At 41.6% G+C, this 72089-nt stretch overlaps 2 protein-coding genes across 3 annotated transcripts; both read right to left on the reverse strand.

Annotated features, from left to right (window-relative positions):
* Window positions 1-12525: 12525 nt before the first annotated feature.
* HTATSF1 (HIV-1 Tat specific factor 1) lies at window positions 12526-28510 on the reverse strand. Of its 2 annotated transcripts, XM_019919044.3 has the most exons (10): window positions 28105-28509; window positions 27700-27937; window positions 25837-26017; window positions 25123-25170; window positions 24498-24652; window positions 22325-22488; window positions 20882-20981; window positions 15548-15637; window positions 14481-14618; window positions 12526-13944 (listed from the first exon to the last, which is right to left on the reverse strand). In XM_019919044.3, exons 2-10 carry the CDS (start codon window positions 27880-27882, stop codon window positions 12703-12705), a joined length of 2301 nt encoding a protein of 766 aa, XP_019774603.1. In that variant the 5' UTR covers window positions 27883-27937; window positions 28105-28509; the 3' UTR covers window positions 12526-12702. The 2 variants fall into 2 exon arrangements, with proteins under 2 accessions (XP_019774603.1, XP_019774604.1); XM_019919045.3 differs by lacking the exon at window positions 25123-25170 and having other exon boundaries at window positions 28105-28510.
* A 4837-nt stretch (window positions 28511-33347) lies between these two features.
* BRS3 (bombesin receptor subtype 3) lies at window positions 33348-37583 on the reverse strand. The gene is made up of 3 exons (XM_004330474.3): window positions 37150-37583; window positions 35220-35571; window positions 33348-33761 (listed from the first exon to the last, which is right to left on the reverse strand). Exons 1-3 carry the CDS (start codon window positions 37581-37583, stop codon window positions 33348-33350), a joined length of 1200 nt encoding a protein of 399 aa, XP_004330522.1.
* Window positions 37584-72089: the final 34506 nt, after the last annotated feature.

Genomic DNA, 72089 nt, shown 5'->3' on the forward strand with positions numbered 1-72089 from the left:
TGAGTGAAGTGGTGCTGGGGCAGGAAAACCTGAACTGTAATCGACAAATTGCTGGAGGCTCAGTATAGACAAGTCTGAGAGATAAAATACTCCAGGGGGACCTAGTCATCAATGAGTGTCCACATTTTATGAGCTTTACCTCCAGGAGCTCGACCAGGTTCTCACAATAAATATCCGAGAAAAATCCCCTCGTGCTTCCAACAGGCGGAGGGGAAAAGGAACCATTTTGAAATACACCGGAGCACCCTGTTTTTCTTAAGGTCTACCCTCAAGAGAGACTAGTTAACCAGAGCCTAACCTACTGGGGTTTTTAGCGGAGCCTAACTGACCTGAGGGAAGGGAAATACTCAACTCCAGCCCCCTCTAGCCATCCTGTCCCACCTAAGGGGGAAGAAAGAGCTGAGAAACACTTGTGAGGTTCACAGTCCAGAGGCATAGGCTCACTAAAAGACTGAGACCTAATCATAGGACTGTAGAATGCCTCCCCTCCCCCAACACCTTACCAGCATGCCACTAAAGTCCTATTTATCAGAGTTCCTTTCACCTCATACATCATGTCCAGATTTCAAGAAAAAATTTCAGGGCATACTAAAAGACAAAACACACAATTTCTGGGTTTTTTTTTTAATGATCTCTCAATAGAGAAAAAAAATTTAATAAATTTCAACACACATTCATAATAAAAACTTCAGGAAACTCAGAATGGAAAAGAACTACCTTAATTTGATAAAGGGCATCTGTAAAACACTGACATAATAATTAATAATACATCAAAACTCACAATTTGAAGAAACAGAGCAACGATTGGAACCAGATACAGCAGGGATGTTGGAATTATCAGACCAGGAATTTAAAACCGCTATGACTAAGTTGCTAAGGGCTCTAAATGGATAAAGTAGACAGTGTGCAGATAGATGGAAATTCTAAGAAAGAACCACAAAGAAATGCTAGAAAAAAAAAAAAAGAAATGCTAGAGATCGAAAGCACTGTAACAGAAATGAAGAATGCCTTTAGTGGGCTTATTAATAGACTGAACACAGCTGAGGAAAGAACCTCTGAGCTTGAGGACATCTCAGTAGAAACCTCTAAAGCTGAAAAGCAAACAGAAGAAAAAGACAGGGGAAAAACCCAACTATATCCAAGGACTGTGGGACAACTACAAAAGGTGTAATACACACGTAATGGGAATATCAGAAGAAGAAAGGAATTATTTGAAGCAATGATGACTGAGAATGTCCCCAAATTAATGTCAGACACCAACCCACAGATCCAGAAAGCTCAGACAACACCAAGCAGAAAAAATGCTAACAAAACTACACCTAGGTATATCAGTTGCACACGACAAAAAATCTAAGATAAAGAAAAAATTCTGAGAGAAGCCGGAGGGAAAAAACACCTTACCTACGAGTAGGAGCAAAGATAAGAATGATATCTGATTTCTCAGAAACCATGCAAACAAGAAGAGAGTGGAGTGAAATATTTCGTGCTGAGAATAAAAGTCTACCAATCTACAATTCTGTAGCCTGTGAAATTATCCTTCAAAAGTGAAAGACAAATAAAGACCTTCTTAGACAAACAAAAATATGAAGGAATTGCTGCCAGTAGACCTGCCTTATAAGAAATGTTAAAAGAAGTTTTTATTTTATTTTTTGTAAACTATTTAAATTTATTTATTTATTTTTGGCTGCATTGGGTCTTCGTTACTGTGTGCAGGCTTTCTCTACTTGTGGCGAGCAGGGGCTACTCTTCCTTGCAGTGCAAGGGCTTCTCATTGCAGTGGCTTCTCTTGTTGTGGAGCACGGGATCTAGGCATGCAGGCTTCAGTAGTTGTGGCTCATGGGCTCTAGAGCGCAGGCTCAGTAGTTGTGGCACATGGGCTTATTTGCTCCGCGGCATGTGGGATCTTCCCAGACCAGGGCTTGAACCTGTGTCCCCTGCATTGACAGGCAGATTCCTAACCACTGTGCCACCAGGGAAGCCCTTTCTCTTTAGAGAAAAGGAAGATGGTATAGGTCAGAAACTCAGATGTTGGGACTTCCCTGGTGGTCCAGTGGTTAAGAATCCCTGCTTCCACTGCAGGAGGCACAGGTTCGATCCCTGGTCGGGGAACTAAGATTCCCACGTGCCGCGTGATGAAGCTAAAAAAGAAAAATAAAAAAGGAAACTCGGATGTACATAAAGAAAAGAAGAGAGGGAATAAGTGAAGGTTAAAACACAATGAAACAAAACAGAAAACCCTTCCTTTAACCTCACATTCTCCTCCAGAATCTGCCCCATTCTCTGCTCTCCTTCACAGCAAAAGTCTTCAAAATAGTTGCCTATGGTTGCTGTCTCCACATTCTCACTTCCCATTCTCTTCTTAAGCCCCTCCACTGGAATTTACTCTCCAACACTCTGCTGAAATGGCTCTACACAAAGATCACCGGCCACCTCCAACTTGCCAAATGCAATGATCAATTCTCTGCCCTCCTTTTCACCTCATCACAGCTGATCACTCATTCCTTCCTGAAATACCTTCTTCTCCTGGCATCCAGAAACCCACACCCTCCCCCCTTTTCCTCCTGTATCACTGAGCACTCATTCTCAGTCTCTTTTTCTGATCCCTCCTCCCCTGTCTCAGCTGCAAATGCTCATGTGTCTCAGGGCTGGGTCTGGTCCTCTCCTTTCACCTCTTCACTGTCTCTCCTGAAGGCTCCTCATCCAGTCCCCTAGCTTGAAATATTATCCCTATGCTGATGTCACTAAGTTGAAATCTCCAGCTCCTGTGTCATCCCTCAGGTTTAGAATCATACATCAAGTGGCCTATTTGCCCTCTCTCCACGGATGTCATACGAACATCTCCAACTTAACATGGCCTCCTCCCCTCCTCAAACCTGTTCCTTCTCCCATCTTTCTTTCTACAGTTAATAGCACTACCAATCACTCAGTTGCTCGGGACAAAATTCTAGAAAGTCATTCTTTTTTTTTTTTTTTTAACAGTCATAATCATTTATTTACAAAGACATGAAGTCGTTTCTATTTGGAAAAATAGACTAAGTGACACAACTGGAGAAAAAATAGACTAAGTGACACAACTGGAGAATACACTTATTAATAACAAAGCAGATTAAGAAGGAATAGGCACATAGTAAAATAACTTCAATATAGTTAATGTGAACTAGAGAAATTTCCCATTGTAAGTAGCATTGAATCTACCAGCCTCACCACCACTATCATTACTGCTAAAAAACAAAAACGCATTTCACTAGAAGGAGAATTGGTTTTTAAATAAGCTTACAGAAAAAAGAAATACGCTTACAGAATAAATTTTGTCAGTATTCTGCCGGGTATTCAGAATCTAAATCATTCGCCAAAGAAGCTATTCTAAAATCTTGAACTTTCTAGTCAAATGAGAAAAGAAAAGTAAAAACAGGAGCAAACCTCACTTTTTTGTTGTTCATCCCTTGAACTATTAATAATTGCATGAAAAGTTATTGCAAATTATTAGGCATATAAGTCCATAATATTTCCCACTCTGTTAGTTTATTTGAAGCCCGTTACAAGACATGTAGATTCTCAGAGGAAACTTTGTTTACTTACCATGATTATCAGTCTTCAGGTGAATCACCTAAAATCAGAATGTTTTGCCGTGCCCCTTCCGAATCACTTAATCCCTACCAAATTCCAATTAAAGAAAATGATGGCTCTTGGAGACCATTAGGAATAATTATCCCTTCTACAATCTATAATTTGATCATGGATAATTACGTGATGTAACAATAGAATAATTAGACTTCTTTCTCTCTCTGCATTTGTGTGTGGCATAGTCATGCCACATTTGCTAAATATATTTTTAAATGACCTATTAAAATTAGCTCTATAAATGTCATGGCTAGGAAAGATTTAGATAATTGCGATGCTTGTGGTGCTGAAGGTTGTATTTTAGTTTCCTTCCTTAATACTGGAAAAAATTAATTCAATAAAAACTTTCATACCAAATTAGTTCAATGGGCTAGACACTGCTGGGAGATAAGTTAGCAAACCTGACATGGAAATCATTATGGATCACACAGTCCTGGAGAAGAGAAAGACATTCCTCAAAAACCACACAAATAAATACATATTTACAAACTAGGATAAAAGTGATGAAAGAAAAAGCATAGTCTTCTGTGAGTGAGTATAATCGGATTTCAGAAGTTTTCCCTGAAACAGCCATCTGTGAGCTGAGATTCTTTTATTGTTATAAAATATATGTAACTTCACATTTATCATTTTAACCACAATTCAGTGGCATTAAATACATTCATCATGCTGTGTAACCATGGGCACTATCTATATCCAAAAGTTTTCATCTTCCGCAACAAAACTCTGTACCTATTAAGCAATCATTCTTCCTCCCTCCCTCCCAGCCCCTGGCAGCCTCTATTGTATTTTCTGTCTCTATGGATTTGCCCCCTCCAGATACTGCATAAAACTGGAATTGTACAATATTTGTCCTTCTGTATCTGGCTTATTTCACTAGAAAGTCATTCTTGATTCTTCTCTTGCCCTCAATCCCCACATCCACTCAGTCAGCAAATGCTATCACCTCTCCCAGCAAATTATATCCAGAATGAATGCAGACGTTTCTCACCATCTCTACTGCTATTCGCCTAATCGGAACCACCATTACCTCTCACCTGGCCCAGTGCAACAGTCTCTCAGGGCTGCCCTTTTCCTCCATTGTTTGTCCTCCTGTCAGCAGTCAGTGTGATCTTTCTGAAGCAGAAATCACATCACATCACTCCTTTGCTTAACAGCTCCAAAGGCTTTCTTTTGTATAGCCTGTTTCCGACAGTGTGTTTTTCTGTGTTGGAAATTACTTAATAAGTAATAGGGGACTGATGTTGGGATAACACAGAAGTTGTGCCGGTTAACATGCCATTTTTCTAGCATGCTAACATTTTGAAGCGACCTGTGGCCAACTTCCTCACCATTAAAAAGGCCTGGGGCTTCTCTGGTGGCGCAGTGGTTGAGAGTCCGCCTGCCGATGCAGGGGACACGGGTTCGTGCCCCGGTCTGGGAAGATCCCACATCCCGCGGAGCGGCTGGGCCCGTGAGCCATGGCCGCTGAGCCTGCGCGTCTGGAGCCTGTGCTCCGCAACGGGAGAGGCCGCAACAGTGAGAGACCCGCGTACCGCACACACACACAAAAAGGCCTGAGCAATATACGAAGACCCTAAGCAAAAAGCAGGAAATCTGCAGAGACTTTCCTTTAGTACTAGTGTGCTTTCAGTGCTTTCAATAGTGGCTGTGGTCTTTTCTGTGGTAAGCTATCTGTCCAAGCTGTGAGTACAGATGAAGAGGAAGATACTGCAGAGGCATTTCTCCCATGGTAAAATGATGAAAAATAAAAAGGCTTATGTCCTGAACCATTTATTTAATTTCACTGAGGATGGTCTTTATTAGAAGTGAATGCCCTCAAGGACTCACATCTTGGAGGAGGAAGCTGACCCAGGGTTTAATACTGTGAAGGATTAACTGGTGGGGATACAGGACACAAATGCCATAGAGACATAGCTCCACTATTACTACCATTGGAATTGCTGTTGCTTTCTTAATGCTCCGGTTACCATGTTCCTTGGGTTTTGAGTGGTTTTCCCTAACCCTACATTTTCCCATAAGCCCTATTACTTTTAGCACACATTTTTGCAGAATGTGAAGTTTTTCAGAGGCATCGTTATAATAGAAACATCTGTACTTATAAAATCCAAACTTCTTACCACCCTCAGTCTCCATGTTATATCTACCTGCAAAATGTCCTGAATCCAATCACTTCTCACCTCTTCCACAGCTACCACCCTAGTCCAAACCACCATCTTTTCTTGCCCAGACTACTGAAATAGGCTCCTTTCTTCTCTCTTCCTTCTAGTTCGTTCTCTACACAGCAGTAGAGATCTCTAAAAAGATCCCTTTAAAATATAAATCAGATTGCACCAACACTCTGTTTAAAAATCAACTCTCTTGGGGGGGGGAGGGATAAATTGGGAGTATGGGATAAACAGATTCACACCACCGTATAGAAAAATAGATAAACAACAAGGACCTACTGTATAGCACAGGGAACTATATTCAATATCTTGTAATAAACTATAATGGAAAAGAACCAAAAAATGAATATATATATATATACATACATATGTATAACAGAATCACTTTGTTCTATACCTGAAACTAATACAATATTGTAAATCAACTATACCTCAATTAAAACCAAGTCCAAAAACAGTTTAAAAAAAAATCAACTCTCTAACTGCTTCCTATTATATTCCAAATAAAACCCATTCCCTTTCCATGGCTCTCAAACCATGCCCCAGAGTCTTTTTGTTTGCTGCTCCCTCTTTCTGGAGCTATCTTTCCCCAGTTCTTCACTTGGCAGGTTCTTTCTCATCATTCAGGTACTGGCTTCAATGTTATCTCCTCAGTGATCTTCCCTCCTTACCACCCTAAAGAATTTTCTCCCCCAACTAAATCGGCTCTAGCACATCATCTTGATTTGATATGTTCCCAGCATCTACCATCTGAATTTATCTTTCAAAAATATATGCATTGTCGGGGCTTCCCTGGTGGCGCAGTAGTTGAGAGTCCGCCTGCCGATGCAGGGGACACGGGTTCGTGGCCCGGTCCGGGAAGATCCCACGTGCCGCGGAGCGGCTAGGCCCGTGCGCCATGGCCGCTGAGCCTGCGCGTCCAGAGCCTGTGCTCCGCAACGGGAGAGGCCACGACAGTGAGAGGCCCACGTACAGCAAAAAAAAAAAAAAAAATGCATTGTCTATCTCCCCTCCAATTTCCCCATGTTCATTCCTGTATTCCCAGAGCTAAAACAATGTTTGGGTCATAGTTTGTATTCACTGAATGAACAGATTAACTAGTACTTCTGAAAGTTTTATAAGCGAATTCCCGATTGCGTGGGACTCGGACATAAAAAGTTCTAAGATTTGCAGGCCTGTTCTTGTATTCCATGGATATTCTTGAACTCTCCCATTCATTCATTTGAAGAGGTTCATTTACTTCACCATTGTCCCTGTCATCATTCTGGGAGATTTCAATATCTAAGTGGAACTGGAAATGAAGCTCAGTATCTTGGTATTAATAGACAGTGAGTTTGTAACAGAGATATTGGTATATATTGATATGAAATAGAGAGTCTTCTCACCAACTGGCCCAAATCCCTACTCTCTTGCAGTGATACTGGCCTTTGCATTTGAATCTGGCTCTTGTTTTTTCATTTTCATCAAAGATGGAGCTACTTCTACTGGTTAGTGATGATGTGTGTAGTCAAATTGGAAGAGACCTAAACTAGTTTGTAAAGACACAACATTTTGGTAACATTTCCGGTTGTCTGCAGAGCAGGTAGAGAGAATAAAATGACAGGAAAGAAGAGATCAGGAGGTCAGAGAATGAAATCGTTGTAGGAATCAAATAAATGGATTTTCCAACGCAAATGTTCCACTATTCATTCAGGAAAGTCATTTTCTATCCAGGAAGATTTCCAGAGATGAGGATTCCATAAGCTTCCCACTGAGAGGTCCTGTCAGAAAGCTTAACCTATCTTTTGCCTGTTGCTATGGCCTTTTGCTATGGCCTTTTGCTTTTGCCTTTGGCCTTTTGCTATGATTCAAATCCAGTTCTGCATGAAGATGAAGAAAAAGAATGTAATAAACTGTAAAATGAAATTTTTTATGTTCCCCAATAGAGATTAACTCTATCTGTGAGCCTTGTGTTTTCAAACTCTTATCTCATTGGTTTTATATTACAGATAAGTGTTGCTACTCCCCTTCTCTTGCCCTACTTGTTCTTCACATTTTTCTAAAAATGTGGAGATTCTCACAGAATACAACATTCATGATGATGATTCCCACCCACCCCTGAAAAAATATCTGATTGTCTACTTTGTGCCAGTCATTGTTCTAGGCACTGGAGAGACAGCAGAGCCCAGGAGAAAGCCACGGCTATTACAGAGCTCGCAAGGCAGCTGTGGGGAGAAGGGAAGGTGGGGAAGGCAAGTAAATAAATAAGATAATCTGTTGCTGAGAAAAGGATTCAACAGTAATAGCATCAAGGGGGAGAAGAGGGTGGTTTACTGACGGTCAGGATTTCTAAGCAGGTGATACTTAAGCAGTCTAAAGGATGAGAGAGATCCAGATTGGCCGGGGAGAGAGCATCCCAGGCTGAGGCATGTGCAAAGGTCCTGGGATAGGAATGAGAACCCAAGGCGATGGTAGTGTGATTGTGATGAGTCTGGAGAGGCAGCAGGGCAAGATCACTCAGAGCTTTGTGCTCAGGCCGCAGTAAGGAGTCTGAACTTTATTCTAAGTGTGACTGGAGCATTTAAATAGAGAGCCATCAGGGCACTGTGGGCAGTAAATGTGGTAGAAGTGGACATGGGGAGAAGCGTTCAAATGCTGGGTGTATTTGGAGTTAGAGCCAACATGGCTTGGATGTGGGAGGTGGAGAGAGAAACCAAAGACGATTCCTAGATGTGGGGTTTGGACAGTTGGGTTGCTGAGGTGGGAGGACTGGGGGAAGAACAGGGTCTTTCATTCCAATATTGAAATCAACAAGAATGATGACAAGGTGGTGGTAAAGCCCATGAACCTCTTCAAATGAATGAATGGGAGTGTGCAAGTGTATCCATAGACTACATTCATTCATCCAACAAATATTTATTTGAGCCCCTATTAAGTGCCAGGCACGGTGCTAGGCTCTAGACACGGTATTGCCGGATCACTGCCACATTTGTTTTCTTTTGGCTGTCTTATCTCAACATAGATGACAGCTGCCATTTGAGGAGGGTTCATGCCTAATGCTGTCTTTATTCTCACTGCCCCTTCTGCCCCACTTCATCTAGTATATTAATAGATACACACTGGCCGAATCTATACTTGCTAATGGACTGAATCAAATTAAATAAATGCTATAGTGAATGTAAATACACCAAACCAATAGTCTAACACTACTTGTATCTTAATATGGTAAGCAATATATTCGTAGTAAAAAGCATTGAAATGATACACAAAATTTTATTACCCTAATCTATAATTTCCTAAGAATTGCCTGAAAACCAAAGCTTATCTTGTTCATTTAAAAGATAGTTTCAGGAATTCCCTGGTGGTCCAGAGGCTCCATGCTCCCTGGTGGTCCAGAAGCTCCATGCTTTCACTGCCAAGGGCCTGGGTTCAATCCCTGGTCGGGGAGCTAAGATCCCACATGCCGTGGGGCGCGCCACGGCCAAAAAAAAAAAAAAAAATTTTTTTAAAGTAAAAGATAGTTTTAAAATAAAGAAAAACAAGAGCACAAGATATCACATTTTCAAACTTTAGACATAGTTGAGTCTAGACATTTTTACATTAAGATGTTGCAGGTTTATCATTATTATTATCAAAGTCCCAGTTTCTATGAAAAAGCTGGAAATGGCAAATCAAAAAACGCTTTATTCTTAAGAGCTTTGCTCTTCTAACATTATCATTGCTATTTCAGCAGAAACATTACAAAGGGGTGCAAAAAGTAGAATGCTGGCAGCAGAAAAGCCACCTTTGTGCTGCTGCTGTCTGAGCTTTTAAATTTTTAAAAATTTTATTATTTATTTTTCATTTTTTAAATTTTTAAAAAAAATTTATAAAAGATTTTATTGTCTGAGCTTTCTTTATCTAGCCTGGGACCACTGGTGCATCTTCACCACACAGCCCAGAAAGGCTAGATAACTAAACTATAAACACAAGCCAATCTAAAGATGCTATTTGAGCGTACTGTACCTAACAACAGTATCCTCTTGGTTCCAAATGAAAATTGAAACAAGTCTGTAGGATAGATCTGAACACCTAAAAATGAACTTTAAACTGTTAAGTATTTTTCTCAAGCAATCGATCTCTGCAATAATGGGTGTCCAAGAATTTAGGCTATTTGCAATAGCAATTAGTGATTTTAGAAAGGGATAATTTTAACATTTTTTCTCACATCAGGTTGTATTTCACTTAGAGAGATATGAACAAAGCCAGTCAGGTAAATGGAGTGTGGTAAGAAGCAAAAATAATTTGAGCAAACAGATTTTTTTACACTAATTTTATTTATTAGGATATATCACAAGATTATTTATGGTGCTTCATAACTTGTGCTTTTAAAAAACAGAGGGATTTGAAATTAATCTCTGGATTACTGCGTAAGTGGTTTTAAGAAAGAACAACTTGAAGAGCAGCTTCTTGTTTTTGTAAGTTGCTCATTTTTCTGAAGCATTTATGAATAGACTTTAAATGAATAGAAGTGACTGTCTAAAAAAAAGGCATGCAGTTTGTAAATCTGAGACTCAATAAGGAAAAAATAATGCGTAAGAATATTGACAAATATTCACAAAGGGCACATTTATAAGCCTTCCGCTGTTGCCCAAGCCATGGCATTGTTCAAACTAATTAAGAGCACTTTTTTTTTTTGGGCCTCACCTTTCAGCTTGCAGGATCTCAATTCCTGGACCAGGGATTGAACCTGGGCCTCAGCAGTGAAAGCACCAAATACTAACCACTAGACCACCAGGGAACTCCCAAGAGCACTTCTTGGCATTATTTGAGAAAAGTATATTCAGAAAACTAGCTAACTCCCACCTTTTCTCCAAGCCTCAGAATCACCAAATAATTTACATCAGAAGATTCCACTCTAAAAAGGAAGAGGTAGTGGCTTCCAGATTGGCCAGATTTGACAACGCAGGGCTCGAGAAAGAGCCCAGAGTTACTTGAGAAGGAAGAGATCCTTGGAACAAATTACTCCAATTTTGCTGTCGGGTTTCTTTTGTAGAAACTAGTAATGATTTCAAAGATTTCATTAATATTGTCTAGACCAGTAATATTCTTACCTGCTAACATGAAGTTTCAGGTATGTTCCTATACAAGGTACTTGTAGACACAGAGGGCAGAGCGTTCAAGCCTTTGAAAGGCATCTCTGAAGCAACTTCTGGTTCATACACTCAGGGTTGAATACATTATTTGAAATTTATATATATAGTCTTAAGGAGCATTACTCCTTAGAAACTGTCGGGTAATTGCTGAGCATTGCTGTGCTTACAATCCACCCGTACATTTCAATTTTCTTTTGATAACAAGATGTATTGTTGCTCCACCATAAATTCCATTTTCAGGACCGATAAAACCTGATTGCTTAGAAAACAGGTGTTTCATGACTCTTAACGTCTGCTCATCAATATCACCTTGTAAATTATTTACCATTTTACAGCTGTTTGTGACTTTTGCTCCAGGGTGTTTATATGAAAAGAGCATGAGTACTTGATATCAACCAAACTAATGAGCAGGGGAAAAGAAGTTAGACTGAAAACGGCCTCCTTCTGACAGGCTTGGAGCTAATTTATGTTGTAGTTATGTGTTCCAACCACTGTGTATGGAAGATAAAGCATTCTTACCCTTTCGTTTAGAAAACCAATTTGCCAACAAATTACAATAAATTGTAGTAAAACACAATAAATACAGTGTTTAAATGCTTCTGGCTTATCTTCAAAGGGAACACTATTTTGGTTTGCAGTTTTTCTATGTTTAACTTTCTTCACCTCTTTTACTGATTTATCCCTGGTGAAAAGCCTAAAGATTTCTAATAGATCCCAGACATCAACTAAAACATTCTCAGAAAGCTGTCCTGAAGTATAAGAACTCTTTTCTGTCTATAGAGGGTAATGATTACACTGACAGACGGTATAATGAGAAAGCACCAATGCAGTTTATTTTAATTCTTCTAATTTATGAGAATAACTTCTTAATGCTACATCAGAAGTCAATTCACCAATACTGAATTTGGAAAGCACAGTCAAGAAAGACCCAAATTTTTATTGGGACTACACAACTTAGCATATACTAGATACCATGATTCTAGAACAAAATCAAAAGCAAACATCTGAAATATGCATGACAAAAGTTCTTAAACTCCAGGGGATCCATGAACCACCCCAAACTGTATACAAAAGATTGTGTAGTGCATGCATAGATTTTTCTGGGTAAAGGTCCTGTAACTTTAATCAGCTTCTAGAGGGGCCCAAACAGTACACGGGAGAATTCTGATTTCCTCTGTATTTTCAATAATGGAAGCTGTGGACCTTGGGAAGTTTACTTTTGCACGTTTAAGACTCAATTTTCATGGCAAGAGGGTAGAAAAGAAAAATAAAAGTAACTTGCGAGGACCGGGCAGGGAAAAACTCCGAAGTGTTCTTTACTTCATAAGTTTTAGTAACATGTTTTGGTTTAGAGAGGGGAAATGGGGACATCAGTGGTAACATCATAAGCTGAAGCAAGGAGACTCCTACAGGGATTTTTCAGGTCCTTAGAAAAACCAAACCTTAGTATGAATAAAGCAATAGCAAGAATGAAAAATGCAATTTAACTCAGGTCTAATTTTCTGTTTCTGCATATTAACAACTTATTTTTAATTTCTGAATATCACAAACTTCAATCAGAATATTTTAAAAAATATTATTCTGCATGCACTTAACCAATATGACAAAAGACAAGAATCCAGTTGACTTGTTCACATATATTTAAAATCGGCCAGTACAGATAATCACGAACACTTCACTGCATTGATCTGAGGGCATCCTACCTCTATGCACACGTTCATGTAACACTACTGGTAATTACCCTGGAGCAGAGGCAAAACGGAGATGGAGGAATCACCCTACAAAGCAAGTTTAAGGGATTAAACGTCATCATCGTCTTCGTCGTCGTCATCACTACTGAGGACAAAGCTGCTGCCTGTGGACAGGGGCCCTTCCTCCTTAACATTCCCTGAATCACCCACAGTCCCTCTCTCATCGGAATCTTCAAACAAATTGTCACTGGCATCGTCATCAAACAACTTCTCGTTGGAATCATCATCTTCGAACATCTTTTCATCTGTGTCTTCATCTTCCTTTACATCTGCATCTTCCTCATCTTCTTTTCCATCTGAATCTTCAAACACCTTTTCATCTGCATCGTCTTCTTTGTCCTTTTCAACCACATCTTCCAGTCCCTTTTCTTCTGCAACTTCTTTGTCCTCTTTTTCATCCGACTCGTCGTCAAATACTTTTTCATACACATCTTCCTCTTCTTCCTTCTCATCTGACTCTTCGTCAAACTCCTTCTCAGAGCCTTCTTCATCAAACATTTTCCCAGAGCTGTCATCTTCGAATTCTGATTTTTCAGAGTTATTTTCTTCTACCTCTTTCTCAAGAATGTTTTCATTAAGTTCCTTCTCCGAGCCCTCTTCCTCAAAACCTTTCTCAAGGCCGTTTTCTTCTAACTCTTTTTCGGAGTCGTCTTCAAACTGCTTTTCCGAGCACTCTTCAGACCCTTGTTCTGAGCTGCCATCTTCAGCCGCCTTCTGGGGGCTGGCCTCCTCCTCAGGCTCCTGCTCAAGGCTGTTCTCATCAGGATCTGTTTTGAGTCTCTTCTTTTTGGGCTCTCTTTCTGCACCATTCTCTTTCGACTCTTTTTTAGGACTACCCTCTTCATGCTCTTTCTCGGGGCTGCGTTCTCCGGACTCTCTGTCAGGGAAGTCTTCTTCACGCGCTCTTTTGGGACAGCCTTCCTCAAACTCTCTTTTGAGGCAGCTCTCTTCAGATTCTTTTTGGGGACAGCCTTTTTCAGCCTCTTTTTCAGGGCCACTTTCTTTAGCATCTTTTTCAGAAGCAGCTTCTTCAACTTCTCCCCCATCTTCTGTTTTTTCAAACTTCTTTTCATCTATAGGTTCTTCAAATGCCATTTCAGTTGCGGCTTCTTGAACATTCGTTTGAGATGTGCAAGGGTGCTCTGAAAAATGCCTCATTCTAGAAGGCCCCACCCTTTCTGGAGCCCAGACGGAATCTGAACGCTGAAGGCCTCTGTTGGCTTCGGGAGTGTTGAGGAAAACCTCCCATCCTCTCAGCCTTTCCTCCCTTTCTCTCGTGGTCTCCTCCACCTGTGTACACATGGAAAGTGCCGTTAAAATATGTTTTAGGCCAAAAGGAGTAACAGCGTCTCTGAACATTTCTAATATCGCCGGAAGTACTCTGATTTTATAAGGTAGCACTTTTAGGAAATTAAAGCAATTCCCTATCTTCAGTTTCCAACACTTTACATCTTGATTTACTAGAGTTGACCTTAAGATCATTTACATGAACGCCTAATACCACAGCACTGCAGAAATGTCTCATCAGTTAAAAAGTTAATAATTGAACTGTCTGTACTTTACAAGACAGAAAGGAAGAGAAGCGCTTTAATTTGTTCTTCTCTTATTGCTATCCTGAGCAAGCCTCAAGACTTATAAACTGATTTCAGACTTATAAACTGAAAGACTGAAACATTTTTCTTTCCGTACTCTGAATATAAAGGATTATTTAAAAGAAGTACTGTTAAACAGATTAAACAGAACTTAAAACTTATGTGAAAAACTGCTAGATCAGTATTTGTTGGTAATGAAACAACTCATGTGCCCTTGACAGTTGCAGAACTCACCTGATAATCTGTAGTCCCATCCCACACTTGGGCAGTGATTTGACGGCCACCAAACCACCTTCCATTGAGGGTCTGAATACAATAATCAGCTTCCTCCGGATCCCTAAAGGACACAGAGGCCACACCATCAGGGTGTCTCTAGAAAGACAAGGAAGAAAAAGAAGGAATGAATGAGAACATTTAAAGTAAAACATATACATTTGACAAAGTAAGGAAGTAGTGTTCCTTCTGGTCATTTGAGCTAAAGATTTTACGTATGAAGTCTTTCTTCCTTTTTACTGCAGCCAGTAACACGCAGCTAGCTGCTTCTTCAGCTTAACATTGTCTAGCAAAAACCAAGCATGATATCCTTGGAAATGTTCCTGCTGATAACACTGTAACGAGATGCAGAACAGTACGGCTGTCAAGAATGTGGACTCTGAAGTTGAATAGCCCTGGGATTAAATCCTGGCTCTGCTGCTTACCAGCTGAATGGCCTTGGGCAAGGTGCTCAATCTCGAAACTTGCTCATCTGTAAAATGGCTAACTAAATAAAGTGGGTAAAATAGCGCCTACCTACCTCAGAGGATTTGGAGGACTTCATGAGATAACATGTAAAGCAGCTGTAGTATGCAATCGATAAATGGGGACTCTTTTAATTATTATGTGTTGATTCTGGATGTAAAAAAAAGGTGAAAAGGAGAACATACAGGAGAGTATTTTTCTTGATTGTTCTTCTCCAAATATGGAAGAAGAAATAATTCAGAAAGAGGGGGAGATGTGGCCAAATAGGGAACCATAAGGTCTCATACATGTCTCTCATACTTTTTTTTCACCTGATCATAAACTCTAGAGTGATGATAAAGGAAAATAACCAAGGGATATCACGTCTATCAAAGCCTTCGCTTGTAATCCATGTTCATCTAATTATGCTATCTAATACTGCTTACAGATGACTACCACTAGACAGCAGACCTACTACACAAAAACATTTATGTAAAATTTGGAGGCATACTGATATTTGGTAATAACTTATTAAAATGGAAGAAAATTGCTTTAGAAATCATTTGTCTAAGCCATGAACTTACATCAAAGAGGAGGAGCCTCCTAACTTGTCCAAACTTCGAACATTCCACCCGAAGGTCTTCTCTGATCTCGTTCAGCACCAGTGGATCATCCTGCAAAAACACAGTTGATTAAAATGGGCTTGCCCCCTTCTTTAAGTATAAACCCTGAGAATCAAATTTCTTACTTTGACGAACCAACAAATAAAAAAAGGTTTTGCTTAAGGTTAGTTGTTTGTCTGCAGTCTACAAAATTAAAAAAAATCAAAGTTAAAAATGAAGTTAGACTACCACAGCTGCTGCTACTACTATAGGTCTGCCCTGCTTTAAGATGGGGAATGGGCAAGTATGGTACGCAGCACTAGGGGTGTGCAGTGGCAAAGGAGAGGGAAGGGAAGTGTCACTGGAAATCACAAATAACAGCAGCTGAAGCAGGTGAAGTCCTGTGGCACATATTAAGTCAGAGACTGCTAATTCCTATGTTCTGCACCGGCATCACGATGACTGTACCGATGAGGAAACTTTATTTTGTGTTTTGCATAGATTCCTATTTACAGAAATGTTGTAACGGGAAGACATATATCCCTTTCATTGACTAAGTGTTTTAAGATTATTCTTTGTGCTTCCACGATTCTATTTTAACTCACAATGTAAACCTCCCCCATAAGGGTTCCTGTTCATCTTGCCTCCAAGTCCCAATGCATGAAAAAGGCTCATAAAATGTTACGTCATCAACTTGAATTTCAACTACATACAAATATAAACGAGGATATCCTACCTACAAATTTCTAATGAAGCAGACTTACACTTTTTAGGAAACATATGAATTTGTCTATCTCACAGGTTTGTATGTTCCTCACCAACTAAAGAGAACAGCAAAACATGAGAAGTGGCTTCTCCTTCCTAAAGTTTTGTCAAAAGGCAAAAATAAACAACTGGTAGGCAGTTACTGAAATCAAATTTAAAATAAAAGCTATCAAATCCTATAAATCTGAAGCTTCTAAGAGCACAGCTGGCAGGACCCTGGATTTCTCCCACTTCTAAGATCTAACTGTGGAGAATGTGCCAATTTGCTTTATAGAAAATTCTCAGGCCTGAGAGAAATGGGGATGGAGCGTAAACTCCATGTGCTCCGGTGGTAAAGTCATATGGCGGCTTTTACGGGGGTATATGTGTGGGGGTAGCTCCTATCAGACTGTGAGCTTTCCGCAGGCAGGAATCTCCTTTGACTGAATTTTGAATACCTTACAGAACACAGTGCAGTCTTTCACGCAATGAATAATCAATAAAAGCTTTTTCGGAGTTTGATAAACTGTTCCTAATAACTCCATTTTATCTACCAAGGGAAATCAGGGTTATATTAAAAACAAACAATAACTGTTTCAAAATATTTAACAAATTTAAGCATGATTCCACTGTAGGGGGAGGGGTGAATTACCATTTTTATTTCTTTATCAAAGTCTCAGTGCCTTTCCTACAAGAATATCAAATTTCAGCCAAGGACTTCCCAGACCTCTGTTTTCATGTTTACCAGCTTGAAAAACAAATATATCTTCACTGTTATATAGTATCATGAGGCTTAAAGATAATAACCCTCTCCCCTGGGAAAAATATCTTTAACCTAGCTAAGCATGAAAATTTTCTAAAGACAACACTTTGCAAGCAACAGACCTGAGACTAAACTCAGACTGAAACGCTGAAACTTTCCGCAGTCAACACTTATAATGTTTTTCCAGGGTGGTGTTTTGTTTTCCCAGAAATAAACCGTATTTCTCATTCTTTTCCAAGCTAAACCTACACTGTCCAAGATAGTAGCCACTAACCACACATGGCTACCGAGCACTTGAAATGTGGCTAGTCCAAATTGAGGTGTGCTGCAGGTGTGAAATAAACACCAGATTTTGAAAATTTAGTACCAAAGGAGGAAAAAACTTCAATGTAACATAGCTTATTAACATTTTTATGTTACATGTTGAAATTATAATACTGTGGATATATTGGGTTAGATAAAATTCACCATTAAAATTAATTTACCCCGTTTCATGTTGTTTTTGTATTGTGGCTGCTAGAAAAATTAAATTACACATGTGGCTCACATTATACCTCTATTGGACAGCGCTAGTATACACAATGAGAAACCTACCTTTGCATCTGAGTTTTGGTTCTTCACCTCTTGGTATTAAAATTTGCCAGGCATGAATTTTTTAAACAAGGCTTTGAATTAAATACTGAAAACCCCTTAAAGTTACATTTAAAATATTAGCCTTCACTGTTCACCCTGATACCAAAGGGTATTTCTAGGTATTTTGGTTCTAACACTAGTCAATTGTCTGGAATAAACATATACAGGTATACCTCAGAGATATTGCATGTTCGGTTCCAGACCAGCGCAATAAAGCAAATATTACAATAAAGCAAGTCACACGAAATTTTTTGGTTTTCCTGCTATGTTTACACTATACTGTAGTCTCTTAAGTGTGTGATAGCATTGTATTTAAAAAAGACATGCCTTAATTAAAAAATACTTTGCTAAAAAATGCTAACCATCATCTGAGCCTTCAGCGAGTTGTCACAGTAATAAAGATCACTGATCACAAATCACCATAACAAATATAATAATAATGAAAATGTTTAAACTACTGGGACAATTACCAAAAAAGTGACACAGAGAAATGAAGTGAGCAAATGCTATTGGAAAAATGGCACTGACAGACTTGCTCCATGCAGGGTTGCTACAAAAACTTCAATTTGTAAAAATAAAAAAAAAGCAGTATCTGCAAAGCGCAATTAAGCGAAGCACAGTGAAACAAGGTGTGCCTGTATTCCACCCCACAAAATCTGATTTCTTTCTGACACCCCGGTTACCTGACAATTCAGTTTTTGTCTTCTACTACAAACCTCAATGCTGATCTGTTCTTTAGATTCATATGGAATCTCTGGACAAATCAAACACTCCCCAAAAATGTCCAGTGAAAGCAGTTTTCCAGTTGAACACCTCTATCCAGAGTTATATAATGTCTACACCAGCGTTGCCCAACAGAACTTTCTGTGTTCACAGAAGTGAATACTCCATTATCCAATATGGTAGCTACTAGCCACACGTGGCTAATACACCTGAGGAATTAAATTTTCATTTTATTTCACTTCAGTTAATTTAAATTTAACCACATGTGGCTAGAGTCTAGCATACTGGACAGTCTGCTACAGTGATGCACTTTTACATTCAGGCCCATGAGACACTGAGCAAAAAATCAAGACTTCTGACAGGCTCTCATCAAACTCGTCAGACCACACAAGACCAGTCAGATTGGCAAACAAGGACAGCATCAAGGGTTTCTCTGCCCGTGAACTCTGAAGCCCATCTCTGTGCTCCCAGCCCCTGTGGTGCAGCCGTCTGAAAACTTTCCTTCATTTGCAAAGATGCTAAAGAGAAAATGTTTTCTTCCTTGAGTGGATGAAAACACTCTGCCTTGTGAGTAAAAACGGTTTCATTCAATCATTCTCTCACTTTTTCTTCCTATAAATACTGAGGGCCTACTATGTGCCAATCATGATTCTAAGCACCGGGCATATAATAGCAAACCAGGTAGACAAGAGCCCCAGCTTTCATGGAGCTCACATTCTAACGGAGAAGATCCAGTTATTTCAGATAATAATAAATGCTATGAATAAAATAAAACAGGGTTAATATAAAGGTTCTATAACTCCAAAGTTTATATTAAACCAATAAAGGTTTTTTTTCTTTAAGCTATCAAGAATTTACAAGCATGAAACTTTTATCTTTAAAAATATCCACTGGAGGAAATTCGTGGGAAGTCAAGGAAGAATAAATGCGGCTTTTTGGAGGAAAGAATATTTGTTAAGCTAGGAAAAATTAAGTGTGCCCAGGGTGATAGCTAGACTTAAATTAGGGTCTCAACGAGCAAAGGCAGGAGGCGGAAACACGTAAAGGCAATTGCACAATACACTTCAACTTGCACAGGGCCCAGATACTTAATGAATTAAGTTTGCATTTATATTCATGTCCAAGTGTTAGGAGTATGGAATGTTGTGAATCAAGGATCTCAAGTCACAGAAAGTAATAGGTCACCTAATTAAAAAACCAATTATCTACCAGGGAAATAAAATGTAGGTGAATCACAGGAAATTCTGGAGTTGTACCCAGTAGACTAGACACCATGATCCATCTATGCATGCCTTTCAAAGTCCCACCTGGCAGGGACAGCATTTCAAAAAGCATCTAGTGTGCATGTATATATGTGTATTTTTTAAACATGTTTCATTATCACTGCAACTCTAAAGCAGCTCTGCCGTATTTCAAGATGCTTCAGGATTCTAGTCAGAAGAGACACCAAACAGTATAAATAGTCCACAGGTATCTTCCCTATGACCTCAAAAGACACAGACTCTACAGGTGCATGGTAAACCCTATCACATCACTATCTGCAGAGATGGAGTTCAACAGACAATTCTGGTGTCCTCTCTAAGGGGGGTAAAATGACACTGTCATTCTAAATCTGCTTAACTGCACAAAAGGAACAAGAGTGGGCCTTGGGCGCAACTAGATCATTTGTAAACCATCTGAAATTTTACATTATGAACATTTTTTTCTTATGTGTAATTTGTTATCATTAATTTCAGAAGTCAGGCAGAGAATAAAGAATTCTTCTTCCATGAACGATCCCATCGGTCTAGGCCAAAACACAGAGATAAGGACAAGAGGCAGAACGTAACACAAGGTACCCTGATGGTAATTAATATTCCTTAAACCTCTCTAGTAGCTCTTCCTCCTTTATTCACTTTTATTTGCTGTTCCTAGAATCTTACATGGACACCAATTATTACAAAGTCCTCTTAATAGCCACTAAAGAGTTTTGTAAAGATTAGGTCCTAAAAAAACAACCTTCGCTACTCAAATGTCAGGGGCTGTTATTTCATTAACCTAAGGTTTTTTAAGGATCAAACTTTTAGCACTAAAGTGAAGTTTTCAATTCCAAGTGTGAAACTGGTCCTCCCCACCAAAATCAGCCTGCAATGTTGAACTGCACTCAAAATCCACAAGCGACTCCCATAAACCTTTTAAAGTTTATATTTTTAATCATTTCCCATACCAAGTAGCTGCTGTTTGGGGCCACGGTACAGGTATTAGACAGGTTTACCTGCGATACGATTAAAAGAACGCTGGGTTAAACCTGGGAAAATCTGAAACCTTCAGTTGATTCTTGGTATCATCTTCCGATCCTGAAGACTAGATGAACGTGCAGGATGTGACATGAGAAAGATGGGGTGAGGCAAACTTTGGGCTCCCTTGAAAGAAAGCACATCTATGTTTCTATCAGTAAGAACACTGCTTCCTACCTCAAAATCTATAGGATGAAACATATTTCTGATGATGACAACTCGCTCGTGGCGCAGTCGGGACGGGCCAGCTCTTTTCTCAGGTCTCCAATCCAACTGCCTAATGCGACAAAGCGGGAACAAGAAGCTGTGAATTTTGTTTCAGACTTGTCAGAGCGAAAAAAAAAAAAAGAGCAGTTAAATAACCCTTTATTGAGCACTTAAATAGTGATAATTATCTGATTCCAAAACAACAATGTGTATTTTAGTCACAGCTCCGTTACAACTTTCTGAATCAAAATAATGGGCAGGTGAAAGATGGACCCAGTATCTGAAATCCCCAGAATATATATATATTTTTCAGAACTGCTGGCTGGTTACAAACATTCCAATGAGACTTCTGAAAAATTGCTAATTATTTAGTATCTATGACTGTCTAGGAAGAGACACTGAGGCCAAGAAAATGTTCAAATTGTATTGGTTTTTAGGTATTTTACGATTATAAAGAACAAACTGCATTAAAATATGTAAAACTACTCACTCTTTGTTACTATCTTAAAATCTTACTGATTTGTTTATAAAAATTTTAGGTATCTATTTTAACGATTCCTGTAAAAACTATAGACATCAGAACTAAATGCTTCTTTGATCATTTTATCATTAGTTTAAGCATAGTGTTAGAAGTGTTATTAGAATTCACTCTGATAAAAGTACTTATCATTTTGACTCATTTCTTAATACCAGCATATTTCAAAAGACATTAAATAAAGGGAATAATAGAAACTTGATGACTTGTATATACTACACACAACCACACAGTACATGATAAATTCTAATTTCTAATTTCTAACTCCTACTAACAAACCTGTATGTAAAAATTTAGCTCCTGGTGTAGCTGATTCTAGCCACATGAAAAATGAACTAATGGCTCCAGTATATAAACCTAAACCATCTTACTTAATCTGATGTTCAACATTTTCTGTAGAGATGGCTTTCTTATTTCATTTAAGCCCATGTTATATTAAAAATGAATACCCCAGAAAACAAAACACCACCACTGCCAAATCATCCTATTACGCAGATTACTGAGGGTTTCCGATGATCTAATGAAATTTTTTTTTAATTTTTATTTTATATTGGAGGATAGTTGATTTACAGTGTTGTGTTAGTTTCAGGTGTATAGCAAATAAAATTCTTTAAAAATAATCTGTAGGCATACTTGATGGAACAAAACTAGGTGGTTATCGGGAGGGTGGGAGAGAGACGCAAGAGGGAGGGGATATGGGGATATATGTATACGTATAGCTGATTCACTTTGTTATACTGCAGAAACTAACACACCATTGTAAAGAAATTATACTCCAATAAAGACGTTAAGAAAAAAAACTAGGTGGTTATTACCAAAAGTATACTCTAGGATATTTATACAAAATCTTTCAAAATGGAAAAAAAAACAACACAAACTTTTGTTGCATAGACAGCTTTTTCTTGTAGTCTTTGCACTTCTTTTTCTTCTTTGAGGCGTCATATTCCCCTTTCAGTTGAAACTTTGCCACCTCCACATGTAATTTGTAGCCTCTAATTTCATCGTCATCCAAAAGTTTTAATGCAAGATCCACAGATTCTCTCTTTGTGAAGGGAAAGCAAGTTACAGTCAGTCACACACTGAAATGAAACTTCAGCAGGAGTGTTTTAGATGAATGATGACTATACATAAAATAAAGATTTAAATGTAACTACCTACATGGGAAAAAAGCACTACAGAACACGTATCGGAAAATGTGTACTTAAGACATAGCTGTCCCCAGCCAGTTATGTGAACCTAGGCAAGTTACTCAAGCTCCCTGAGCCCCAATTTCTTCATCTGGAAAATGGGAATGGAAATGCCTTCTTTGCAGGGTTCTTGACAAATTTAAATGAAACAAGGCACATAAAGGATAGTGACTGGCATACAGTAGGTACTCAATAAGTTCTACCATTACTGGAATAGTATTTTTGCCTCCTGGAATCTCAATTTCTCCTCTATACAATGAGGTAAATAGACCTGTGTGATTTCCAAGGTGCATTCCAGTTTTAAAATTCTAAAAGTTTCCTACTTAAAAGACTAGATGACTCAAGAAACTGGGAATAGCATAGTCAGCCTTTAATCTTTTGTGTTCACCAATTAAAATGTAGGTCTGTGATATACTGGGAACAAGATGCTTATCTGATAGCTTGAACATTACACACACTTGTGGATTCTGGGTCCTATACAAAGGGGGCAATTGTCAGCTCTACACAGATTCAAAGATCTGAGGACCTGAGGAGAACTCAAAAGGACAACTGAACTCAGCCACGCAATCAAATATGGATCCCGGAACAATTAACTATATTCTTCTGGAACTCAATTTACTGGTTTGGCAATCTTGCATTTTTATGGGTCATAAATTTGACATATCAAGTTTGTCAAAACCCCATTTTTCTCTTCAAAATTTTACAACCCAATCAACCCCCCTAAGAATCTGTTCACAGATTTTTAGTAATCCTTGAAGAACTTATAAAGCATTCAATCTCCTTACATTTGAAAATTACATAAATATCTTCCTATAATGGTCGTACTCATGTGTGATCTCATCATGTTCAAGAACCAGGTCAAAAACCTATCTCCCCCAAAGCTTGTCAACTTAATCTTACCCGCCCTCTGATTACACTGAAATGTTGTACAATTGCAACACACTTGTGATGTTGGTACTGTTGTTTCATCACTTTGATTTTGCTTTGTAATTATTTTCAGGTTCCATGACACATGTACACACCATCATTGTGCCCATTTCTTTTGTACCGTGCAGCAATGCATAACACATGCTCCTAAGGGGACAGGTGTTCCAAAAATGATGGCTGCCTTTGGCACTGAGCTTCCCCCCATGCCATTTATGGTATCATGAATAAATAAAGTTCTGCAAATGTCTGTTAATACCACTCTCTCTTCTCTCTCATTCAAAATGTATTTTGAAGCAGTAAGCATAAGTTATCACCTTTATGGTCTAATTCGGGGTCAGAAAACTTTTGTAAAGGGGCTAGTGAGTAAATATTTTAGGCTGTGTGGGCCCTGTGGTCTGTGTTGCAACCACTCAACTCTGCTGCTAAAATGTGAAAGGAGGTACAGACAAATGTGTAAATGAATCAATGTGGCCCGGTTACAATAAAACTTCATTTACAAAGACAGGCAGTAGGCTGAAGTTTGCCAAACCCTGGTCTAATTCATTCCAATGGGCAAATAAAATGTTACTGGCTCTCTTTTCTCTGTGGATTTTTAGAATGTGTTCTGCATTGATTATATGCATACACTCCTAAAGAGATCTTTGCAGCAAGAATTTTTTTAAGACAAGAGAAGTACCTCGGTCATATGACTTACATAATACCTTGACCTGATAACATATTTTCTTACAAGAGCAAGTGAATAACCTTACCAATGTGATACACACAAGCACAACATGAAACAAGTTTTCTTCACATCCTGTTTTGAATAGCTCTCACTCTTGGTTATCATCTATACAAAATTATAGCCCTGGTTCCCGAGTTAAAAATGGAGATAGGAAAATGAAAAAAAAAAAAAAGAAACGGAGAGAGGAGAAACTTACTTGACCACATAACTAACCTTCAAATAACAGCAAAGTCCATCTCCTTTAAGATTTCCTTGATTATCTTTGTAAAGCTTGACCTTAAATTCTTCTGTTTGAGGATCTCTCATAATAATGCCAAACTTGGACATGAGCTGTATAAATTCATCCACTGTAATATCTGGAGGCAAACCTGTGACGTTAGGGGGAAAAAAATTATAAAGGCATCTAAAACAAAAGTGAGCATTACTTAGGGATTCTACCAATTCGAAATCCATAACTTGGATGAGTGCAATTTTGATTTTCTAAAAGTATGTAAAAATCTCACATCTATAGACGTTGAGGAAATGTCATGTTTTAATGTATTCAAATATACATTAAAATCATGCTTTGCTTAGGCCTTGTATCAATGAATCTGAAGGGGCAAACAGCTGTGAGTTACCTAAAGCAGACAGAAAGGATGGCACACAAAGTTACATACACTTAATTTTTCTCAGTTTCATAAAAAAACAACATATTCCTCACTCACGTAAATGGCTGAACAAATAATGACACAACGATACAAAATAGAATTTAGAGAAACTGAAAACTAAAAATCACTACGTGAAAAATCTCAAAATCAAATATTTTCTACTCTAAATGTGGTTAAAAAGGTATACATACCAGAAACATACACATTTGTGTTTCTGCCTTCTTCAACATGAAACCATCCTAAAAATCAAAATCGAATAAATAAATAAAACACATGCCAGAAAAGGTAAGAGTCCCATTATGAAATCCTGACAGTGTGGCAGTTTCTCAAAACTTCTAGAAACTTTTTCTTACCCTTAGAACAAGACAGATTAAATCAAATCACTGTCCAGCTTTCAAAGTATTTGGATCTTTGGACAAGTAATTTGTTTCAGAGCCCAGTCTGAAAAAAGATGGCTAGTTTATCTTGGTTCTTTATGAATCTGATACTACCTTTAAAAAACCTCACCCTTGCACTGACTTTAGGCCTTGGCGTAAGTTGCTTCTGACTCCAATCTACTGTGTTAGACCTGGCCAAGCTGAAGCAAAATTGACTTCTTGAGTTTAATTAAACTCAAAAAGTACAAAAAAAAAATCACCTTACAAACAGAACTTTAGATAATCTCCTAATGACAGCTCTATTTTGCAAAGGAAGAAACTGAGAACTGAACTGAATTGAAAGAGCCCACTGGATGCCCACAGGTTAGTGAGAGAGCCAACATATGAACCCAAATAATAATATTTAAAAAACCCATCTTATGATTCTGTCAAAGCTATTTTATAATTCTCCAAAAAGTAACTATATATACACACACACACTCATATTTTTAATTTTTACACTCATGTTTGAAAACTAAATCCACTTGCCTGATTCACTCTTTCTCTTTTCTCCCCTCTTTTTGGTATCACTGGGTTCGGGGGATTTTCTTTGCGGAGGTTCCTCTGCAGTCCTAGCACTGACATCTTGGACATTCGCAGTAGAACTAGACGCACCATCGTTAGAAAAGCCATAATTGGCCTGATATGTAGCAATAAAATCTTCAGTGATCTAAACAAGAAATTCAGCACACATACATAAATTCAAAAATGATTTCCTCATGCAAAAAGTTTACAGTGTTAAATAACAGCATATTCAGTTATACAACTTAACATACAAGTGTTTCTGTGTAAATGCAAGAGCAGTCACCTTATCTAGAAAACTGCACACAAAATAATAAAAAATTAAGACATGGGTACTTGGATTATCAGCACAAAAGTCTGAGATACTATTAAAGGCATTTTAAGTTGGCACCTTTTCTAGTTGTTTCATTTGTAAATTACTATCTCTGCAGTCTACTTGACTAAGGCTACAAATAAATATAACAAAGGAAGTATCAGATAACAATAAACAGAATAAAACCAACAGTCAACTAACAATCTAACAACAGGATCAAATTTTCTTTTACTATATGGATGAGCAAAAGTATATGTACTCTAAATATTTAAATACCTGTAGGCAGAGAACACAAAAAGGAGAACTCTGATTTGGTGTGTAAAGAATGGGGCTAACAATTATAAAATTAAACGCTATTTTAACACCGTCACTAATTAAATCACATTATCATTTAATGTCAGAACAAATCAAGAACAAATCCCAACTCACATCTATCCTCCTGGCTCTTAGGGAAAAAACACAATTGCACAACAAAAGAAATATAGTTATATCTTCATACCAATCAATGAAAGGCACACACTGGAATGAGGAAAATGTAAAACTTGAAGTTTGAAGAGGTATGGGCTTCCATAACATAAAAAGATAGAGCCACAAATTAATCCATTATCAGACGATTGTTAAAGTACTCCGAAGGCTGAAGAAACCAAATATGCACTCTAGCTGGCACCACCAGCAGCCAAGTGAAATAGTAAGTTTAACAATTCAGAGGGATTGGAACATACACACAAATACAAAGTGGGAAAGAAAAAAGGTGAAATAAATAATTAAAAAATCACACTCAAATTACACAATGGAGACACAGTTTGTATTACTGGCTTGCAAGTCTATTAGTGTGTGATAAGTATCCTTTTTTTCCACCCATACCGTGAGACTTTGATTAACAGGGTACTTTGACCAAAAAGTTTCGAGCCAAGTTTAACATCAGTCATTTTACTTTCAAGCTAAAATAGAATACCTCACAATTTCCAAGTACTCTAAATAAATATGCTCAGATCTTTTCCATCCATATTCTGTGCACCTCTTGTCATATTCCCGTGGTAATATGGTTCAAACATACGTGTCTAGGCACAAAATTTAGTAGGAAAGTAAAAAGAGGTGCAAAGTTCAATCAGTAAAGAATTATCAATTTATCAATTTTTCAAATCAAGAAGCTGAATTTTGCACATAGCACATCAGCTAAACATCTGAATTCCTAGGATAAGTAAGATTGAGACTACGTGAGATTAACATCGACTGAATTTGCTCTTGGTGTTTTTCCTCTTTGCAATAAAAAGCAGTCACCAACTGTAACCTTCATAGATAAAATTTATTAGGCATGGAAAAGGCTTAATAATTAAATTACATTGAAGCCATCTCCCTAAAGATTTCCGTTCCTTTACACGTCGGTTCTGCTACAGACACAACAAAAAGAAACGTCACTATCCAGAGGGGCTCTAACCCAGGACCTCAGCAAAGAAAACGTGAAAGGAGGCTGGCCAGGCGGGCCCGCTGCGCATCGGCGCCCGTGCGACTTTTACCTTGGGGAACCAAGCCTTCTTATCCAGGTCCCACTCGTATGGGGTGTCAGTCGGCTGCTGCTGGAAAGAATCGTTTTCTCCACCGGGATCTTTCTCGGTGTCGCCGTCCTCAGAGCCTCCGTACAATTTTTGCATTCGCAACTGCTCATCAAACTCGTCGTTCTCATCCAAGTTGTTGCTCATGTTGCCGACTTAGCCCAGGTGCAGTGTCCGGGAGAGCGAAGAGGCCGAAGTGACGCTGGAGGGGAACAGAGAAAGGGAGGCTGGCCGTGCTCAGCCCGCGCCCCCCCCCGCCCGCCTCCCCGCGGCGCCCCAGCAGCCCCCGGGAAGTCAGGGCCGCTCGCCAGCCGCACCGCCCCCCGCCCACCGCGCGCAGGCGCCGCTGCTCCCGGCCCAGCCGCCCACCTAGCTCGCCCCGCTGGATCTTGACACCGCCACTCGAGCCACAACGCGGCGGGAGCGGGCACAAGGTGCTCTGTGCTCCCCGGCGGCCGATTCTAAGACGACGGCGGGTCCCGCCACAACGTCTGGAAACCGCTTGACAACGGAGGCCCGCTCACGCTGACGCAGCCGCCATTGTTGACGCAGTCGCCATTGTTGACGCGTCGCGACGTCGCGGGTCCCGCAGACACGCCCCCAGTGGCGTCAACAGGCGCCGACGCGGGCAGGCGGCGTGGGGCTCGGGGGGCGGGGCTCGGGGGCGGGGCTCGGGGGTCAGCTCTGCTGCCGGGCGGTGATGCCCAGCTGGGACTTCCTGGCGAGGCGCCTCGGGGCCGTTTGACTCCGCTGGGTCCCCGGTGGGCCGGGAGGGGCCGGGACGAGGCGGTAGCCGAAGGCGTGGGAAGGTTCCCCCTCGGCCGGCTCCGGAGTAGGCGTCGGGGCGGCCGCCATCTTGGGGGAGTGGACAGGGCGGGCGGGACAGGTTTCAGTGCGAGAGAAAGGCGCCCCTCCTTCGCCCGGAGGCTCCTCCTCCGCGTAGGAAACGAGTCTTTGGTTTGTTTCGTTACGATTTCACTGGGAGAGGCGCTGGCTCTGGTTAGCCCGAGTTCCTAGTACAGGGTCTGGTGTCTAGTGCGTGTGTGGTGAGTGAATGAATGAATGAACGAACGATGGCTGGAAGGACCAACCTTCTTTCCAAGCCTCTGCTCCCTCCTTTATCTCTCCGGTACCTTCCTCAGGCTGGAGATGTCTCTGGAAAGGAAGGGCAGCAATTGCCTGCCCCTTGTACTCCGTGATTCAGACGTGCTCAAGCTCCAAACCTAAAACTTTTAACGTCCAGTGTGCACGCCACCTTTACTGCCCCCACTAACGTCGTTTTTTGCTCTCTTAGAAAAAAACATGCACGCAATAGGACTTGCGTGCATTTTTATAATATAGATAACATGAGTTTTATTAGGCTCATTTAAGCATTGCTAAATATTTCTCCCAGGATTCAAAAATAGTGTACAGCTGTTTTCAGCAATGTGTTCATTGGGCTCCCATTTCATTCCTGAGTGAGTTCACAGCATAGGTGATAATATGCTACGCAGCCCTGCTGCACGTAACACTGAGTGCCTGCTCTCTCCACAGGCCCCTCTTAGCAGGTGGCCAAAAAGGTTACTTCCCATATGACCCAGTCATGGGCTACCCAGAGGCCTGTGAGGTGACCTGGTAGGGTAGCCCCGCATTCTAGACTGAATTTGATTCACTGAGCCAATAAGCCTCTCCCAGAAAGAGGGTTGAGTATGGAACAGACAGGGACATGGTCAGAGTAACCCAGAAGCAGGGAGGCCCACACAGGGAAGGTAGTAAGCAGAACAGAGGCCTTGTGTGGAGAAGTTCTTCAGGGGTGAGAGGAGAAGCTGAGGCAGTGACAGAGGGTCATTGAGTCACCGTAATAGTGGAGCAGTGGAGTTGGGACCTAAGCATGCTTGTACCTACAGTGGCATTCTACTTGGCCACTGGCCCTGACAGTTTTGTGTTTTTTATTTTAATTTAATTTAATTTAATTTTTTTGGCTGTGCCCCACGGCATGCAGGCTCTTACTTCCCCGACCAGGAATCAAACCCGTGCCCCCTGCAGTGGAAGTGTGGAGTCCTTAACTACTGGACCGCCAGGGAATTCCCAGTTTTTTCTTTTTTTTTAAGCAATACTTTTGTCTCTATGAGGCCTGGTTCCTGTTCTTATTTCCTTGTGGATTCCTAGAATTAAATCCCTAGGAACTGAGGTAATCTGGAAGTATCTCTTTATAACCTGTTCTTTTTTTATATATAAATTTATTTTATTTATTTATCTTTGGCTGTGTTGGGTCTTCGTTGCTGTGAGCGGGCTTTCTCTAGTTGCGTCAAGCGGGGGCTACTCTTCGTTGCGGTGCGCGGGCTTCTCACTGCGGTGGCTTCTCTTGTTGCAGAGCACGGGCGCTAGGGGCACCAGCTTCAGTAGTTGTGGCGCACAGGCTTAGTTGCTCTGCGGCATGTGGGATCTTCCAGGATCAGGGCTCAAACCCGTGTCCCCTGCATTGCCAGGTGGATTCCTAACCACTGCGCCACCAGGGAAGTCCCTATAACCTGTTTTTATTTCCAAGATGTTTTGCAAGAAACACTCAAGTTAACAAGCAAAAAGGGGGGTCCTTTGTTATTATAAGGATGGGGGTAGCTCCTGAAACTCCAGGAATGGAATATGGATGGGCTGCACAAGGGGCTGCTGGACCCAGGAAGACAAAACCCAGACAGCCGGCTTCTCCCTGATCATCATCTTCGTTCTTCTCTGTGAGGGGTGATCTGTGCTGTACTCCTGGCCTAATAGGCCACCGACTTCTTGGTGGATAAAAATTCATTAACCTACAAAAGCAGAGACTGCCTGGACAGAGAAGTCATCTACCTGGCCGAGGAAGTCTTTCTGGAAAACTACTGAACTATACCAAAGTAGATTTTTTTTAATGGCCCATTCAGGCTCACTCTGTTCGGGAATTTTCCTGTCCCCACTTCCTGTAATCTCAAGACTTAGTGGAAATAAAAGTAACTCCTTTTGACAAAAAAAATTGATGGATCCCTGACTTAAGATGGTAATAACTGCAGAAATTCTTTAAATCCAAATTTGCTATTGTCAGTAGGTATACCAGTATTAAATGTTTTGTAATACTATCAACTTCAATGACAAAGACTTACCTAAGTTTGTGACTTTGTTTTCCTGCTTTGTAGCATGTTATATTATTATGGTCCATTATTCTAAGTCTTGGGTCAAGGCAGGCCCTGAGCAAAATTGAGAAGTATACAAAATTTGTTTTTCATGTGTTCCCCCATGCCCCCATTTAGGACCCTCTCCAAAAAAGTGAAATGTAGTAACATTTCTGCACACAATAGTCAGTGTGAGAAAAATTGTGGATATTGGGGCCTACTTGTAAGTTTAGCTCTGACAAGGATAATCTGTGAAAAAAAAGACCACCCACTCCAAAAAAAATCAAAGCAAAGCCATGAATTTTAATCCCAATTCCCTAATTCTGGATGGGAGGCTGATGCCCTATACAGCCATTCAGGGATTTATTTTATATCAGATCCCTAAGTCACCCAGGGATTACTGAGAATGAAGAAAATCAAACTTCTCGGAGCTCTAGTTTTGTCAACTGCTGAAAAGCTCGCTTAGGGGCTTCCCTGGTGGCGCAGTGGTTGAGAGTCCACCTGCCGATGCAGGGGACGCGGGTTCGTGCCCGTGTCCGGGAGGATCCCACATGCCACAGAGCGGCTGGGCCCGTGGGCCGTGGCCGCTGGGCCTGCGCGTCCGGAGCCTGTGCTCCGCAGCGGGAGAGGCCACAGCGGTGACAGGCCCGCGAACAGCAAAAAAAAAAAAAAAAAAGATCACTTAGCTTTTGTAATCTGGTACTTTTATCAAGTTATTTCTAAAATGTTATGCTTAGGAGAATAAGGATGTAATTTTTACCCAGAGTAAGGAAAATAGTAAAATATTTTGGAATTTGGCACTTGAAAATACATTTTGGAGTTAAAATAGGTTCTCAGTGATATTCTGTCAGAAGTATTGTTTTTAGAATATAAAGTTACACAGTCATTTAAAACTTTATTTCATATTTATTTTTCTCCCCTTGTTACAACATCCAACCCAAAGCAATACTAATACAATTCTAACACCCCCCCCCCACTTTAAGTAAGCCAATTTTACTTAAATGTAAAGTCTAGTGTTAATATATATCCCCTTTTCAAGCCACATCTTTAAGCAAAAGTTCACAATTACACAAGCCATTTAAAGAAAGCTCAAAACTACCAAAAGCACACCCCAAAATCAAGTTTTTGAAAATTCAAATTTAACTAACGATAGTGCCAAACATATGCTTTAATTTGCCCCCAAGAAAACATTTTCTGAAACCATAAATCTAAATCTGACACGTCTATTGACAACAGTTGTTTGAAATAATATTTATTAGCAAGCTTATAGCGTTAGCAAGTAGGAGCAGAGGATAGAAAATCCTCTGATTTCCAAGGGCAGAGATTAATTAGGTCATACTCTTACAGGATTTAGGCACACATCAGATTTAAGGTAGTCAAGCAGGAAGATGATCTGACAATAACTGCACACCCAGGTGTTAGGGATCTCATGTGGTACTTCTGCATTTTTTAGAAAGAGGGCACTGCTTACCAGAAAGAAATGAATTTCCTTCAAGGAAGGATTTCAGACACTGGCAGGCTCACAGGTTTTTTGACAGAGGTCCTTCTTTGGAGCCCTCAAATGACACCATAAACATGGCCACTTATTCTGCCTATGAAGAAGGCAAGTTCTTCACAATATGTGTGAAAGATAACTTTGCCCAATTATCAATCAATGGGAGTTGTAACTCCAGAACTACCTTAAGTCAGTAAGTGCTGACCTAGTAAGGCAAACACCTTGCCCCCGATCCTTAATCGGTACTTTATGCTCACTGACCCCAAGACGTTGTCATTGCATAGCTTTAGTTCTAATGGAATAGAGATTAAAGGAAAAGGGCAGTCAAAAACAAACCCTGGGAAGGTTTTTTTTTTTAGGATTTTGTTTTTTAAGAAAACTGCAGAAGAGATGTTTTACCTCTCTTTGAGCCCCTTTTCATATGCAAAGTATAATCTGTAGATTTACATCGCATAATAAACATAAAAGTGTTATGCAAATCACAGGAGTATATGTGAAATTATAAGCATCAGAGATGTGATGGAAACATATTAGATTTTTTTTTTTAGGGAAGTTCTTTATTCATAGGCCTAATTTTTTTAACATCTTTATTGGGGTATGATTGCTTTACAATGGTGTGTTAGTTTCTGCTTTATAACAAAGTGAATCAGTTATACATATACATATGTTCCCATGTCTCTTCCCTCTTGCGTCTAACATAGTAGATTTTTAAGTGTCATCTTGTTTATTTCACTTCACCTCCTATTCAACCTCTCATAGGACCCACTGACATACGCAGATATGTCTTTCTATGCCTAGTGGGGCTCCATTTTATTTAGAAAGCCCAATAATGTTCGTTAATGCTTGTAGATTGAAGAAAATCATGGTTTGTCTGATCCTTCCCTCCTAAGATTTCAGCACAATTCTCAAGCAACAAAAATCCTGACACCATACACCTACACACAGCTCAGAGTCGAATACACACGCTGGGAGGAGAAATACTATTTTTAATTGAAAAGCTAGGCTCTGTCATCTTCCTTCTTCACAGTACAGCCAGCAAACACGGACACACTAATTTCAGACACCTGAGTGCTTGCAGCACCCCGGACCCTTCCCATCACGGCCAGGTTGTCAAGAGGGGTATCGGCAGCAGGAGGGTCAGGCAGCTCTGCCTTGCAACAGAATAACTGAGCTTTAAAATGCTGCTGGAACGTCTTGCTCAGCCAGTAAAGAGCAAAGGGGTTTACACAAGAATTGCTGAAAGCCAGAACCCGAGAGAAAATGGTGACAATGAAGTGAATGGCAGAGGGGTCCACGTAGGTTTGAGAAGTGAATGAGCGGTAGAGGTACAGGAGGTGATTCGGCAACCAGCAGAGAGCAAACAGAGCCACCAGCACCAGCACCGTTTTGGCAATTCGCTTTCGGGATTCAATCTATAGGGGGAAGAAAAATGGCAAAAACAACAACCAAGAAAACAAAACAAAACAAAAACCCAAACAAAACAAACAAAACAAAACAAAAAACAAAAACAACCGAAAACCCAATCAAAAACATTTAGCTGGCAGAGATTTAAAAAAGCTATTCTCTAGATTTACATAGAAATTTACAGTTAACAGGCTGGTGTCCCTTTGAATGTGCAGGTAAAGGAAGTCAGCCCGTGGCTAGAGAATACAGCAAGTTAATTGACATGGTAACCCGTGATCTTGGTCTCTGATTAGCTCTAATTCAGAGACTCCCATCCCTGGTTTTGAGATACTCTAGGGTGTCTCTAATTATCTCAAGCAGTGTTGTGGAATTATCGAAAATTTAATTTAATTAAGAAATAGATGCTATGCAAACCTGCTTTCACTGCACCAGCAGAGGCTGACTAGGTTAGAATAGTCTTCTGGGGTTTATGAAAGTTGCTAAATTGGTACCAAAAATTGTTGTTAACATATAGGAATTCTAACTATATAGTCAAAGGAATAAAAATCAATGTGCCACCCTTCATGTATGAAAATAATCCTACCTGCACCTCTTAATAAGAGAAATGAACCAGATTAAGTGAAAACATTGCCTGTAGTCACAGATAGAGCAAAGATAACTGTTCACATGGGCATTAAAACGCAACTTTAGCCTCCTGACCACCACTGTTGAAGCAACTGAATGTACTAGCTCCAAAAAAAAAGCGCTGAGCTCTGCACATACTGGTTAAGAGGTAAATGGAATCATCTCCTCCCGCCCAAGAAAGATAGAAATCCTGTTGGGTTTTTTTTAATCAAATGGAACGATGTTTTGCCAATATTCTTTTTATTCTGTTCATATTTATGAGAGGAGAGCACACCTGGGTCTTGCAATGGTCTTAATCAAGCTTCTGTGAATCACTGTGTTCTCTTGCCATTGGCGCTGCATCCCTCGAGACAACCCCTCCGCCCAGTCTGCTGATCTGTGTGTAAGTGGTTTGCATTGAATAATGTTATGGCTTCTTGCCAGTTCTACCATCCTGTGTTTTTCTAAACAAAAGATGCTTCACTTTATAGTCTCACCTTGTGTGATGTTTCTCACTATCCTGTGGGGTGATTTTTGATCCCAAACTTGAGCTGCTCCCTTTCTAATAATAGTAGTCCTACCACTTATTGAATGTTTACCATGCAGCAGGAACTACGCTAAGCGTTTCATATATATCATCCAGACCTCATTTTCATTTTATACATGAGGAAAGTGAGGCTCAGAGATGTTAAGTAACTTACTCAAGATTGCTCAGCTGGTATGGAATTAAATCTTGGGTCTGACAGACTCCACAGCCCATGACCATAACAAAAATACGATACTGCTAAAGTATTTATTGCTCAGGGGTGCAAAAGGAGGCATTTCCCTTCTAAATTCATGTGTGAGTCCTGATTAATACATACCTGCTTGCGGGCATGGCTTTGTTCCTCAGTAGGTATGTTCAAGGTGCTTTTGTAAAGAGTCCTAGCAATCAAAGAGTAATAGACAGAGATAATCGAAAGTGGAATAATGTAGAACACTAAGAAGCACAGCAGAGAATGTATCTCCTGCAGGAGCCTCTCAGAAACAGGATAAGAGGCACACGATTCAAAGGTCATATTTTTGTGGGGATCTCGAAAAGTATATACATTTGAAAATATAGCCTCTGGTAGAGCAATGATCATAGACACGATCCAGATGCAGCCAGCTTTGGCACAGGTCTTCAGGATGGCATTGGGGGGCTGACGCTCCAAGGGCTTCACAACTGCCTTGTATCTAGAAACACATAATCACAGCAAAGGGAAAAATCAATATCAAAATTACAGGATCTTAAAGTTAGAAGTGATCTCCGTGGTCATCCAGTTCTATCTTCTTATACCATATGTATATAGCCAAGTCAACATTAACCAACTGGAATTGGTTATGATTTCAAATATGCATAATACATCCCAGTATTTTATATTGATGCTAATCACTTTTTCCTTTATTCACTGTTATGAGATATTCCAGATTTGCAAGTTTTATAATTTTCCTGTAGACCTTCTACTTAGGGCAAATAAATATTTTTCGGCACGATTTTGTGTGTGATGGAGAGTAATTCATTACCTGTGCATTACCTTGTGTTCTAAAAGACTTCCTTTTTATGTATGTGACTGATGTTAAACCTAATTCTCCTTTCCTTGTGAGAGAGCAGTCATCAACCTTCCTAGAAAAGAATTCCATGAGTTTATGCAGGAAAGAGGAGAGGGTTAATTTCTTCCCTGTTCATAAGTGCTAATTTCGTGCCCAAGCCGATCCAATCTGTAGGTAGATTTAGGGCAAGGCAAGGGTGAAATCGGAAACCCTGTACCCATGAAAAGATGCCTCCTTATTCTGACAAATCCACCTTAAAATCTACAGCCCTTAAGTAAATCTGCCTTCAAACAGAATATAAAACCAGTCAAAGCAAAATTCCATAAAAGACACAGGGAAAGCTTTTCCTCCTCTCAGATTCCAGAATCCGAAGAAGCTTTTCCTTCTGGTACTGCCAGGCATTGATTACTTACAGGCTTCTTACAGGCTTTTTAAAGCATCACTTTTAACATTTGGAGGCTTAATTTTTCTTCATGCTTTCACAGTTATCATTCTACAATAGGCACAGAAAGACCCAGTACGTAGACTGAAAATATCCTAACAGAGCCCAAACACCCTGGCTGCCAGAGGTTCTCACACGCTCCATCCATAGAGCTCTAAAAGTCAGCCGGGATTAATTTATGTCTGGAAATGAGAATGTCATTGAACGCCTATAGAAATAAACAAATACAATTAAGTGATGACATTACACTGAGTTACCAGGAAGCTGAGAGCCTCACCGTTTTCTTGCCATTAATTAATTTGATGCATTTCAAATAAATTAGATGCATGTATCTTTTTACCATTCTTCCAGTAGACAGTAATGTGTATGTGGTCAATTTCACACCTATGTTGATGTTTTAATGTTGACAATATTGCACCACTAGGCTGCACTAATGTATAAAGAAAGGATTGTTTTTCTTTTACACCTGGAATAATTTGCCTTAATAAACCGAGGGGGAAAACACCGTTCAGTATTCTTTCAAACAAACAATTACACTTCAAAGAAATTAAATGATCCCTGAAGCACACAATTTCAATCTCTCGTCCGATGCTAACACAGGAATTTTAACATTCTTACACCGACTTTTATTTAAAATGCCCCCCGATTTTTCAATCTTACATCCAGGTTACAGAGTGTGAGAAAAGCAGAATAGTAGCCAGTGAACGCTCCGTACAAGCTTTCCTTTCTTTTCGCCTAATTTCACATCCTGGCAAATATAACTGAGAAAAGAAACCCACCTGTCAGCACTGAGAATTGTTAACGTGAACACTGATACACCAACAGAAGTGAGCCGGATGAAAGAGAGCACCTTACATCCAATTCTTCCGAACAGCCATCCTTCTGCAAGGTAGTGGGTTGCATCGACTGGCACACAAGTTAGCAGAAGTAAAAGATCTCCAAAAGCCAGGCTGGTGATGAAAATATTGGGAACTGTTTGCATGGATTTGGTCTTGAAAAAGACTTTGATGAGAATAGCATTTCCAAGTATGCCCACTGAAATGATCACAGCGTAAGTGATATAGATGGCACACAATGCTTCTATTCCTGGAGAGTTGTCACCGGTCCTTCCTTTATTTGTGGTATCATTAGGAACGACAGGGCTTGATGATTCTGTTTCATTTGTGGTTGAAATTAAAGTCTGATTAGGTGACTGAGGCTGCCTTTGAGACATTTCTTCTGAAGCCTATGCCTTTAATATTTCTTCTGCTCAGTTCAAATGTAGTTGATTGTCACGTCCAATGCCTACGTCTAGTTACGAGATGGTAGAGCAACAGAGCAGAATGGAAAGCAAATCCAAGACACCCGGATACTCCTTTCCTTCGGTTGTTCTTTGTCTCCCAGCATGCTTGGCTAAATGCTTACCGATCTGGCACTGGAGTGTGGGAGGTGGAGGACTTTTACCGGCGTTTCCATGACAGAAGGAGGGGGGTTTGGGAAATGCTCTGCAGTTGCTTGTTCTTCCCTGTTAGGGAATCTTATGGACTACCTAGATGTTATTAAACAATACTTATTGTTTATTAGAATCACTCTGTTTCCATGTCTAACCACGAAGATCTGTACAGATTTTGTCAATTTTCATCCATTTCTCTGCAATCAGAAGGTGGTCTAGTGCACTCTCTTTTACAGGGTAAATAAGCATGTGTGTCCCCTGAAGCACAAACTTGAATCCACTCCTCTAGATTTAATATCAGAGAGGTGCTGAGGCAACAAATCATTCACATTTTGATAGGGCTGATGTCACTTCCAAGGAGGAATAATTCAGGTGACCTGGGCTTATCACCCAGCTCTGACACATGGTAATTCCCAACCCTGCGTATTACCAGGGCTCTGCTGCACAGTATCAAAGCAACCTTTAAGAGATGCAAAATCCAGGCAAACCACCAGTTGCTTTGTCTCTAAATGTCCTAATAAAACACCCTTTTACCGTTTGACCGTCTGTTTTAATGCCACATATTTTTGTAAATGCCATTTAGGGTTTCTCCCTTTAGAAGTGGTTAAAAGGAACCTGCCTTGTTCCAAAACAAAATAATGCAGAACCCAGCTGGAGGTCCTGACGCAAAAGGACTTGTAAGAATGAAAATCATTCTTTTCAAGTGAGGGAATGCCACAGGCTACTCCAGAGGTGATGGGCATGGAGATAATGTTTACATCAACCGAAGGAAGCAGAAAATTAAGGCAATTCCCTTAGTACCAGCAATAGTACCAGCAAGAAATGCCCCTTGACACAGAAAATGTAAGTATGTGATTTCTGCGTGTATAAGCAGGGTGGGAGGCCAGCAGTCTAAAGGCATTGGATAATATTACCTGCTAAGGAATATTCTCTGAAATGATCAAATTCAAAGGATAATCTCTCAGCTAGGAGAAACTTTTTGTAGTAAGGTGCTTATAAGTATATCCAGATCAGAATTAGTCTGGGAAGTGGCATGAAAGACAGCAAAGTATTTGGCTGGCCAATGAACAGGAGGCGCAAAGATAGCTTTTTCTACTGATGATAATAGGTGCAATAAATTCTACAGGGAGAGTGAATTGGATGAATTGAATCAATTATCTGGTTAATTTGAACAACCTAAACCACACCTATCCTCCACTCCTTATGAAATTATCTCCAGGTCTTGAATTACCCAGTGAAATAACTGTTTTTGATGGGAAAGAGGAAGGGGAATGCTTGGATAAACCCAAACCCCTTAGCTTTGAAGTATATACCCTTACGTAATTTCACACACTGGGCTGCCTCTTTAAGATCGGCTCTACAGAAAACGGCTCTCTATACCGTTCACATCTTGTTCTCACAAAGCTAGTGATAAAATCTCTCTGGGATTCCTGTGTAACATTTAGCAAAGAGCAGGCAGTATCCCCCAATTCACACCTGGGCTGATGGCCACACAGCATTGTTTAGTAAGAAACAAACCCTGGCGGGCGATTTTTAAAATGATCTGAACTCGGAAGATCTCAGGCACGCTTGCCTCAGGCTGCAACCACATGCGTGCTTTCCCTCCTTCCTCTGCCCTCTGGTCAGGAGAGGTCAGGAGAGAGCAGTGATGTCCCGGGTGCTGTTGGTGTTTGGGGATCTCTAGAATTCCAGAATCCCAGCAGATCAAAGATGGAAGTGAACTTAAAGATGATGAAATCAAATCCCCAATTTTTTCAGAGGCAAAAATGAGGTTCAGAGGGGGACAGTTATCTCATATGAGGTTACACAAAGCATTCCATAGCAGAGCTGAGATGGAAACAGGTTCCCTCTGGACTCTGAAAGCGGCAAGAGCTAAAAACCACTCAGTTCCTGACAATGAGCCATATTTGCTCATTTGGCATCGTGGACTTAGGTTTTCTGTGTGTTTTATTAACTAAAGAACAAGAGATTTCCAGGCTAACAAGTAAATCGTGATAGATAATTTAAGTTCATCTGCTTTAATATCTACTTCGTTTACCCTGTAATTCACGCACAAAGCATAATCGTGTCTAGTTAATCGTCTGTAGTTCAAGTTGCAGGGCACTTAGCCTATACAAGATGATGAAATCCCTTTTTGTTTGTTTTTAGTACATAATTGGTCAATATTATCATCCTAGATTTTCAAAACCAACTACTTGGTTGTAGATTAAGCAATTGTAATACAACCTTAATGTAACCTTTTAACTCAAAAGGAAGTATTAGACATTGAACAAATAAATTACCAATTTTCTAAAGTTGGTCTTCCTGGTTTCAGTCCAATTCAGTTAATGTTGTCAAATTTTGGCTTGCGTCAGAATCACCAGGAAGGCTTAACAAAACACAGATTGTTGGGTCTCACGTCCAGAGTTTCTAACTTGATAGGTCTGGGGTGGAACCTGAGCATTTTCATTTCTAACAGGTTCCCACTTACATAGGATAAAAATGAAAACAGTCCAGTTGTTCAGGAGAAGCATGGTTTTTCCTGATATTGAGGTCGAAGAGAGATTTCTGTAGGTCTTCATTAAAGAAAAAGGAATTCTGTGATGTGATGGATACTTCAAAAATCCTCCGTATGAATCTCAGTCCCGGGTAAGCCACATCTACTGAACCATCGGGTACCTGCGCTCAAATGACTCAGGGTGCTTGAGGTGATCTTTCCAATGGGAGAAAAACGAAGTGGTTAAACTTTTGGCCTATGACTCAAGGTCAAATTCTGTCTGCATATTTGAGAGCTGAAAAATGAATAACGAGAATTCCCAATCTATAAGTCTCCAACAATACAGTTTCCTTTTTTTTTTTTCTTAATGTTCTTATGCTGGGAAACAGGATGGATTTCTTTGTTATTAATTAACTGGGTTAGATCAATTTTAAGAGGACAAGTTTGACTTGTGGGTGTATTTAGATCTATGTAATAGTGATTCCTGTCATCACAGAGTTCTCTGTTCTCCCTCATAATTTCTTGCTCCAAAACCTTATTGGTATAGTTCCATATTTCAAGAGGAGACTACTATTCAGAATTGTCTGTGCAGAGACCAGGTTAAAAAAAATACAAATTATGTAATGGTAGGCTCTACAAGGAGTAGAAATTCCACTCGAATCTTTAAGTGGAATTTTTCTTTAGAGCAAATTCTTGTCATAATTACTGATGGCTCCGAAAAAGTGAACAACCATGTAGGCTGTTCAGATTTCGGTGCCTTTCATGCCCTGACCACTGTACTTGTCCACCCACACATGCCTAATATTGTATGCTGTGGTCAATGAGTCTCCAATTATAATAGATGGAGGCAGTTTTGCATCAGATAAAATGTTTAGGCTTCCTAAATATTGAGGTACAAATTATGAAGTAGATAAATTTATCTCTTAGTGCGTTTCTACCTCTCAGTAACCTCCCTTTTCCTAAAATTCTCTCACATATCCTTAATCACGTGTTCTGTTTTCACGGGGCTTACTTTCAGCTTCCTGCAGCGTAATCCCTATTAAGGGACTCTAAGTCAATAAAGGCCACACAATTCCACTCCTAGGTATCTACCCAAGTAAATGAAAACATATGTCCACACAAAGACTTGAACGCAAATGTGCATGGACGCATCGTTTATCAAAACAAACTGGAGGGCTTCCCTGGTGGCGCAGTGGTTGAGAGTCCGCCTGCCGATGCAGGGAACACGGGTTCGTGCCCCGGTCTGGGAAGATCCCACATGCTGCGGAGCAGCTGGACCCGTGAGCCATGGCCGCTGAGCCTGCGCGTCTGGAGCCTGTGCTCCGCAACGGGAGAGGCCACAACAGTGAGAGGCCCGCGTACCACAAAAAAAAAAAAAACAAAAAAACCCAACTGGAAACATCCTAAATGTCCATCAGTTAGCAATAGGGTAAACATAATGTGACTTATCCATACCGTGGACTACTAGTCAGCAATTCAAAAAAGAACAGTATTATTTTTAAAATCCAGTTTATTGGTTATTAATTTTACTTTTTTATGAGACATAAGTATTACCATTCTGTGGCTATTTAGTTAGCAACATGAAACCCTTTCATGATCTATTATCTGTAGTGGGAATCGTCCCAGATAAAAATGGTGACTCTTGCAAATTGGAAATTGCATATTAAATGCATTTTGATCATTCCACTCTCACCTTGACCGTAGGATTGGAATAACTTGGGAGAGTTGATTTTCCTACATATTAGCACTAAAGTGTCATGAGTTCAGACTGGCCACTGATCCCAAATAAGAACAAACTATTGATACGTGTTACAACAGGGATGAATCTCAAACATATGCAATGAAAGACACCAGCTACTCTGTATAATTCCTTAATATGAAATTTGTAGAAAATGCGAAACTATGGTGATGGAAGGCACATCAGTGGTTGCCTAGGTCTGGAGGTTGGAGCAAGGATGACTGCTAAGGAGCCCAAGGAAAACTTTGGGGATAATGGAAGTGTTCTGTAATGATGTGGCACGATGATGTCTGCGTGATGGTATAAATTTATTAAACCTCAAACTGTACACTGAAAATAAGTGAACTCATGATATGTAAATTATACTTCAAGGGAGCTGAAAAATGAGAAGAAAATAGTAAGTCCCTGGCTAGATGCTGTTGGGGGATGGCGAGGTGGAAGAGTCTCACCTGTGCCTGGATCAAGGCTGCTCTCGCTGGCACTGCTGCCGCCCCACCGGGCACCAGACTCTGCCCTGCAGCCCTCTGCCAGGACTAGGGCTCCTGCTTTGGGGAGATACAGAGATAAGTAAAACATAGCACTTGTCCTCAAAGAACTTAATGAGAGAGAGGAGGTAAGGACACAACCAGGAAACCTCAGTTTCTCGGGCACCTACACACACGGGCTCACGCAGGATCTTTTTATTTTTTATTTTTTTATTTTTTTTGCGGTACGTGGGCCTCTCACCGTTGTGGCCTCTCCGGTTGCGGAGCACAGGCTCCGGACGCGCAGGCTCAGCGGCCATGGCTCACGGGCCCAGCCGCTCCGCGGCATGTGAGATCTTCCCGGACCGGGGCACAAACCCGTGTCCCCTGCATCGGCAGGCGGACCCTCAACCACTGCGCCACCAGGGAAGCCCCGTCACGCAGGATCTTTAGCTTCTTGCAAAGTCCTCCACCTCAAGTATTTCTGGCAGCCCCTAAGGATGGGGGTCTTAGCTGTAGTTTGGGACTCAGGTTGTGCTAGAGTTGGTGGCAATCGTTTTAACTCTTCAAGGTTTTTCCTAGTATCTTCCGTGTGCTCATGAACATGTATATTCTCACAGGCGCTGTTGCTGCTCCACTGGGTGCCTTACCATCTCCGGGTCACTCTGCCAGGCCTCGTGGTCTTCTCCACTGCCCCACCGAGCACGGCAGTCCCTCTCCAGGGAGCACCACTGGTCTGCGAGGTTCTGCCAGTATGGTAGGGTAGGATAAGCCTGCACATTAAAAATAAGTTCTCCTATATGTATAACTGATTCACTTTGTTATAAAGCAGAAAGTAACACACCATTGTAAAGCAATCATACTCCAATAAAGATGCAAAAAAAAAATAAGTTCTCCTTGAGTCTTATTATTATTTTTGTAAATTTATTTGGTTGCACCGGGTCTTAGTTGCGGCAGGCGGGCTCCTTAGTTACAGCTCACGGGGTCCTTAGTTGCGGCTCCAGGGCTTCTTTGTTGCAGCTTGCTGGCTCCTTAGCTGCGGCACATGGGCTCCTTAGTGGTGGCATGCAAACTTTTAGTTGCAGCATGCATGTGGGATCTAGTTCCCTGAGCAGGGATCGAACCCAGGCCCCCTGCACTGGGAGTGTGGAGTTTTATCCACTGTGCCACCATGGAAGTCCCAGTCTCCATAAATCTTAAAACTGCTCATCACAAGAAAAAAAAATTTAAACTACACATAGTGATGGATGTTAATTTATTGTGGTGATCATTTCACAATATATCCAAATATTGAAGCGTTCTGTGGTACACCTGAAACTAATATAATGCTGTAGGTCAAAAATACCTCAAAAAAAGTCTCATCTTCCCATATCCAGATTACAATGGCATTGAGACCCCGCCCCCATACACACTCATTTTTTTTCCAGAAAGAATTCTAATGGTTCCCCTCCTTAAATTGACCCAAGCATCTCTAGGGTTGCTTCCACACATGCACGAATCAGTCGTCTACTTTGTTTGGTCTAGTCCGCTGGGTTATTGGCAATCTAATCTTGCCTCTTGAAATGGACTTCACAGCTGTTAACAACAAGGTGGTCCCATTTGCTGCTCTCGGTTGACCGATTCAGTTCTCCCCATTTACATATGAGAAAGCTGTTGAACCCAGGTAGCTGGTTCCAGAGTCCTTGCTACTAACCACTACCCCCGTTAATCAGAGGTGGCCCCGACCAAACCACCAGCTTGAACTGGTTCCAGCACAGAGTGCTGACTTGGTCCATCCTCATCAAGATGGTTTCTCAAGGTGCCATTTCTACTCTGTCAGACTCAGCTCAGAAGGTCCTAAAGAAAGACTGCCTGGGCCCTGGAGGATTCTAACCCTTTAGCGGCTTGGGTGCAGCTCTTTCCTTTTGAGGAGCACCCACAGGATATCCAGAATGTCTGCGTGTCCTGAACCAGATGCCCTCCAATGATCTGGACTCTGAGAGCCTGTCCACATTCCCCTTTTATGGAAAGCCTCCTCTCAGAGCACCCTCCTCGCTCCTTCTCAGCAATCTGACCTCATCTGGGACCACTCCAGGCCATTAGACATCGTTTATGCCAGGGGTTCCCAACCTCCAGGCCGCGGACAGGTAGCGGTCTGCAGCCTGTTAGGAACCGGGCCGCACGGCACGAGGTGAGCGGCGGGCGAGTGAGCGAAGCTTCATCTGCCGCTCCCCATCGCTCGCATCACCGCCTGGACCACCCTCCCCATCCCGCCGCCCCCGCTCCCCTGTCCATGGAAAAATTGTCTTCCACGAAACCGGTCCCTGGTGCCAAAAAGTTTTGGGGGCCGCTGGTTTATTCGTTTGAACCTCAGTGGGCTGTGTTAGGAAGAGGGGGTTCGGATCTCATTCCCTTTGCTGCCATGACAAGCCTTCCTGGATACAAATAGGTCCCTGGATAGGACAGAAGCAGGCATCCAGGGAGGCTGGGCTGGGCAGATTCAGTTAAGAATCTCCGCATTGTACTCCAATTCACGGCTTCCTACTACCGACTTGGCCTTTGTGCCTGAGGCAGCTCTGTCATGCTTGGTTATTTCCTCCCCTCAGGAGGATTTATCTCCTCAGAGGCCCTTAGCCCCACCACCGTTCCCTCAATTTACCAGACTGCGCAGTATGTCTCAACCCCAGCACCTAGGCTCTAGGTAGAATCCATGCCACAAGCAAAATAGAAAGTAAATTCTGTCCCGTTGGAGGAGAGCTGAGGGATCAGGAAAGGATTCATGGGAGAGTCCATTTTTTCGGAGGGAGTCTGGAGGATTTCAGTAGGTAGTGATGAGGGAAGGGAAAGAAGTCAAAAATAAAAATAAACAGGGGAAAGGGGAAAGGGGGAGGGATAAATTAGGAGTTTGGGATTAACATGTATACACTATATAAAACAGACAACCAACAAGGACCTACTGTATAGCACAGGGAACTATATTCAATATCTTGTAATAACCTATAAGGGAAAAGAATCTGAAAAAAAATATATATATATGTATGTATGTACAACTGAATCACTTTGCTGTACACCTGAAACTAACATAACATTGTAGATCAACTATACTCCAATAAAAAAAAAACACCAAAACTCTGCAATAAAAATAATAAGATAAACAGCAAAGACACAGGGGTGGGAGTGTACATGGGCATGTTCAGGGAATAAACAGTCCAGTTTGGCTGAAGTATGGGTGGAAAGGAAGCAAGGTGATAAGCCTGTCAAGGTAGGTTGAGGTTAACTTGTGAAAAACATTTGAATGCTGTGGTCTGAGGCTGAACTTCATTTGAAAGGCAATAAGAAGTCATTTCAATAAGAAGTTATTTCAATGTTTTAGCTGAAGAGCGATGGCGTCAGATCCCCTCTCCACAATCTCAGACCAGATACTCTGGGAGCCTTCTTCTGTATTTTGGTTGACAATTTAGGGGTACAGCCACCACACTACACCTGTGGTTGAGAGAATTAAAGTGGGTGTCTGGATTAGCTTGGCTCCTTTAAAAACACCCGAGACACACCTTGTCCCTTAAGAGGTGCACTGAACCACACCTAAGGGGTGTACTAGGGCAGATTGGCTGTGACCCTGGAATCATTTCTGAACATCACCTTAACCTGCCCATACCTCATCTTATCTTTGACCACATTGTCTCCAAGTCTTATTTGGTCTGAAGATCTGGTTTTGTTTTGCTTTTCCAGTTCCCATTTTCCGGGCCCACCCAGTACAAGCAGGGCTGGTTGGAGTGCCGTGGGGGGCTGGAAATAGGAAGGAGGGGCTTCAAAACAGGGTTCCTAGGGCCATGCCAACTTTAAAAAGCCTGTTTGCTGGAGCCGATGCTGGGGGATAGAAGCCACGTGGTTGAGGAGGGAAGTGTTCTAGCTGGAGAGTCGCGAGGTTCAGATATGAAGAGCAGAATACGCACATTTGGCCACGACCAGACTTCCGTGAGGCTCGATTGGAGGTGGAATAACAGCCACCATGGACTTGAGCGCCTACTGTGCGCTGGGTGCTGTAACGTGTTCTCCATGCACGTCACCCCGTTTAATCCGGAGCCAGCTCTCAGAGGTAGGTGATAGGCTTTTGCATTTTAGTGGTGAAGAAATTGTCTCAGAAGGTAAAGAAATGTGCTTAGGGTCACACATGTTTGTAAGTGGAAGAGCCAGAATTCAAATCCAGAGCCTCTAGTACCAAGGTCTATTTTCTTTTTATTCATCCTTAAGGCCAGACAGAAAAGGACAAAGCATAAGGACGAACTGGAAGAAAGAATAAGGTCAGATGCAAAGAATGCAGGCTGTTGCCAGTTGAGTGCATTGCCGGAGCACCCCTCCTCTGGGCAGATCCCTGGTGCATGGTGTAGGGGCAGCTGAGGCTGTTTACATCTACTCTTTAAGAACCTGGCCTTTTTGATTAGAGAGCCGGCTGCTCTTCAGTGGAGATTCCTCTGGTACTGCCTTGGGAACCCCAGGCCCTCGCGGGCAGCTCTGACTTGCGGGATCTAGCCTGGTTTCTATGAGTTGGGTTCATCTGGGAGAAGGAATGGACAATAAAGCTAAGTAGCTAGAGCTTCTTGAGTGACCGTAGGAGGAAGGGGAGGTGTGTGAATTAGAGAAGATGGGTCCATGGAAGCGGGGGGAGAAGGATTGGTGACCCGAGCTGTTTCAGGGGTTCTTCCCGAACCTCCCAGTAACTTCCAACCTGTGAGTCACCCACCTCTACCCTCCACCAAGAAACGAGAACTCCCCGTGGAGGAAGGAAAATGAAGGGTACTTTGTAAAGTATTAAGAGAAGGACTTAGGCCCGAGTTTATATAAGGTAGGAAAAAGGTAACGTGGAAGGCCATCTAAACTAAAGGCAAACGCAGGGCCACAAAAAGTAATAAAGGAGCTTGAAGTCAAGTCCAGAATGCCGGCTGGAGCTCCTTACACACTCCTTTGCCTCAGAGCCAGTCCTCAGTCACATGAACTGGGAGTTGGAACTGAATACATAGTTGAGCGTCCTACAGTCCCAGGAATGGAGGATGTGACAGGATCTGCACTGCCCCTCTCACAGGCCCGAGGGAGTGCTTTAGCGTCTGCTACAGCAGTATAGTGACTTTCCTGGGCAGGGCTAACCCCGAGAACATCCAGCTCTCAGGCGATAGACTTCAGGGTCTAGGGAGCAGGCCCATGGCGGCTTTGCTACTGTTATCCCATGCACCAGGGATCTGCCCAGAAGAGGGGTGCTCTGCATGCACTCAACTGGCAACAGCCTGCATTCTTTGCATCTGATCTTATTCTAATGATAGTTTGAAGCTCTGGAGATGCACGTAAATAACAACAAGAAGTAGACCCTGAACTCGTGACCAGCGAAACAGACTGCCATGGCCTTGGGAAGACATGATGGTGCTTCAATTCCCGTTTTCTTTCTCTTGTTACTTCTGAGACGCTCTTCCTCCGTTTCAGACTATCCACTTTCTTTCCAGCGGGGTGCTGTGCAAAATAGCTCACTGCCTCACCTGGCACGTACAAGAGCAAGGGGGCCAGCCCCTTCCATGGGGCGGGGGTGGTGGTGGCGGCAGAGCGTATGGTCCCGGCACCAGCAGGGGGCAGTTAGGACGCAGCTGGGAGCTCCCCGCACAACTGGCCTTTCCGCTCCAAAGCCGACCTCACCCAGATGGCTTTCCCGTGCAGTTTGTCAGACAGACCAAAGTTCTCATTCTTCCTCCTTGTTTAGGATTCAAGTACGCCCGACACACCCTCAGAGGCACTGGGCAGGCTTGTTCCTTCACGTGGTATGAGACTGGGAAGAAGGACCGGTGTCCCAGGCTGCTTATCAGGGTGGTCGCATGGACTTAGGTACCGAGTCTCTGAGTCTCACGGCCCTTGGCTAAGTAGGGGTCCATGATGGACATTAGGTTAGGGAATGAACATCCCCAGATTAACCTGAGGTTGGTTAACAGAGGCAGGATGAGAGAAAGGCTGCCAAAGCAAGACTCTCCTCGACCACCTCGAAGTTTCCTGTCTTTAAGGGTTATAACAAGCCTGCCTTAGTCATTTTTATGGCGGGGTAATGAAATGAACTGTGTTATACATCTCTCTCACACACACCACATGTTTGAGTACACATCAATACGCAGTTACTTACATCATCTCAAAGACGATCTCTTGGAAGACTTTGAATAGATTATGTGGTGACAAGAATCCTGAGTACGGAAGGGGGAGAAGTCGGAGAGCCTGAAACAATGACTCGCCAACACAGCTGCTCCAGAGTCCTCGAGAGTCAAGACTCCGCTTCTCACGGGCCTGGCATGTGGAGCTGTCTGCCTCAACCCATTCTTTAGCTCCCTTGTAAATAAAACAACTGTGTTAGGGCCTTTACAGGGCTAGGGTAAGGGATTTAGGTAATGCTTTACTCTTTCAGCTGAATTTACTATGGGCAAGGGGACACTATCTCTCTCAGTTTCTAAAACTAATAAACCAAGACTAATCCTTGAATTTTTGGCAGTGACTCAACAGACTAGAAAGGTGGATTTGTGATCATGGCTTTCAGGAGGTTAAAAGCAAAAGCCAGAAAACAAGGATTCAAACTTTTCCGAAACTGTTTGACCCTCTTTACCCAAGGATCAATACACTCTCCACGCGTTCTGCTCCACTCTCCTTTCTGCCCTGTTGAGTCTACACTGCCAGCTCTGCTGCCGTCTCCTCTGCCTTGGATAGACTGAGATGGGGCGGCTGCATTTGGGCCTTTACAGCGGTTGGGGCCATGAAGCACCATCAGCTTTTCTATTTTCCCAGAGCCTGATCTATTTCCAGCGGAAGCAGTTGGGTATTGACTATTAAGGGGATAGGTCAAGAGTCATCTTCCCCTTGATCGATGGGTAGAACACAGACCAAAGGGAGAATTAAAGGGAGCTCTGGTCCAGAGAAAATAACTGACAGTGGAGGAAATGTTGGTGCCCCATGAGGTCTAGCGCCTCTTTCACAAGCCTCTGCTGCCCTGTGCCTGTGGTCTCTGCAGACCCCTCCCCTCTGAAATTGAACAGTTGCCTTAGGCACTCTGCAGGGGCCAGGAACTGGAAATAGCATCAAGCTTTTCTGTTTTTCCAGAGTCTGATCTATTTCCAGTAGAAGAAATCATGCACTGGTTAAGGGGCATGGATCAGGAGACATCCTCCCCTTACTAGGCGGCTGGGAGGAAGCCCAGGGGGAGACTTGGTTGGATGGCCCAGACAAGGAGATTTGGTGTTAGTCAAAAAATTGGTGGCAACGGCAGGGACAAATCTGCTGCCCTGTCCACGCTAGCTGCCCCTTCCTAGGTGTTACCCCTATGAGAGGGAGGCTTAGTGTGAAGACCCAGACGGGGAACTCTGATATTGGTCCTCTAGACTGTGGTAGAAACAGTGAGAACACATTTTGGCCTTGGACCAGCGGGTGTGGGAGATCCCTTTTCTGGGCCACAGCAGCTGTGTGCCTGCCTTTACAGAGGCAGGTGCCTAGAATTACTCATAGCATTTCTATCATGTTTGAGCTTTAACTGTGTGGAAGGGAGCAGTGTGGGTGGTGATTTGTGGTAGATAAATTTGCATCAGTAGTGATCCTTTCCTTGTGAGGTGGGCTGGAAGACAGCTCAGGCTGGTTTGCCAGAGCCTGGCCCTGTTTAGGGACCTCTGGAAGTATTCTGTGGAATGATAGGAACAGAAAGGGAAACATCGTTGCCCTGGTCCCACTTGCACAACCTTTCTGGGCCTTTTCTAATATGCCAACAGACTCACTCACTCTACACCAGCCTGCCTTTCTCCTTTTACCGATACTTCTGGCTTTTCTCCTTATGCAAGTGGGGGCCTGCAGTCCCTAATGCCTGTTCTGCGTTCCTGCTTTACCTTTTCTGGAGGGAAAACTGTGTGCTGGTTCATAAGGGAAACGGATCAGTTAGTAGATGACGTCCTCTAGGGCTTTGAAAAGGGCCCAAGGGAGGAAGGAGCCTGGGGGTAATTGAGTATTGACCTCAGGACTAAATTGGCAGTGGTGGAACTAAAGTACGGACAGGTGGAGAAAGGATGATGGCTTTGTGACACGCAGGAGTCTTTTTAGAGTGCACCTCCAGCCAGCCAGCGCAGCCGTTTCTGATGCCAGCCGTGCTTAAGGGGGCTGTGCCCCTCCTTGTCCATCCTACCTCCTTCTCTCTCATCTCTGTCCCATTTTATCAGAGTCTCTAAAACTAAAACCCATCAGAAGTGGATGAGACGGGACTTCCCTGGAGGCACAGTGGTTAAGAATCCGCCTGCCAATGCAGGGGACACGGGTTCGAGCCCTGTTCCGGGAAGATCCCACATGCCGCAGAGCAACTAAGCCCGCGAGCCACATCTACTGAAGCCTGCGCTCTAGAGCCCGCGAGCCACAACTACTGAGCCCGTGCCCCACAACTACTGAGCCTGTGCTCTAGAGCCTGCGAGCCACAACTAGTGAGCCTACAAGCCACAACTACTGAAGCCTGCACTCTAGAGCCTGTGAGCCACAACTACTGAGCCCACACATCACAACTACTGAGCCTGTGCTCTAGAGCCTGTGAGCCACAACTACTGAAGCCTGCGCTCCTAGAGCCCGTGTTCCGCAACAAGAGAGGCCACCGCAATGAGAAGCCCGTGCACCACAATGAAGAGTAGTTCCCGCTCGCCACAACTAGAGAAAGCCCGCCTGCAGCAACGAAGACCCAAAGCAGCCAAAAAAAGTGGAAAAGTGGATGAGCCACCGCTCAGAAGGACCGTCTTCTCTGGTTGCTGGGGAAAGTCTCCATCGCCCCCACCCCGTCCCATTCCCTCACAACCCCTTCTGCCTGGAGTCTCCCACTATTTGGCTACTCCTACTTGGAAGGAGGTGTGCCCTGGGGGCCAAGGGCAAGGCCTCCCTCCCCTGACCCTACCCCACCCCTACTCCTCCCTTCTCCCATGCTGAGGCACAGGAGGCAGGAAGGGGAGCATTAACTCGGGGCGCTATGGGGTCAGGCTGAGGCACTAGCCTGCAGGGGCGCTCCTGCCCCCAGGTTTGCTTCACGGCCGCACTGTCTGCGAGAGGGACTCAGCCTCTTCTCAGGGGGCCGCACCTCAGCCCCTGTTGGCTATCCCTGATGGAAGCGTTGGCATCTCACACCCCGCGGGCTGTCCTCCCCCCCACCGCCCTCCAACAGCTCTTTCCTTCCTCCTGGCCACTCTCCTTCCCTCTCTTGCCTTCCTGCCCTTCTCTTCAGGTCTGTGAGGGTGACTCTCCCAGGAGAACAGGCTGTAGCTCAGGCTCTGGCCCGGGGACCAGCGGAAGGCCCCCAAGAGAGCAGCTCACTTTCCCTGGTAGGGGTGGCATGTGCGGTCTGCCTTAGCTCGGTGTTGGCGATGGCTGGTGGTCTGGTCACATGATCCCAGAGCTGGGCCTCCTGCAGGTGGGTGGGGCCTTTATGCTTTAACGGGGGCCTTCTCCAGCTGGTTTCTTGCAGAATATTCTGTGTTCTCAGACTTGGTGCAAACGTGGGTAGGGGGTCTTGGTGGACCTGGTATGTGCTAACTTTCTGGGTGTGCTCTAGCTGCCCTAGGCTGTGAGGGCCTGAGGGGCACCATGAGGGAGACACAGTGGGATCAGGTAGGGCCGGAGGCAGTCAGCAGCAGGTGACACTTGGAAGGGTTTGGTGCCAACCCCTGGGCTTTTCTTTACTTCAGGCCTGGCGTAAAGGCCAGAACAGCAAGTAAAGAATGACCATAACACGTAACTGGTGCAGGAAGTGGGGTCAGTATCTGTGCCCCTCTCCCCCCAAAACGGGAGGCTCTGGCAGATGGGGGAGGGAAGCACCACAGCAACAGAGTCTGATGACATACAAGAGGTTTCCATTGGAAGGAATAGGCAAGGCAGTGTAAGCAGGCTTAGGACTGGCTAGCTGGAATAATTTCCCTGGGCTCCAGGGGCTGTCCCTGCTTGTCTGGTACCTGGCCCTGGGGCCGTTAGGGCAGGTGGATAGTGGCTGGAGTGGAGAGTTGGGCGAGGGGTACTCTGGAGTGGTTGATTCCCATTGAAATGACCTCACCCACAAGTTGTTTGTTATCTCTAGGAATTGGCTATCCTGAGGGGGCAGTCCCTCCAGGGTCAGCAAGGCCCCAGAGCCCAGATGTCAGAGCATCAAAATACAAAAAATAAAAGACCTGGTTATTACACAGGGGACAACAGGTCAGCAACTTAGTGTCAACTGAAGAAAACAGAAGTCTTTGCATCGTACTAGCAACTTTTCTCTAAGTTTATTTTGAAATTTAAAAAAAAAAGAAAAGAAAAAGAGAGAAAAGACAAAAAAGGGCCCATCCAGAATATCATAGTCCCTGAAGGAGGACCCTATCTTTCCCTCTCCTACGTTCTGTTTCCATGGCCAGACAGACAGCCCAGCCCACCCCACTGCAGTGGGACTCAGGCCTTAGTAACTAGAACTCACTAGAAGAAGGCAGACAATTGTTGAGTAGATTTGGTATGGTCCCATAAGTCTACCATTTTGGTGAACCCCTGGAAGGCAGAAATTGGGGCCAAAACTGCAAGCCCCCCAGCAGACCTGCTGGTACTGGAAACGTAGAGATTCAGCCTTCTGCAACAACTAAATCTCAGGAAAAACAATCTTGGGACAACAGGACGTCTTAGAATTGGCCACACGAATAGCCAGAGAGGTGTAGCATCTAACTAAAACTCTTAACAATATAACTAAACTTTTACCTGAGGCGGTGGGAACTCCTACAGACCTTTCTCCTGCGCATCCCCTGCAGCCTGGGGAGACTGGCTGTGCGCCTTGTTCCGGGGTCCCTCCCGATGGCAGGTGGACTTTCCACACTCAGCTGGGTGTGGCAAACCACCAGCACCTACATGCAAGTACACTTACAAGAGTCCTGGCACAGTGACCTAATGTCAGGGGGGAATTGTGGGAAAATAAAATTGAGCGCAGTAAGTCACTGCTAGCAAGATGACACTTGACCAAACCATTCACGTTGGCCAGGTCAGGAACTGTCGGAAGCCCCAGCTCTAATCACTATGTCTGATAACTTCCTTACAAGAAACCTGTCCTGCTTCTTTTGATCTCCCCCCAAATCCTGCAATGTGATGACTGCCCCGATATTATTAAAAATTCCTGCAGGTAGACTCCTATCACGTACGTGTGTGTGTGTGTGTGTGTGTTTGTGTGTGTGTATCCCCACCCAGGGCCAGGTGTGCTCTCTCTCTTTCCCTCCACTTGAACATCAGAAAGCCCTCTAACCAGTGGGTCCACCCACCCAGGGATGGGCAAAGTGAGAGGAGTCCCTGGGAGAGAGAGAGAGAGAGAGAGGGTGCGGGTGGGCAGGCACCTGGTTCTGGGGACATATGTATAAAAATAAACCTCTGAATCACTTGAAAACATTGGCTCTGGTGTGGTGTGTTTTGACATCCAATACCTTTACGCAGGAGAGAGCAGCAGACTCAGCACTGAGCTGAGTCAGATCATAATGATGAGAGTCCTAGGTAGAACACTGGGCTTGGGGAAGAAGCATAGATCCAGTAACTAGAGCAAGGGACAAGGGAGCCTGGACCTTGGGACAAGGCATGTGCAAAGTGGTAAAGAGCATGACTTTGCTGCCTTTCTGTTCATTTAGAGCGTCCATCATGCCCCAGGTGCAGGTGCTGGGCTACATGCTGGCTATACAGTGACAACTAAGACAGGACTGTCCCAGCCCTGGTGAAGTGGGTGAACAGAAATGGCTTCTGCTCTCCTGCTAGCTATGTGATCTTGGGAAAATCACTTCAGCGCCCTGTGATTTGGTTTTCTCAGCTGTAAAATAAGGATGATAATACCCACCTCACGTGGTTGTTTTGAAGCAGTGGCAGCTCCTGGATTTCCATACAGGAGTGACTCAGGCGCAGTTTAGTTGGAGGGGACAGCCTAAAAAATAGCTGGGTCACAGTGTGTAAAAAATACCAAGGAATCAGCGGTGTCTTTTCATTCTGTATATAATTATTTGGAGCTGTTTTTCAGAGATATGATGGAGATGGGAGGAAAGCTAAAACTTTCCTTCCCCCTGACATCCTTCAAGCCACCTCCTGACTCAAATACTTCATGAGGACAAAGCAAAATAATGTGTGTAAAGTGCTTACTACAGTACCTGGAACATAGTAAGTGGAACCTTAACAAAATCCAATTATACAATTTGGTCCACAAAGACTGGACTTACACAACCATAATCAAGCAGGTTGGGCTAGATTTACAGTAATTCTTAGTTCTCGCTACACCTCAGCATCATCTCAGGAGATGTTAAGGGATACCTGTGCCTAGGCCCCAGCCCCAGAGGCTCTGAATCAATTGCTCTGGTCTGGATCCCTAAAATCTGTATATATATATATATATATATATATATATATTTTTTTTTTTTTTTTGCCGCACAGCATGTGGGATCTTAGTTCCCCAACCAGGGGTAGAACCTGCGCCCCCTGCATTGGAAGCATGGAGTCTTAACCACTGGACTGCCAGGGAAGTCCCTAAGATCTGTATTTTAAAAATCTCACAAGGTGATTCCTAATGTATGGCAACGGTTGAGACCAATATTAGGGCCTGGAGATGCTGCTAAGTCTGGAACTGGGGGTCAAATTATCATCTGGGATGATAGGGAGAAGGGAGACCTGAAGACCCTGGGAATGAGTCATGGCCTTTGAAAGTAGGGTTGGGGGGATGGTGACCACATTGATCAAACTACAGGGTGGGTGGCTGTTCCTTTTTCCTTTTCTTTTTGCTTTTATTATTATTATTATTTTAATTTTTTGCTTTCAAAGATATAGCATTATGTCAATAGAACTATAACCACAGTGTTCTTTCTCATGCTTTTCCCAATGTAAATGCCACATCATAAAACACTTTGGGAACTCACTGGCTAATTGAATGAGTAATTCAATCTTCAGGAAATTAGAAGCAGCATAAACATCCTTTTATAAAATTTTGACTTTGAGCTCAAGATGTTGCTTGGCAAATACATTTGAGAATATGTGCATCTTGTTTATTTCTGGGTTCACAGCATCTATTCCAGTGACTTTATACAGAGTAGGCTCTCAGTAATTGTTTGTTGAATGAATGAACGAAGGAAGGAAATTAACATGGCTCCCCAGACTGATCAATGGAACTGAGCTTAGCTGCTAAGACATATTCTAGTTTAGGAATGCATACATGTGAGACAAGTCTCTTGTCTTTATATTAGGAAGTTAATGTTAATTTTAAAATAAATAATTGTAACTAAGGATTCTCATATGTGCTGCCACCCTCAGAAGACTTAAGTGAGTGAAGGGGAGTTAGAGTTATGACTCTGAGCTTGTATATCAATAGTTCTGATACTTCCTCCTTGAATATGTACCACTAGATCACTGCAAACTTGCATCTTGATTATTAAAAAAATAGCTGAGTCACAGTGTGTAAAAAATACCAAGAAATCAGCAAAAAAAAAAAAAGCTTGTAAAATTAATGAGCTAGCAAGGTTGCAGGACACAAGATCAACACACAAGATTCCACTGCATTCCTATACAGTAGCAACAAACGTGTGGAAGGAAATTAACAATACAACCATTTTAAATCACTCCTAAGGAAATGTAATAATTAGGTATAAATCTAACAAAATATGTATAGGATCTCTATGCTGAAAATTATAAAATGCTGATGCAAGAAATCAAATATTTAAATAAATGGAGAGACATACCTTGTTCATGGATTGGAAAACTCAACATAGTAAAGATGTCAATTCTCCCCAGATTGATCGATAGGTTTAATGCAATTCCTATCAAAATCCCAGCAAGATGTTTTGTACCTATAGACAAGATTATTCCAAAATATATATGGAAAGGCAAAGGAACTAGAATAGCTAAATCGATTCTGAAAAAGAATAAAGTGGAAAGGATCACTCTACCTAATGTTAAGACTTACTATATACCATAAAACCATAGGGAAGTGAGAGGTACAGTGCCCTTACAGATACACTTTCTCCAGCTTACTCCCTCTAGGCATCTTATCTGACCTCTCTCTCTCTCTCTCTCTCTCTCTAGCTTCTAGATCACATGGTCTTGTTTTTCTAAAGAATGGATAGTATAATATCGCTTATATGCAGAATCTAGAAAAATGGTACAGATGAACTTATTTACAAAGCAGAAATAGAGACACAGATGTAGAGAACAAACTTATGGATACTGGGGGGGAAGGGGTGTGTGGGATGAATTGGGAGATTGGGATTGACATATATACACTACTATGTATAAAATAAATAACAAATGAGAACCTACTTATAGCACAGGGAACTCTACTCGGTGCTCTGTGGTGACCTAAATGGGAAGAAAAACTAAAAAAGAGGGGATATATGTATATGTATAACTGATTCACTTTGCTGTGCAGCAGAAACTAACACAACATTATAAAGCAACTATACTCCAATAAAAATTAAGATAAATAAATAAATAGGGGCTTCCCTGGTGGCACAGTGGTTGGTGGTTTAAATTTGGTGGTTTAAAACAACAGAAATTTATTCCCTCACAGTGCTGCAGGGCAGAAGTCAAATATCAAGGTGTCAGTATCTTTCTCTGAAGGCTGTAAGCAAAGGATTCTTCCTTGCTTCTTCCTAGTTTCTCATGGTTGCTGGCAATCCTTAGCATTCCTTGGCTGTAGATGTATTACTCTAATCCCAGCTTCCTTTGTCACATGGTGTTCTCCTTAAGTGTCTGTGCCCAAATTTTCTTCTTTTTATTAGGACACCAGTCATTGGATTAGGGCCCATCCTCATCCAGTATGACTTTATCTTACCTTGATTATATCTGTAAAGATCCTATTTCCAAATAAGATCACAGTCATAGGTACTGGGGTTTTGGGGGAACACAATTAAGCCCACAACTTAAACCATATATTCAAAAAAGGCCTTATATCCATAATATATAAAGAACTCTCAAAACTCAACAATAAAAACACAATCCATCCAGTTATAAAATGGGTACAAGACATCAGCAGATATTTCACCAAAGAGGAGACATATGTGGCAAATAAGCACAGGAACAAATGTTCAACATCATTAGCTACCAGGGAAATGCAAATTAGAACCACCAGGAGTTATCACTACACACCTATTAGAACAGTTAAAATAAAAAATAGTAATAATATTAAATGCTGGTGAGGATGTGGAAAAATTGGATCACTCATGCACTGCTAGTGGGAATATAAAATGGTACAGATACTCTGGAAAACAGTTTGACAATTTCTTATAATTTTAAATATACACTTATCACATGACCCAGCAATCCCACTCCTGGGCATAAAGAAATGGAAACTAATGTCCACACAAAAAAGTGTACACTATTGTTCATAGCAGTTTTACTTGTAATAGCCAAACATTGGAAATAATTCAAATATTCTTCAATGAGTGTTGGTTGCACAAACTCTCATATATGGTGGAACACAGTAAAAAAATAAATGAACTATTGACACACGCAACAATTTGGATGGATCTCAGTGACATCATACGTAGTGAAAAAAAATCTCAAAAGGTTATATACCGTATTATTCCATTACATAGCATTTTGAAATGACAAAACTTCAGAGATGGAGAACAGATTAGTGGTTGCCATGGAACAGGGATGGGGGTTAGGTGCAAATCCATAGAGGGAGCACCAGGAAGTTATTTTGTGGTAATGGAAACAGTTCTTTGTCTTGATCGTGGTAGTGGTTACACAAACTTATACTTGGGATGAAAATGCATAGAGCTATACACGCATGAGTGAATGTAGGTTTAAAAAATGTGGAAAATGAATAAAGTCTTTAATGATATTATACTAATGTCAATTTTCTGATTTTGATACTGTACTACAGTTATATAAGATGTCACCATTGGGGGAAGCTGGGGGCAGAGCGTGTGGCTCTTTCTACTAGTTTTGCAACTTCCTGTGAGTTTATAATGATTTCAAAGCTTTTTTAATGGTCTGAATGCCAGGTGTGTGTGTGGATTCCATTAAATTATCTTCATCATCTTTGCAGGATCATCAGAGTTATTATAAGCTCTGTGTAGTAATAATAAAGATTTATCAAGTACTTAGTATGTGTGAGCTACTGTGCTAAGCATTTTACATTCATTATCCCATCTGATTCATCCTCTAGCCAGAAGAAATAGGTAGCATTATGTCACCTGCCTTTTATAGATCAAGAAACTGAAAATCGGAGAAGTTCTGTAACTTGCCCCAGGTCACAGGGCTATAAGTGGCAGAACAAAGGCTTGAACATGGATCTATCTGACTCCAAAGCGTGTGATTGAAAACACAATGCCATAATGACTCCATACTGGGGCAGTTGTGAGGCCAAAATGGGCCATCATATGTCAGTTGCATGTTCATTACAGATGAACCCCAACTTACAATGGTTCAACTTGAGGATGTTGCAAAAGCGATACGCATTCAGTAGAAACCCTACTTCGAATTTTGAATTTGATTTTTTCCCGGGCTAGTGATATGCGGTCAGATACTCTCTCGTGATGCTGAGCGGTGGCAGCGATAGCAGCTCCCCGTCAGCCACGCGATCACGAAGGTAAACACCCGATACCCTTACAACCATTCTGTACCCAGACAACCATTCTGTTTTCACTTTCAGGACAGTATTCAATAAATTACATGAGATATTCCACACTTTATTATAAAATACTTTGTGTTAGATGATTTTGCCCAACTGTAGGCTAATGTAAGTGTTCTGAGCATATTTAAGGTAGACTAGGCTATGATGCTCTGTAAGTTAGGTGTATTAAATGCATTTTCAGCTTAATGAGTTTTTCAACTTATGATGGGTTTATTGGGACATAACCCCATTGTAAATGGAGGAAGATACGTATTATTTACTAATTGTGGTCTTAGCCTTAGCCCTGAGGAACATCTGGTCCTTATGCATAGGGCAATGTGAATAATGCTATAAGAGTCAGATTCTCATTTGTAAAATCATAAAAATAACGACCACACAGGGTGATTGTGAGTTTTGAGTAAAATTAAAGGTGATAATATACGTGAAGAGTGCTCTGTAAACAGCAAAGGTCCCCACACGCTAGCTGCAGTGCATTTTATTCTATTACTTAACCTGGAGATTGGCAGCTAAAAAGCTTTTTGCCTCTCAGCCATGCCACAATCCACACGCTCATCACCCTGCTTGCTCGCTATGTGTTTCTATGGCATCAATCACCATAGTTTCTAGATTCTTTGACAGAAATATTAGGTGAAAGGCAGTTTAATGGAAGGAATCTGTGAATCTGATTCAAAGAACTCCATCCTCTCCAGCTTGAAGCAGCGTTAAGCTGAGCAGAAGGTCACATATTCACTGATTTTCCATTCATTGCTTCCAGGTTCCTTTTGCAAAACTTAACGTGATGAACTTAAAGTTTTTAAAATTATTATTATTTTTATTGAAGTATAGTTACTGTACAATATTGTATAAGTTAGAGGTGTACAATATAGTGATTGAAAAATTTAAAGGTTATACTCCATTTATAGTTACTATAAAGTATTGGCTATATTCCCCGTGTTGTAAATCTATCCTTGTAGCTTATATTATACCTAATGATTTGTACCAAACTTAGAGTTATTTTTGAGGGTTTCAATAATTGATAGCTTTCCCCAAAATCGTCTTTCCTCCTGGTGTAGAATTTCATGGTCGTTCCTCTACATCAGGGGTTGGCCAACTATGACCCGTGGGCCAAATATGGCCTCCCATCTGTTTTTGTATGGTCCTTGAACTAAGTGGTTTTGTCTTTATATTTTTATTGCTTGACAAAAAGTAAAACATAAGAGAATAATATTTCACAGCACATGAAAATTACATGAAATTCATATTTCAGTGTCCATAAATAAACTTTTGTTGGAACATAGATACTCTCATTGTTCAGGCAGAATTGAATAGTTGTAAAGCTGAAAATTTTCTTAGCTGGCCCTTTACATATAAAGCTTGCCAACCCCTGCTCTGCATGATAAGAACATCAATCATCCCAGATGAACTTATCTACGAAAAAGAAACAGACTCACAGACATAGAGAACAGACTTGTGGTTGCCAAGATGGGGTGCGGGAGGGATGGATTGGGGGTTTGGGGTTAGCAGGTGCAAACTGGTATATGTATTCGGTTGGCCGAAAATGTTCGTTCGGTTTTTTCCATACGATGGCTCTAGTAGCGCTTAGTTGTCTTTAAGTTCATTCCAAAGCAATTTTGTTAGATTGTATGTGACAGCTGTCATATCAGTGTGCATTTATAAAAAGACATCAAAATTGGTGAATTTTTGTGTAGCCATTTTAATATTGAAGATGGAAGGAAAAAAGCAACATTTTAGGCATATTATGCTTTATTATCTCAAGAAAGGTAAAAACGCAACTGAAATGCAAAAAAGATTTGTGCGGTGTAGGGAGAAGGTGCTGTGACTGATTGAACGTGTCAAAAGTGGTTTGCGAAGTTTCATGCTGAAGATTTCTCACTGGACGATGCTCCACAGTTGGGTAGACCAGTTGACGTTGATAGCGATCAAATTGAGACATTTATTGAGAACAATCAACGTCATACCACGCGGGAGATAGCCGACATACTCAAAATATCCAAATCAAGCGTTGAAAATCATTTGCACCAGCTTGGTTACATTCATCGCTTTGATGTTTGGGTTCCACATAAGTTAAGGGAAAAAAACTTTCTTGACCGTATTTCTGCATGCGATTCTCTAGTTAAACGTAATGAAAACGTTCCGTTTTTAAAAACAAATTGTGACGGGCGATGAAAAGTGGATACTGTACAATAATGTGGAGCAGAAGAGATCGTGGGGTGAGCGAAATGAGCCACCACCAACCACACCAAAGGCCGGTCTCCATCCAAAGAAGGTGATGGTGTGTATGTGGTGGGATTGGAAGGGAGTCCTCTATTATGCGCTCCTTCCGGAAAACCAAACGATTAATTCCAACAAGTACTGCTCCCAACTAGACCAACTGAAAGCAGCACTCAACGAAAAGCGTCCGGAATTAGTCAAAAGAAAACACATAATCTTCCATCAGGATAACGCAAGACCGCATGTTTCTTTGATGACCAGGCAAAAACTGTTACAGCTTGGCTGAGAAGTTCTGATTCATCCACCATATTCACCAGACATTGCCCCTTCGGATTTCCATTTATTTCGGTCGTTACAAAATTCTCTTAATGGAAAAAATTTCAATTCCCTGGAAGACTGTAAAAGGCACCTGGAACAGTTCTTTGCTCAAAAAGATAAAAAGTTTTGGGAAGATGGAATTATGAAGTTGCCTGAAAAATGGCAGAAGATAGTGGAACGAAAGGGTGAATACGTTGTTCAATAAAGTCCTTGGTAAAAATGAAAAATGTGCCTTTTATTTTTACTTAAAAACCAAAGGCACTTTTTGGCCAACCCAATAGAATGGATAAACAACAGAGTCCTACCGTATAGCACAGGGAACTATATTCAATATTCTGTGATAAACCATAATGGAAAAAAATATGAAAAAGAATGTATAACTGAATCACTTTGCTGTACAGCAGAAATGAACACAACATTGTAAATCAACTATACTTTAATAAAATAAATTTTTAAGAAAAGAACATTGGTGATTCAATATGGAGACCAATAAAAGCTAGCTAGTTCGACACTCAACCTACATTGAGCCCTACCCCTCATCCCTACACACCATTTTCCTCTTCCTTCCCCCCCACCCCCCATATTTCTAACCAAATCTATCTCCCACACTATATTGCAAGCTCTTTGGAGGGAAGGATCCATTTTTTTCTCCTTGTATCCTACAAGGTGCCTGGCACAGTGTTTTACTCATAATAGACAAGTGATGAGTGTGTTTTAAACAACAGAGTTGGATCAAATTTCCATAGCAACTGGGTTTCTGAAGTGTCACCATGCAGAATTCTTTATACCCAGTCAATCCATTCAGTGCCTGAGGTCAGATGTAGAGATGTTACAGGTAAAATAGTATTTACACTCGATTGCAGGAAGATTCAGGAATCACAGTTCTGTATCAATGTCTGTTGCTTTTACTCTTGGAGTGAAGACCTTCTCAATATGTCAGAAAACCCCCAAACCATAAAAAGATTGATACATTAGACTACATAGTAATAAAGAATTTATGAATGGAAAAACCACCTAAACAAAGTAAAGAGACAAATGAACTGGGGAGGAGAGGGATTAATATCAGATAAAGAGCAAATTTCCCTAAATGAACAGCTTTTACAAGTCAATAGGAAAAAGACCAACAAGCCTTAGAAAAATAGGTGAAGAAGATGAACAAACAGTTCACAGAGGAGCAAATACAAATGGCTATTGACATAAGAAACGATGCTCAGGGAGGTCCTAAGTGCAACCCTCGGTCCCAGCTAGTTCTTGCCCGTGGGAGGCAGTGGATCCCGGGAGAAGTCCAGCACGAATCCCTCCTCCCTCATCTTCATCGCTTAGGGAGCGGTCATTTCATTCAGCAGTCACTTACCACGCACCTGCTACAAACCAGATGCTCTGCGAGGTACTTATGTGCTTATCTTTTTTCTAAATTGAGGTAGCGTTCATACCCACCACCTATCAAAATACAGAACATTTTCATCTCCCCAGAAAAATTTCTTACGCTTCTTCCCAGTCTATCTCTGCCCCAGACCTTTATTTTGATTTCTATTATCAGGGATTAGTTTTGCCTCTTGGAGAACTTCATATAAAGGGAATCATACAGAAAAAATGAAGATGCTCAGCTTCGGTAATAAGAGAAATGCAAATCTAAATTCCACCACGATACCATTTTTCACCTATAACATCGACAAAGGTTAATGACATATTTCACTCATGAAAGTGTGGGGAAACAAGCACTCTCATGCACTGTCGGTAGAAGCATACACTTTCTCTGTATAAAAATACTCATGCCTTAAAAAAAAAAACAGAAAACAAAATATGCATGCCTTTTGACCAAACAGTTCCACTTCTAGGAATTTATTCTGCAGATATACTCATATATGTGTTAAATAATTTACACACAAGGTTAATCATTGCAGCATTTTAAAAAATAACAGGAAAATATTAGAAACAAGCAAAATATAAATCAGTAGGTGACTGATTAAATAAATGATGTTAAATCTATAAATAGAATACTCTGCAGCCATACAAAGAATAAGGTATAACTGATTCACTTTGTTATAAAGCAGAAACTAACACACCATTGTAAAGCAATTATACTTCAATAGAGATGTAAAAAATAAATAAATAAAGTATACCAGAGGATGCGCATAAAAAAAAAGAATAAGGAAGGGTTTTACATGAAAGAAAATGATAGAATTTTCAACGTATGTATACCTTCTTGTAAATTTTGAATTTATAGCATGTAATGCATTACTTACACAAAAGTAAATTTAATTTTTAAAATGTGTTTATTTCTTGTTTCTTGATGGCCGACATTCCGGGTTTGTTTCATAGCCATTCCTTAGACGTATGCTAGACAATTCTATCTGTTCAGTAGTTAATAAAACTTATTAAATAAATGTTTGTTTGGAAGGGTAAGGATTTGCCGATTTAGGGAATACTTTAGGCTATTGGTCATGAATGTTAGCGCATAAAATTTGAGTCCGGGGCTTGGCAATGAAAATGAAGGTTTATGGAAATATAAACACATGTTAACTTAGTCACAGGCACTGATGGTGATGAATATAGGCAAAACCTCTCACTTATAGTGAATCATTAATTTTGACAATTGAAGTGTAAATAGGACCATAAATAGAATTCCCAATTATCCTCCTATGCCACATGCATCAGATAGGGTTTAGTCATGACATATTTATAACGAGTGATATTTCTTCCTTATTTTCTGCACCCTGTTCTGTGCAGTCTAGTATTGATCATGAGAGAATGAAGGACTCTGCCTCTTCCCAGGTCTGTTTTGCTTTGTTATCCTTCCGGACAAATGTCAAACAAATTGGGATCGTTAATGGCTTCTTCATAAGCTAACCAAAGGAGAAAAATGCTTTCTTCTCTGAGTGTATTGTTTCTAAGGATGAGATTTGACTGAAAGCACATGCATACACATATAAAATGAACTGTTATAATAGCAACTAATTTTGCTTATACTAACGACTGGGTGTGAACATCCTCAAAGTGCAATGTAAGTCTTCAGTATCCAAATAATATACCATATGATTTTAAAACTCTAGGAGTAGTCAATGCTTTCCAACGATGCTAACAATACCACACTCTAGTGCAAGAGTTATTGCTTGTTTGCTGATCTGTCTCCCCCACTGGCTTGGGAGCTCTGTAAAGGCAGGGATCATGCATATTTCCATCCTTTTAGCTTCCTTCTCTAGGTTCTCATAATCTTTGTCGTAGAATAGATGCTCAGTTGCTTGTCAAATGAATAACTCCCCTCTGCCTGTTGTTATCTGCCACATTTAGAAAAGCAAGAGTAGAGACTTTATTGTGTATGTTTTGGGGTCAAAGTAATAGGTAGAGGGCAAGCAGGACTCCCCAGTCATGCTTTACTGTCCCTATGAGCCCCTGACCAACCACGCCCTAAGTCATATGGTCTACAACTACTGGCACTCACAAAGAATCAAGTGTAAGAACCCCGAAGAGTAAAAAAGCACTAACTTGGAAGCACTGTACTCTTGGTCCCCATACTAATTTGTACCTTGTTAATTTTAATTTAATAGTCTCTGCTGCTTGATTCATTTACCAACACGGATAACACAGGTCCAGACAACATCCAACAGAAAAGCTTAGAATTCAAATGAATTTGTTTATGGTTTAAACCTCTGTTCATTCGTTTAATGAAAATTAAATGCTTAAAATTCATTCGAGTACATGTTCCTAACTAGATTTATCGCTTTTATCCATTTCTGTCTCTAAACCTCTGGCTACTCTGTAAACCAGGAGTTGGCAAACTCTGACCCATGCATAGATCAGTCACTTATTTTTGCAAATAAAATTTTATGAGAACACAGACACACCCATTTGTTTATGCCTGGGGCTGCTTTCACAACAGAATTGAGTAGCTATGGCAGAGACTGAGTGGTTCCCAAGCCTAAAGTATTTACTATTTGGCCCTTTACAGAAAAAACTTCACTGACTCCTGCTGTTACTGCACGATCATATGACAAAAGATCTAAAGGAGGGTACATTGCCTCAACAAGTAACTAATATTTAACTGAACTCGAATGTGTGCCAGACCCTAGGAATTAAAAGACGATGAAGACCCTGAATAGTGTTTGTACAAGATACATTATCAGCACCAAGAAAAGTACGTATTCCCATTCCAGGTGACAGGGTAAACAGTGGTGCATTTGTGATCTAAATGTTACAGTGAAAAGCCACCAGACACAAGATGAGGATCTGAGGCAGGCTAATCTGCTCTGCCTTTCACAGAAGCAATTATATACTTTCTAGAAACCTGGAGAAATTCATTCCAGTGGAGAAATACCTACCTCAACCAAGCAATGTGCTAGGAAACAACTTGGACTGAAAGTAGGAAGACTCTCCGCTCTATAACTAATAAATAATAATAGTTAATACATAAAGCACTTATTATATGCCAGGCATATATATTAACTTGTCTAATGCTCATAAAAACTCCATGAGTAAGGAGTTTTATTCATTATCCTCACTTCACACATGAGGAAATTGAGGTACAGAGAGGTAAGGTAACTTGCCCAAATCACACAGCTAGTAAGTGGGAGTAGGGATTTGAATCTATGTGGTTTGGCTTTGGAGTCTGAGCTCTTAACCATCCGTACTGTCTTTAACTGATTTGTGACTTTGGACACCTCACTCAATTTCCCTGAACCTCAGTCTCCTCATCTGTAAAATAAAAATGTTGGTCATAATCTCTCAAGTTTTTAAATTTTTATTTATTTTTTTTCTGTATGCGGGCCTCTCACTGTTGTGGCCTCTCCTGTTGCGGAACACAGGCTCTGGACGCGCAGGCTCAGCAGCCATGGCTCATGGGCCCAGCCGCTCCACGGCATGTGGGATCTTCCCGGACCGGGGCACAAACCCGTGTCCCCTGCATCGGCAGGCGGACTCTCAACCACTGCGCCACCAGGGAAGCCCATCTCTCAAGTTTTTATAGCTATACTATTTCAAGATTCGTGGGATTAATAGACATTTACAAGTACCTAACACTGTGGGAATTACAAAAGACTATATAAGACATGTATAATTCATTCATTCAACAAATAGTTAATGAGTGTCTACTGTGTACCAAACTGTGCTCCAGGCACTAGAGATATAGCAGTGAATGAAATAGAAAAAAATCCCTGCTCTCGTAGTACTTGCATTCTATGCCATAATAATATGGAAGAATATTTGTAGAGCAATTGCAATGCACCTGACATTGTGCTGTGTAATTTACGTGGGTCGTTGTCTCCTTTAGTCTTCGCAGTGGTCATGAGCCCTATGGTACAGATGAGAAAACGGAGACTTGGAGAGGTGAGGTGCTTACCAAAGGTCACAGCAGAGCCCAGTTCTGTCTAGTTGCAGAGTTCATTTGTAACTCATGTTGCACTATTTTCCTTATAAGGACTTTATAACCAATGAACTGGTTAACATACAGTTATAGTGAACTCGCTTAAAAAGAACCTCTTGGTATTTTGATAGTTTTTTAAAAGTGAAGCAAGAGTAATGGTAGGAATCTAATTTGAAAAGTCACATGAGAAACTCTGAGCTGACAAGCCAGAACATAAGGATTCCTTATCTGTATGGTGACCACTGGGCCTCTTGAGAAGAATCACAAAAGGGATTTAGAGATTGAGTCTCCCATACTAGGATTAAAATTCTGGGACAAAGTAGGAAAACAAAGAGTGCCCTAACCTCTGGCTGGGGAATGGGGGAAGGCCCTAGGATGACGGAAAATTCACTCTAAGGAAGAAGATAGAAAAAGAAGGGAAGGGGGACTTCCCTGGTGGCAGAGTGGTTAAGAATCCGCCTGCCAATGCAGGGGACACGGGTTTGAGCCGTGGTCCGGGAAGATCCCACATGCTGCGGAGCAACTAAGCTCATGAGCCACAACTACTGAGCCTGCGCTCTAGAGCCTGTGATCTACAACTACTGAAGCCCGTGAGCCACAACTACTGAAGCCCGCGTGTCTAGAGTCCACGCTCCGCAACACGAGAAGCCACCTCAAAGAGAAGCACGCGCACTGCAATGAAAAGTGGCCCCCGCTCACCACAACCAGAGAAAAGCCCGCGTGCAGCAACGAAGACCCAATGCAGCCAATAAATAAACAAGTAAATAAATAAATTTTTAAAAAAGGAAGGAAGAAGGGAAGGAAGGATGGAAGGGAGGGAGAGGGAGAGAGAATATACTTGTGTCTTTGGTCTTGACTTTGAAGTCATCAAAGAATGCATTTGGGACCCAGAGTGGTCTCAATCAAATGCTCTCTAGCCCAGATCCTAGAAGAACTTGTGCCCCCATAAAGTGTACTGCCAAGCAGGGAATTGACTCTCACAGTTTCAGTAGCAAAACTGTGCAAGGACTCAGAGCCAATTTTTGTGAATGTCCTAAAGTTTGGTGTGACCTTAGGGAACAACGTTTGCAAAACCTGAATGGATTCAACCATTCTAAAGTCCACCCTAAGGAGGTTTTATAAGGTCTTTGGGTTTTTAGTACTTGTGTTTATATAGCTAAAGTCAAGTCAAAGGCTGTATAACTATCCAATGAATTTAGAATATCCCACTGCCTCAACCATTGTACAAATGTCTTAACAATCGATTGCTACATGGTGGATCCAATTGGCTGGGTAGGTGCTAGGACTTGGCTCTGTCAATGGTGTGGGGAGTGGGGAGACTCATTCAGGTTTGAAGCTAAGCTAGGATTCAGACATGTCTAAATTCTCCAACTTCATTGAGCCCTCCAATCCATCAACCCATCACTTTCTCTCAAGTTCTTCACCTTCTCCCATCCTTCCTTCCTTGTCCAGCTTAGGTTCCATGAGCCATTTTTATAATCACTTCTTTGCAACTCCCTGGTTTCTCTTTCTCCCTCGCTCCTCTCTCTCTCCTCCCCCATAGTATTCACCTGGCAAAAGTCCAACTCAGATTGAACTCAGCATCGGAGCCACTAAATATTTCTGGAGATAATCACAGAACTGGGATGCCTGCCTTCACGTTCAGTTCATGATCACAAGGATCAAATGGCACTTCATACCACCAGGAAATCCTGGTACATTTCCCTGGTAAATTCATTTTATCACTCTCCAAAATAATCGTGTCACGTCTCTCCTCTCTCCTCAAACCTGCTATACTCCTCATTCTCAGCAGATGACCTCACTTTATATTTCATTGAGATAATAGAAGCCCCCTTACAGGAATCCCCTCCTTACTTCAGTTATCAATCATACCCTTCCCCCAGCTATTCCTAGTCTTTCACTGAAGACTTCAGTACCTGAATTACCATCTTCTCAGCCCAAACTCTTGATATTCTTGGTGACTTCAACATCTAAGTATAGGATCCATCCAACACTCTAGCTGCTCAGATCCATGACTCCCTTTCTCTCTTGTGATCTTTTCCTCCAACTCACTTCAGCCACTCATTCCCATAGTCATTGTCCAAAAATGCACCATCTGCAAAATTTTGACTTCAAGCATCTCTCTGATTGCCACCTCCAACCCTTCCAGCTCACTTCTTCTAGTTCCCTTATGTCAACCATTCTTTGACTCTTATCTAGACCTCCAATCCAGTAACCCTACCACTTTTCCACCAACCAGTTGAAACTCTCATGTCTTCATTTTCTTCCTTACCCAGCTTAGACTCCAATACTATGACCACCCTCTTGCATATATTCTCAAAGGACTGATCCCTTTCTTCCACCATCATTCTTGCCTGACAAAACCTCAGTGGTGGTTAAACCCAACTTTCCACCTACTCTGTCCTAGCTCCTGAGCAGATAAGCCTGTCTGAAGGAAAGCACAAAACCATACTGACTCATCTTACTTAATATTTTTGCCAAGACCTCAAGTGGGCTCTCAGTACTGGCTGGCTGGCCTACTGTATAGATTTCTCTAGTCAAGCTACTCTCCTACTCTTCCAGACCATTATTTCACAGCTTCTCCTCTTAAATCTCCAAGATTCTCTTTACTTTTTCTCTCAAAAGATGACTTTTCTTCTTACTTTATTGATAAAATAGATATGATAAAAAGAAAATTTCATATGTCTCTATCACAAAATCTACAAACTTACCTACCTCTCTAGCCATGTAATTCAATTGCACACAAACCAGAGGCCAACCCCTCTACCTGTACACTGGATCCCACCCTCTCTTGCCTACTGGAGAATACAGCTCCAACATATATGGCCCCATCCCCTGCATCATCAAGATTCCTCTTGTACTGGATTATTACCCTCGGCATACAAACACGTGTTCTATCATTCATCAGAGAAAAGCCAAATATCCTTTAAGGTACCACTTCTTTTCTCTTCTCCTCTTTACAGCAGAACTCCTCAAGAGTTATAGAATTTCACTGTCTTCAGTTACTTTCCTCGCATTCTCTCTTGAATTCACTCGAATCAGGATTTCATCTCCACTAGTCCACCAAAATTTCTCTTAATAATCTCTCCAGTGATCTCCATGTGTCAAATCAATAGCTCACTTCTCAGCCTTCATCTTACTCAACTTCACAGAAGCATTTGACACAGTGGTTCCCTCCTTCCCTCCCTCTTGATACAATTGACTTTCTGGAAACCACACTCTTCTGGTTTTTGTCCTACCTTGGTAACCACTTCATCTCAGCCTTTCTTTTTTTTAAATTGTTTATTTATTTATTTTGGCTGTGCCGGGTCTTAGCTGCGGCATGCGGACCTCTTAGTTGCGGCATGTGGACTCTTAGTTGCGGCATGCATGCGGGATCTAGTTCCCCAACCAGGGATCGAACCTGGGCCCCCTGTATTGGGAGCACAGAGTTTTACCCGCTGGACCACCCGGGAAGTCCCGATCTCAGCATTTCTTGCTAGTTCCTCCACATCCTTTCAACTTCTAAATGTTGGAGTGCTCCAGAGCTCATTCCTCAGACTACTTTTCTTCTCTATCTAATGTCGTTGTATCAATGTCCATAGTTTCAAGTGCCAGCAATCAGTTGATGACTTCCAAACTGATGTCTCCAGTTGTGACTTCTCCCTTGGGCTCCAGCCTCATCTCTCCAACTGCTGACTCTCCATCTCCACTGGCTGTCTAACATAGAGCTTGCATTTAACATCTTCAAAAAAAATCCTCTAGATTTTTCCACTAAAATCTATTCTTCTCCTAGTCATTCCCATCTCAGTTAATAGTACCACCATTTACGTATTTGCTCAGCCCCAAAGCTTAGGAGTCATCCTGGGTTACTCCCTTGCTTTCACACCAATCCATCAGCAAGTCCATTCAACTCTACTATGAAAATCATGACCAATCAACCTACTTCTCATCTTCCACAGCACCATCCCAGTCCAAGGTACAGTCATGTCTCACCTGGCTTACTGTAATAGCCTCCTACCTAGTTTCCCTGCTTCTTCTCTTGCACTTCTGCAGTCCATTACCTACAAAGTAGCCAGAGTGATCCTTTATAAAAGTAAAGGCTTCTCATTGCTGTTAGAATGTAATCCAAAGTCTTTACCAAGGCCTATAAGGATGATCATAAACTTCCCATGCCCACATTTCCAGCTCTGACTCTATTCTTCTTTGCTAGGTTCTAGTAATACTTGCCTTCTTTCATCAGTGCTTCTAGCAGGTTTCTCCCCCAGGGATTTTTTGCTCATTATTCCATTTCTCTGACACATTCTCCCCTCACATTCTTTTAGGGCTCTGCTCCTCAGAGAGGACATTTTTTGATTCCCTTTGAAACAATAACCACTTCAACTCCCCCATACACACAACCGCCCAGTGACCCCTTATCCTATTTTATGTTTCCTCCTAACACTTGTATTTCTCTGAAATTCTATTATATATTCTATGTTTTTAATTCTTCATTATATGTCTTCTCCCTTAGAATGAAAACTCCATGATGTGAGAGGGGAGACTTTGTCTATTTCACATTATCCTCAGATAGAGCCCAGAACTGTGCCTGGTATGTGTTCATTGAATGAATGAATCTTGTCATCACCAAATCCACAATTCTACCTTCATCTGTAAATGTCCACTCCTTCCTCTTGATACAGTGAAGACTACCTCCTTTCAAACTCACTTCTAGCAAGCTGTTGCCCAACTCTTCTCACCCACTCAAGGCTTTGACTCCTTTATTTATTCCCCTCTTTCCTACAGCTTCAATCACTCCATCTCTACTAGAACATTCCATCAGCATTTGAACATAATCTATTATAATCTCCCTTCTTAAAAGATTCCATAACTCCACATCCCTTCTCAGATTTTCCTGCTCCCCTTCACAGCAAAACTGTTTTATAGTTGTCTTCACATGTTGTGCCTTCTCCACTTTCTTACCTACCATTCATTCCTCAGTTCTCTCAGATCTGGCTTCTTTACTTATCGTTCTATTGAGACAGCAATGAATATTTTAAAAAGGGATGTTTTCGAGTATGGGAGGGTTCTATAATTTTATCAAATGACCAATTAATTACCTGGGCCAGACAAATTGCCCTCCCTGGGACA

This window comes from Tursiops truncatus, chromosome X, assembly GCF_011762595.2.
Source record: "Tursiops truncatus isolate mTurTru1 chromosome X, mTurTru1.mat.Y, whole genome shotgun sequence".
NCBI lineage: Eukaryota > Metazoa > Chordata > Mammalia > Artiodactyla > Delphinidae > Tursiops > Tursiops truncatus.

Coding starts and splice junctions, on each gene's coding strand:
- HTATSF1 (XM_019919044.3), bottom strand. CDS start 27,882: ATGAGCAACAACTTGGATGAGAACGACGAGTTTGATGAGCAGTTGCGA. Junction 26,018..27,699: donor AGAAGGCTTGGTTCCCCAAG/GTAAAAGTCGCA, acceptor TTTCTTGTTTAG/ATCACTGAAGATTTTATTGC. Junction 25,171..25,836: donor AAAGAGAAAGAGTGAATCAG/GCAAGTGGATTT, acceptor TTTGATTTTTAG/GATGGTTTCATGTTGAAGAA.
- BRS3 (XM_004330474.3), bottom strand. CDS start 37,583: ATGTCTCAAAGGCAGCCTCAGTCACCTAATCAGACTTTAATTTCAACC. Junction 35,572..37,149: donor ACAATTCTCAGTGCTGACAG/GTGGGTTTCTTT, acceptor ATGTGTTTCTAG/ATACAAGGCAGTTGTGAAGC. Junction 33,762..35,219: donor AAAGCCATGCCCGCAAGCAG/GTATGTATTAAT, acceptor TTCCCCCTATAG/ATTGAATCCCGAAAGCGAAT.